The sequence below is a fragment of the Hyperolius riggenbachi genome, chromosome 6 (genome assembly GCF_040937935.1).
Source record: "Hyperolius riggenbachi isolate aHypRig1 chromosome 6, aHypRig1.pri, whole genome shotgun sequence".
NCBI lineage: Eukaryota > Metazoa > Chordata > Amphibia > Anura > Hyperoliidae > Hyperolius > Hyperolius riggenbachi.
The window spans coordinates 237733633-237805721 of NC_090651.1; the positions used below are offsets into that span (position 1 = coordinate 237733633).

At 46.9% G+C, this 72089-nt stretch overlaps 1 protein-coding gene across 2 annotated transcripts; it reads right to left on the reverse strand.

The window, feature by feature from the left end:
• Positions 1–10075: 10075 nt before the first annotated feature.
• Positions 10076–40871, reverse strand: LOC137522687 (protein kinase C delta type-like). 2 transcript variants are annotated; one of them, XM_068242753.1, is made up of 9 exons: positions 40178–40871; positions 35226–35332; positions 34984–35106; positions 26158–26252; positions 22272–22334; positions 17338–17476; positions 11565–11750; positions 11318–11446; positions 10076–10314 (listed from the first exon to the last, which is right to left on the reverse strand). In XM_068242753.1, the coding sequence occupies exons 1-9, from the start codon at positions 40560–40562 to the stop codon at positions 10165–10167; spliced, it is 1377 nt and encodes a 458-aa protein (XP_068098854.1). In that variant the 5' UTR covers positions 40563–40871; the 3' UTR covers positions 10076–10164. The 2 variants fall into 2 exon arrangements, with proteins under 2 accessions (XP_068098854.1, XP_068098853.1); XM_068242752.1 differs by having other exon boundaries at positions 34939–35106.
• Between the last annotated feature and the right edge of the window lie 31218 nt (positions 40872–72089).

Consider the following 72089-nt stretch of genomic DNA (forward strand, 5'->3'; position numbering starts at 1 on the left):
TTGAGGTCGTTAGGTACAAAACCAAGTATATCATATTTTTGGACCTATATTGGACATATTTTTGGGATTTTTGGATCATAAGATGCACCTAAATTTAGAGGACAATAACCAGGGGAAAAAAAATCTTGTGGAGCTTTTCCCACAAAGCTGTCACTATCTAAGCTACACTGCCACGCATTTTTAATTATTTCGAATGAGATGAATAAAATATAACTTTTGATTAATCTTTAAAATTGCATATCTAATCACATATCTAAGGCTGAAATGTAAAGTGACTAGTGACTAATAAACAGCCCATCCTTTCAACCGCTTCTGAGCTCTAACGTGTATCTGACGCAGTTTGTAGACACTGCACATCACATCCGCAATGTTGGCCAATGAAAGGGCCTTTCCCCATCCTGTAATATCCTAATACACAATTCCCTTTAACAATTGTGATCTACTACATGGCAAGCAGAGGAAAGGCATTGGCACACATCCACATGTGGATCAATCACAGATTGGGCCCTCAGTATGCATTGTGAGAGGCTCCAATACCTTTGCGGTCCCAGATAAACCAGTAATTAGCCAATCAGCAAACATCAGGAAGCCATCGGCCAATTAGGTGAAGGGCCATGCCACTAGACCTGCCAATTACGTTTGCCTGCTGCTCTGTTTGTTAACTGGTGCCAATAATCTTGCAGGCAGGACCTCAGCTCTGTCACTGGACCAATAATTGCACTCGCTTAGAGGTAGGGACATAGATATTAGATGTCAGTGGTCATTGTTCCTTTAGTAAACATGGAAGCAGCCGACCGCCGCATTATGTACTTGTATGTTGCGATCTGAGAGTGACATAGATGTCAGCAGGTGTCATTCCTTCAGTAAACATGGAAACAGTAGACCGCTGCAGTATGTAGTTGTATGTCACAAGGGGATGGGGATTTAAAGATTGATCCTTATTTCAGTAGTTGGAAGCCTTTGCATGGTCCAGAGGCTTCCCCAGTCCGTGTAGAGTCAACTGTTCCCGTGCAGGGCTCCACTTCATCTTCTGGTCACGCTTTTGATGTTGTATGAGTGCATTCAGACGGGACATGGACAGATAAGGTCCGATTATGCCAAGTAGAACGGAGGCACTAGCACACAGATTTATTTCTCGATGCACCAACACTTTGTTCTACTGGAAATGCGTTTATTAAATAGTTTTAGAGGTATTTAGTGCTGGAACAGCTTAGGAGGCTGTAGGAGTGTGACGGAATGTGGTCACCCTCCACTTCCTGTTCCCTTTGCCGCAGTTTACCATTCAGCCTCAGACCCTGAGGGAATCCTGAAGGCATCCAGTGCTGCAGGCAAAGTAACTTTTTGGATTGGTTGATGAGTCTACACAGGGTACAATTTTGATTGCACATACAATCGATACAATCTGCAATCTCTTATCGAGACCAGGTCTCTGCCACCAATTCGCAGTTAAGCGTGTGGGGCTCTCTCTTGGGAACTATGAATGTAAAGTGAATCTGCTGTGGAGTTTTTATTGCCCCTTCTCCAGAGGAAGATGAACAACCCTTTCCTGTGGGCAAAGAGTGACTGGTTTCGGGACTTACAGAATATGTTCTTGTTTTTTAAGTGACGCTGCGGGCCTTAATAAGTACTCTACCTCACACCTTACTGTGCATTTCCATGCAATGTCACAGATGGAGCTAGCGAAACCTTGACAAGGAGCATCTGAGAATAGGGCTGGTTCTAGTTACAATGGGGCTCCCAGGCAAAATTAACCTGGAGTCCCCCCTGACAGACTTCCTTTCCCCTAAAGCATCATAGGGGCCCTTTTGCTGCTTTCAAATTCCCCTAGCAACCCCCAGACTAAACAGCACAAAATGGCAAAGGAAAATTTGGGCACACCATGCACCGCCATAGGCCCTCAGACAGTACAGCGATAGCGGCACTCAGACAGTAATTTGGGCACCATCAAAAGACGGTGCCCAAATTTCCTGATGCTGTTTTTGGGTGTCTGACCCATAGGCCCTCGAGTTGGCTTCTGGGCTCCTCAAGTCTTCCTCCAACTTTATAGTGGTTGTAAGAATCTATAGGTTGGTTCCTATTGGTAACAACACTACACCTTCGTTCGGCATCATATCACAGGAAGTGTGATAACTTGACTCTCATCACAGCAACAGCATAGGAGATAGAACTTCTTAGGTGTCATCACAGTTTCAAGGAGTTTATTCAGTAAACAGATATACAGATGCTCATCCCTACACAGCGAAGCAATTGTTCTGTAGTAAGTCCTCTTTGTGTTACAGCTCTTGGTTCCATTGCATGGCAACCAGGTTTCCTCTTATGTTCCATCTATACTACGTAGCCCATAGGCCTATATACAGCATACAGTTAGATAATATGACAATACATTACATATAAAAGTAAAGGGTGAAAGTCATCAGCCAGACATCAGAAGAAGCAGCAGTAATCAGAAGTGGCTCTCTGGAGCTGCTTTAGTACCCACCACCAGAGCAGGGACAAGGTCCTCCAGCACCCAAGGCTGAGACACCAAAGTGCGCCCCTCCATCCCTCCCACCTCAGCTGTCACACACGGATTGCTATTAGACTAAGAAGGCCACAGGGCCCACAACCTCCCCCAACACCTTAATATCTAGTTATCTGGCTTGCAGTCACTGCTGTGTATCCCCTTTTCTTATTTCTTTCTGCTTCATACACAATTAGGAATGACAACTGAATGAATTTTGCGCCCCCTCCTACACTGCGCCCTGAGGCTGGAGCCTCTCCAGCCTATGCCTCGGCCCGGCCCTGCCCACCACTAAAGATTTATATGTGACATCATCTGAGCAGGACCTCATTGCCTGCTATTGGCTGATAAAAGCTTGTGATATAATGACAGGCACAGTATTTACTGCGCATGCCCGAACTATCACCTAGTTCTAAGAACTGTCATCTTGTTCTGAAGAGGCCATTTGTTTAATGTTCTTGTGAGAATATTTTCATAACAATGGCTCATGTTTATGTTGTCCGTCGCCAGCTGGTCTGGCCATTGCACTGGATATCTCTGATACAGCCTTGGGTGTTCCCGTATGATTATCACACTGTTCTTCAGTGCTTCTAGGAATCCTCTTTAAAGGCATACTCTGCAAATCAAGTCTTTTAACTAACCTCAGTTAAAGTAACTGAGGCCTACGAAGTCAACCATATAATACTTAAATTCTAACAGTGGTCCCTGGGGTTCCTGCAAAGTTTAAGGCAACATAGAGAGACTCACCTGTCTCAGCTGGTGCTTTCCTCCATCGGGTCTCCATGTGTTCCCATCTTAATCCTTGCAGAGGCGCTTCTGCTCCGTGTCCTGAGGCATATAATCTATATATCTAAAAAGTAGTTGAAATGCACAGTGTTGACGCAGTATTGCACAGGCATATTAGAACTGCCACCTACTGCACTTGCTGCGGGTGGGGGTAGAGGGGAGGGGGCGCACACGGCATGCGTGTTCTGCGGAGTTAGGCGCACATGGCGGGGGGGGGGGGGATTTTGGTTATGTAATAACATGCGCTGGGTTACTGAGAAGATGTGGCTAGCAGGGATGAAGATGGCAATGCACAGACTAATGGAGAACAGGTAAGTTGCAAACTTTTCAGGGGCACTGGGGACCACTATACCATTGGGAGGAGACCAGGGGGTGGTAGCACTAGGGGGTCCTCGAGCAATCGCCGAGGTTCCCCCTATAGTACCACCACCCCTGTCAGAGAAGCCTTTGGACTTCCAATTACTGAGGTAAGCATGTAACGTTATTTCTTTTTTTCACTTCAGGTATTCTGAAAGCTCATAAACAGTATACTTGTATTATATTGTGGGGGGAGGCAAGAAGAAGTAAAAAATCCATCTACACAGTTAAAAACACCTTTAGATGGATTGCTCCTGGTCACATAACTACATCTTTAAAACTGGATTTTTAGCTGCAGAAGCCTCCTTTGACAATATTTGCACTCAGGTAGTTTATTTATATCTGTGCCTGGAGTTGGACCTCAACAAGAATTGTATATGAGGATACTAGTTCACAGTATGTGAGACAAGACAGATCTCTCCACATTGCCATCTTCAGCCTTACAATAATAAACACTCCATTCTCATGTTACAAACTCCAAGCCATTATATGGTATAATATATACACCTCTTATACACAAAGCTCCATTATGCAACATCATAAAACAGAATGCAAGCATGGGGATCCAGTTTCATTTTCAGTTGTATGCGGTGTGTTTCTGCCGTACATGAGCAGCAGGATGTGATCTGTGCCTGAAAAGGCCCAGAAAAGAAATCCTCTTCTGTGTGTCATGAGAAATTGTTCCATTATTGTTCCTTGCTGACATCTCCACAGCCTCAAGTGTGATTGATTCTCTGGCTCACAATAAAATGCCTCTCCCTGGGCTTTAAGAAGAGTGTAATTTCACAATTAGTTGGTAAAACACACCTTAGGAGAAATATTAATCTAAGCAGGCCACCTTTGACAGGGGTGAGAGTTAACCCAAAGGGCAGCACCTTGCTATGGGTATGTGTAGAATATGGACAAGAGGTGCTGAGATCATGCACTAACTTAAAGTGAATGGGTGGGTTTCCAAAGATTTTCCACCATTTCCCTAAATCCTGAAATAAGATAAATCCGACATATTTGAGAGAAGAAAAAAAACGTTCCAAAAGTATTTTTATTTGATTGCAAAAACTACTGTACGGAAGTGTCCTTGGTTCTTTCCATTGCTCCAGGACTTCTACTCCCACTCTGTATTGATTGGTTGGTTTAAAAGTCACCTCTAATATTATAGATAGATCCCTCTCTGATCGAATTCTATCAGAAGGGGGTCTATCTGATGGGCCATACAGAGGCGGGACAAGGTCCTCCAGCACCCAAGGCTGAGACACCAAAGTGCGCCCCTCCATCCCTCCCACCCCAGCCGTCACACACTGATTGCTATTAGACTAAGAGGTGCCACAGGGCCCACCACCTCTCCAACACCTTAATATCTAGTTATCTGGCTTGCAGTCACTGCTATATATCCCCTTTTCTTACTTCAAACACAATTAGGAATATCAGCTGAATGAATTGTGCGCCCCCTCTTACACTGCGCCCTGAGGCTGGAGCCTCTCCAGCCTATGCCTCGGCCCAGCCCTGGGGCCATAGATTGAGTAATGTATGGCAACCGTAACAGGAAACGTACACTATGTACAGATATGTTGTATAAAATACTAATCTCTGATCACTTCAAGTGACATATACTTGAGAGCAGTGTTCAGATGTGCTTTTTCGCTCTCTGCCGAGCAGGATATTCTGCTCTATGAGGATTAGAAGGGAGGGGCCGGCTGGAGGAGTCCCACTTCAGCTCACAGTAAGAAATACAATTGCAGTGGGCCTGGGATTTACAAAGTTAGCAGATCACTGAGGAGGAAAGAGACTACATTTGAGGCCATGTTGTACTCATGCTAGATTGTCACCTGAAACAATCACATTTGGTCATTTGGAGCAACAAAAATATTACGTGATTGTATGTAGATATAGGGGACAGCAGTCAATGCTACTCACAAGCAGAGCCGGGACAAGGTCCTCCAGCACCCAAGGCTGAGACACCAAAGTGCTGCCCTCCATCCCTTCCACCCCAGCCATCACACACGGATTTCTATTAGACTTAAGGTGCGTACACATGCACTACGGCCGCCAGCGAGGGGTCCGTCAGACCCTCTGGCTGGGCGGACTTTCAGGCGACAGGAGCGCGTGTGTACGCACTGTCGGCGGACTGATAAGGCCGTTTCTGAGCAATCCGCCCGGTGGATCGTTCAGAAACAGCCTTATCAGTCCGCCGACAGTGCGTACACACGCGCTACTGTCGCCTGAAAGTCCGCCCAGCGGGAGGGTCTGACGGACCGGTGGTTGGCGGCCGTAGTGCGTGTGTACGCACTTTAAGAAGCGCTTAGATAATCTCTATTTATCTGTCTTGCAGTAGCTGCCATGTATCCCTTTTTCTTATTTCTATCTGCTTCAAACACAGTAGAGGAATGATAGCTGAGTGAGTTGTGCGCCCCTCCTACACTGCACGCTGAAGCTGGAGCCTCTCTCGCCTCTACCTTGTCCCAGCCCTGCCCAGAAGGTATGAAGTATTTGACCTCACAAAAGATATGAGCAGACAGAGTAGACAACACAGTCAGAGGTGAATCTACAGCCTGTGTCTCTGACTTGCTCCACTGTGAAGACCCTCATACAGAAATTCCAATCAGGCAGCACAGATTCCTTTATGGATACAGATTCCTGTATGAAGTGTGAATTTACCTTTATTTAAAGAGAATCTGTACTCTAATATTCTTACAATAAAAAGCATACCATTCTATTCCTTATGTTCCCCTGTGTCCCTCTGTGCTGTTTCTGTCACTCCCTGCTGCAATCCTGGCTTGTAATTAACAGTTTTAGGCAGTGTTTACAAACAAATGACTGGCTTCTAACCAGAGTATCATAGGCTGAGAACAGCTTACTGTGTGACTCATGCAGAGCTTGGAGGGGGTGTGTAAAGCTTCTGCCAATGACAAGCAGTGCTGCACATTCCACACATTCCAGCCTCTTGCGGACAGACACACGACAGACACGACAGAGGAAAGAAGATAAGATTTATTACAGAGACAGTGCAACTAGAAAAGGTTGCAGTAAGACAGACCACATCAGAACAGGTATAGGAACTTATAGAATAGAAAAATAAGGCTCAAAATTTTGTTACAGAGTCTCTTTAAATCTCAACTCTAAAGGTGACCATACATCGCTTGATGTGTGGCCAGAGATCAGTCATTAGATAGATGCCTCTCTGACTGAATCTGATCAGAGAGGGATCTTTTGCCTGTCCACACACTGCACAGCAATTTCCAATAGACTTCAGCATAATACCTATTGGAAATCATACTGCTGCTGCCCTCAAGTGTGTATGTCCCCTCCCCTCCATGTGAAGTGTTAAAGGCTCACCTGTCGGCTGCCGCATATCCTGGCCTCCTCTGGTGCCCGGCGTCACAGAGAGCACCCAATAGAGCCCTTGTGACCGAGCATTCCCGACCAATCTTTTCGACCAATTTTGGCTGGAAATCAAATAAATCAATGGGCGCGGCCACATTTCGGCTCTGATTCTCCACTGATTCACTAACATTTTCAAATCAGAAGATTGGTCTGCCCACAACATTGAGTAATGTATGGACATCCTAAAGGTGCCCACTAGCAATACAATCTTGATTGCATAATCTTCATAAATCTATGTACTTTTGCGCATACTATATATCAGGGATTTTGAACACTAGTGTTCTAGGGCCGAGGTCCTCACACACTTTTTACACAACTAAAATTAACTGATAGGATTGAATCAGGAAATGCGTGGTTCATCAAGTAGAACTCATTTCTCTATTTCTCAGTCCATCCTAATTTAAATACTGGCATGGATATGGCCCTCAAGGACTGGTGTTCGATATCCCTGCTTTAGGTAGTTGCTCTTATGCATACATTCAAAATTGTGCCGAGTGAAGCTGCTAGTAGAATGTCACCAACAGAGGCGTAGCTAATGTTTTCAGTGCTGGGGACAAAGATGTTTTTTGTGCTGCCCCCACCCTGATGAAATGGGCTTGGCCATGCAGCAGAATGTGGTCGTGCTCATGGGTGGATTCAAATGTAGAAATGCTGTTTAGATAGCCAAATGTGCCCCCTTCCCCTGTTCAGATAATCAGATGTGCCACCCTTCAAATAGCCAAATGTGCCCCGTTTTAGATAGCTAGATGTGCCCCCCTTTACATAGCCAGATCTGCTTCCTTCCCTGATTTAGATAGTGAGGTGTGCCCCCCTATAAATAACCAGATGTGCCCCATTTTAGATAGCAAGTTGGGCCCTGCTTTTTCGGCTGCTGTTAATGCTTCCGCACTCCTCTACAGAGGCAGGGAGAGAAGCAGGGGGACTTCGGGGCAGCCAGCGAGCCACCTCTAATGCATGTGGAGATGCAGCAGCTGTGCTGAGCCCCCTTACAGTGCTGTGCCCTAGGGACATGTGTTCCCCGTAGCCCACCCATAGCTACTCCTCTGGTCGTCAATACTGCCGATATTCTACTATCACTTTACCTAACCTACCTCATGCACTAATTCTCCCTCTACCTACTCCTGACACTAACACTACCCCTAACAGCTGAAGTGTACTGCAGGCCCTAATCATGCTTCTGACTGATAAACTGTCTGCAACCAACTGGATTTTTATAGAACATTAAGCTAGCAGTCAGTAGTTTACCAACATATTTAATTAGAAACCTCTTGACAGATGAAAGTGTGGTTAGAAATCCAATAGATGAGACTTTATCCAATGTCTACATAGTATGAAAGTAGCTCTGGTAAAAAAAAAAAAGTATGTTTCCTGCTAATCCTGAAATCTTTAGCACAGTATTTTATGTGTGTCGAAGAGAAGGCTCATTGCCTGATGTAAAATAAATGTAAAGTGTCCTAAAAGAAAAAAAAGTCAGATACTGACTTGTGGAGAGGGAAGTCTGTGGATCTCATGGAGCCTTTGCCGTCCTCGCTCTGTGTCTTTGTTCTCCAGATGTCCACATTCAAATTTGCCGTCTCTGGGAGTCCTTGGCAGGCTTCAGAAACACTTGTGTCCATGAGTGCTTCTGAAGTCTTCTAAAGGGTCCCCAAAGGCATATTGACCAGTTGATTGAAAAGCTGGAATAGGAACCACATCATTGGTTCCAAAACAGGTTCAACCTAACACTAAATAGTACCCCTATGGTAAATAAGTTTAAACAAAACATTTAATTACCCCATCTACACATTCTGCTTTCTAACTCTTTTACCCCGAAGCAGAAATCAAGATCTACTTTAAATCAGAGAGAAGATCAAATTAAACCCTGAACCACACCATTAGGGCCTAATCTTCTCTAGGTCCCAAGTTATTCCTCTATAACAATCATCCACTCTTGAAAAACAGGCGACAGGGATGAGTCGGTCAAGGGATCGCAATGTGACCTTCTTCTATTTAATTATATATGTAGTTCTCCCAGTAGAAGTATCTTTCATTGTATGATGACTGTTAAACTTAATTGATCATATGATCTCTAGGGATGCTCATTCGGATTTCGTGGAATTGAAATTTCCGAATTTCCGATCGGAAATCTGAATTTCCGATCGGAACTTGGAAATCGGAAAACGGAACTCGGAAATCGGATTTCTGCAGGAATACTGCATTACTGCAACTAGGTAATTTTAGCCCAATCACAGAACTCAAAATCAATGGACCAATCAGAGAATGCAGAAACAACTTTGAAAGTATTTGGCCAATTAGAGAATGCAAAAAATTACCCCCAAAAAAACTCTGCTCGGAAATTGGAAACCCGAACTCGGAAATCAGAAACCGTTTGGAAATCTGTGAAATCGGTAATCGGCATTGGCGAAAATCGATGTCACCGTGTCCTCGGTGACAACGGTGGACCGAGGACACGGAGAGAGGACTGAGATGGTACCATGGGTTCCAGAGCCCATACCTCCCAACTTTTTGAGATGAGAAAAAGGGACACTTAAGCCACGCCCCTGACGCACCCCTGGCCACGCCCTCACCACGCCTCTAGTCACGCATACCATAAAGATTTCATAAGAAACATATGTTGTTTTATAATTCAAACCACACTGGTCCTTTCTATCCTGGTTCATTTTCCTTCATAGTGACATTTTAAAATTAGTAATATATCAATTTAAAGGTTGGGAATAAAGTTTAGAGTCAATCAAACACATTTTAGTATAGAAATATATATATTTACATAGAAAGAGGGACAAAGTCCTGAAAGAGGAACAAATGAGAGTGAAAGAGGGACAGAGGGACAGGGCTCCCAAAAAGGGACTGTACCTCCGAAAAAAGGGACAGTTGGGAGCTATGAGAGCCTTCCTTCTCCAAAGGTGAGAATCTACTACAGATTTTTACAGCACACTTCATAGCTTTATAGCTGAGTATTAACAACCTTATTAATGTATTTTTCTTGAAATTAAATATTAAGAATGTTCCATTCACAAGTTAGAACTCTAATAATCTTTATTAAAATATGATTGTAGGAGTTGTTCAGAGTCCTGTATGATGGTGATACTAGTGGATGATGGGCACAGCTGGTGGTCTTTACAGATGGAGATGACTAATGCCTTCTATGACTTTGGCTTTGTCATGTCCTGCCATCTATCACTCACAAAGGCGATCCCATTGAACTGGCGTTGCTTCATTATTGATATATGTGGTTGGTCTTCGGAGAGGACATCACTTAACTTCATAGTCTTTGATGACAGTACTGGTGCGTGCTGTGGAGAGAAAACTCATTAGCATTCTGCAGTAATGAATACTAAAAATATCTCAGTAAAATCTTTCCTCCTTTAAGTGAACCTTAACCATTAAAATATACAAGAGTTTCACTTACCTGGAGCTTCAACCAGCCCCCTGCAGCCTTCCTGCGCCTGCGTAATCACTCACCGATCCTCCGTTCCCCGCCCCGAGCTAGTTTCGTCTTTGCCACAGCGCTTGTGCAGGATGGCCCTGAAGACGGGAGTACGATTGAGGATGCGTGTGGCAAGGGCTGCACTGGCGCAGTGCCCACAGTCGGCAAAAATGAAGCTAGCTTGCGGCGGGGGACTGCAGGATCCGTGAGTGACTACGTGGGCACAGGAAGGCTGCAGGGGGCTGGTCAAAACCTAGTTAAGTGAAACTCTTGTATTTTGTTACGGTTAAAGAGAGTCTGAAGCGAGAATAAATCTCGCTTCAGACCTCATAGTTAGCAGGGGCATGTGTGCCCCTGCTAAAACGCCGCTATCTCGCGGCTTAACGTCTGTCCCTTCACCCCCAAATCCCCTCCGTACATTGCGGAATCTCTTGCGCATTGGGGCAGGGCTAACCGCCGCAGCCCTGCCTCCCGCGCGTCTATCAGACGCGTACCTCCGCCTCTCCCCCGCCCCTCTCAGTCTTTCTTCACTGAGAGGGGCAGGGTAGAGGCGGCGATGCGCATCTGATAGACGCGCTGAGAGGCAGGGCTGCAGCCGTTAGCCCTGCCTCCAGGAAGAGCAAAATTTACGACCAATTTGGTCATTGATTTTGCAGGGGGGGTTGGGAGGTGAAGGGACCCCCGTTTAGCCGTGGGATAGCGGCGTTTTAGCAGGGGCACACGTGCCCCTGCTAACTATGAGCTCTGAAGCGAGAATTATTCTCGGTTAAGTGTCTCTTTAAGGTTCCCTTTAGAAGGATTATTATTGGATAAAGTACTTATTTGTTAATATTTATTTTTCTCTGAATATTTGATGCTTGTTTACTTACAATGTACTGGGCAATAGGTGAGGAGGATTGCCCAGATTCCAGTTTCTTCCAGTCTATACCATGGAAGAATGGATGCCCATCCAAGCCGCTGACCGCAGTCCGGCGAAGACTTCCACTTTTGCGGAGAAGCTGAGTAAAAGGAAGAGATTATTATGAATAAAAGGGCAACAATAAATCAACATAGTCTTCTCCTTACAGATAATAAACATGTTCTCCTTGCTAGGCTATAAATGGCTATTTTACTTACCCTTGCTATGACATCTTGGCTTTTTTTATGAAAGCCCCCTGGAAATTTAGGAACAGCATGGCAAATGGAATAAGATAGCTGCTCCAAAGAACCAACAAATGGGCGAACGCCAACCATCATCTCATAAGCTATAACTCCAAGGGAGAAATAGTCCACCATGCAGTCATAGGGTTTACTTCGGTGTACCTGTAGAGACATTATGGAAGAAGAAAGGTCAGCATATGGTTCAGAATGGCTGGACACAGAAGTAATGACAAAGCAGGGATCAAAACACAGACAAGCAATATTTAATATTATAGGATCACTCCACCTAAAATTTGCATACATTTAACTTCGTTGGCGCTTTGATTCTTTAGGGTCTAAAATTGGTACAATTTTGCATGTGCTTTAAAAAGACTCCGTAACAAAAATTGCATCCTGTTTTTTATCATCCTACAAGTTCCAAAAGCTATTCTTATGTGTTCTGGCTAACTGCAGCACTTTGTACTAACACAGTCTCTGTAATAAATCAATGTATCTTTCCCCTGTCAGACTTGTCGGCCTGTGTCTGGAAGGCTGCCAAGTTCTTCAGTGTTGTGGTTCTGCTATGAACTCCCCTTTATGCACACTGCCTGTGTGTTATTTAGGATTAGAGCAGCTTCTCTCTTCTCTCTCTTATCTTTTACAAGCTGGATAAATCGTCCTCTGAGCTGGCTGGGCTTTCACATACTGAGGAATTACAAACAAGGGCAAAGCTGTTTGCAGGAAGAAAAGAGCAGCCTGAAACTTCAGTGCATGGGGGAAAGAAACACACAAATGATCTCTTGAGATTCAAAAGGAAGGGTGTATACAGCCTGCTTGTGTATGGATGTATTTTCTATGTGTGGACATACTGTACATCAACCTACTTCCTGTTTTGGTGGCCATTTTGTTTGTTTACAAACAAACTTTTAAAAACTGTTTTTAACCACTTTTAATGTGGCGAGGAGCGGCAAAATTGTGACAGAGGGTAATAGGAGATGTCCCCTAACGCACTGATATGTTTACTTTTGTGCGATTTTAACAATACAGATTTTCTTTAAGTTTAAGACCCTTAAAGCAAGAAAAAAAATCATCCTGCAAAGAGATTTCCTGCAACCCTGCACATTACTCACCTCCCCAGGATCTAGTGTGGCAATTCTTCCTCCTGTCCTCTGGGTGGCGGCGTTCTACCCCTATGGTGAGATCGCCGTCTCTTGTCATGTGACAAACAGCAATCTCACCCAAAGAGACAAGAGCCTCAGAAGACAGGAAGAAGACAGGCTGCAAGCGTCCGGATCCCGGGGGAGGTGAGTTACAAATGCCACTGTGCTGCCCCCTTATACGTCCTGGCAGTTAGCCTCAGCTAGGCTCAGGATTATCAATACTAGCATCTTACTGCCAAGGGGGTTAAAAAAGCTGCAAGCTAGATTAGGCCCAGATTTAGCGTTAAGTAGAATACTGGTACATTTACCGATATTCTACTATCACTTCACCCTAACTTAACTCACATTACCCCTCCCCTACCTACGCCTAACACTAACACCTCCCCTATCTATAGTTAAATAAGCAGAAAGAAAGGTCTGCAGCACTGCTGTATTGGTGCTTTAATCAACAATCTGCATATATGTGACAAGCTTGTGCAGACATAAAAAAAGAGTCACATACCAGAACGTGTGGGTGGGTGCAGGGGGACGAGAGCTTGAGCCTGATAGCCGTTTCGGGCTGATGCGCTTCTATGGAGGCTACGTATCTATCTTTGCCTAGCACTACCCCTCCTATCTATGCCTAACACTAACCCCTGACACCTAACACTAGGCTTTGCTGCTATAGCCGCAATTTCACCATCACCCATATTAACTCCCTGGAGCGGCTCTTGCCGTGAAATGTTAAAACAAGAGTGTCGCTATACTATTGTGGAACTCCAGCGCCTGCAATAGCCACAATGTACTGGTGTCTTCTATAGCTGCAATCAGGGGCGTAGCTAGAAATGACTGGGCCCCATAGCAATTTTTTTGTATGCCCCCCCCCCCGCCCTCCCCCTCCCCCCAATGACCTTCCAACGCAACTCTCGGACCTCCCACCCAAACATTCCTCTATCGCTATGTGGGGAGCATTCACCAGACAATAAACGCTATGTGGGGAGCATTCACCAGACAATAATCGTTATGAGGGGAGCATTCACCAGACAATGATCGCTATGTGGGGAGCAATCACCAGACAAGAATCGCTATGTGGGGAGCATTCACCAGACAAGAATCGCTATGTGGGGAGCATTCACCAGACAATAATCGTTATGTGGGGAGCATTCACCAGACAATAATCGCTATGTGGGGAGCAGTCACCAGACAATAATTGTTATGTGGGGAGCATTCACCAGACAATAATCACTATGTGGAGAGCAGTCACCATATAATCGCTATGTGGGGAGCAGTCACCAGATAATAATAGTTATGTGGAGAGCAGTCACCAGATAATAATCGTTATGTGGGGAGCAGTCACCAGATAATCGCTATGTGGGGAGCAGTCACCAGAAAATAATCGCTATGTGGGGAGCAGTCACCAGAAAATAGTCGCTATGTGGGGAGCAGTCACCAGAAAATAGTCGCTATGTGGGGAGCAGTCACCAGAAAATAGTCGCTTTGTGGGGAGCAGTCACCAGAAAATAGTCGCTATGTGGGGAGCAGTCACCAGAAAATAGTCGCTATGTGGGGAGCAGTCACCAGAAAATAGTCGCTATGTGGGGAGCAGTCACCAGATAATAAATCGCTATGTGGGGAGCAGTCACCAGATAATAAATCGCTATGTGGGGAGCAGTCACCAGATAATAAATCGCTAAGTGGGAAGCAGTCACCAGATAATAATCTCTATGTGGGGAGCAGTCACCAGATAATAATCGCTATGTGGGGAGCAGTCACAAGAAAATAATCGCTATGTGGGGAGCAATCACCAGAAAATAAATCGCTATGTGGGGAGCAGTCACCAGAAAATAAACGCTATGTGGGGAGCAGTCACCAGATAATAAATCGCTATGTGGGGAGCAGTCACCAGATAATAAATCGCTATGTGGGGAGCAGTCACCAGATAATAAATCGCTATGTGGGGAGCAGTCATTAGATAATAAATCGCTATGTGGGGAGCAGTCACCAGATAATAAATCGGTATGTGGGGACCAGTCACCAGATAATAATCGCTATGTGGGGAGCAGTCGCCAGAAAGTAATCGCTATGTGGGAAGCAGTCACCAGAAAATAATCGTTATGTGGGGAGCAGTCAGCAACTCTCTCTCCCCCATCCTCCACCCCACAGCAGCCAGTACCTCTCTCCCCCATCCTCCCCCCACAGCAGCCAGCACCTTTCTCTCCCCCATCCCCCCCACAGCAGCCAGCACCTTTCTCACCCCCATCCCCCCCACAGCAGCCAGCACCTTTCTCTCTCCCCCCCCCCCCCCACAGCCGCCAGCAACTTTCTCTCCCCCATCCCCCCCACAGCAGCCAGCAACTCTCTCCCCCATCCCCCCCCCCCCCACAGCGGCCAGCAATTCTCTCCCCCATCCCCCCCCAGCGGCCAGCAATTCTCTCCCCTATTCCCCCCCCCCCCCCGCAGCAGCCATCAACTCTCTCTCTCCCCATCCCCCCCACAGCGGCCAGCAATTATCTCCCCCCCCCCCCCAGCAGCCATCAACTCTCTCTTTTCCCCATCCCCCCCACAGCGGCCAGCAATTCTCTCCCCCCCCCCCCAGCAGCCATCAACTCTCTCTCTCCCCCATCCCCCCACAGCGGCCAGATATTATCTCCCCCATCCCCCCCCTTCCAGCAGCCATCAACTCTCTCTCTCCCCCATCCCCCCCACAGTGGCCAGCAATTCTCTCCCCCATCCCCCCCCCAGCAGCCGTCAACTCTCTCTCTCCCCCATCCCCCCCACAGCGGCCAGCAATTCTCTCCCCCATCCCCCCCCCCCAGCAGCCATCAACTCCCCCATCTCCCCTACAGCGGCCAGCAATTCTCTCCCCCATCTCCCTCCCCCCAGCAGCCATCAACTCTCTCTCTCCCCCATCCCCCCCACAGTGGCCAGCAATTCTCTCCCCCATCCCCCCCCCCTCAGCAGCCATCAACTCTCTCTCTCCCTCATCCTCCCCCGCAGCAGCCAGCAACGGTCTCCCCTGCTAAATCCCCCCCCCCCCCCAGCAGCCAGCAAGTCCCCCGGGCCGGCCCCATGACCCACCCACCCACCTCCGTCCACTGCAGGCAGCAGCACCAGGCACTGAGCTGAGGCACGTGGCACAAAATACTTACAATCAATGCCTGCAGCTGCCTTGCCAGCTTTCGTGGGACGGTGGGGTCGGGTCGGTGTGCTCCGCTCTCCTCCTCGAGTGGGGGACGGTGGGGTCGGGTCAGTGTGCTCCGCTCTCCTCCTCGACGTAGCTGGTCCGCTCCCTCCTGCCTCCTGGTCGCACCACGTGACGTCTGAGTGTCCGAGAGAGAGACTGAGACTCTCTCTCTGACTCCTCCTGCTGTCTCCTCCTTCTCCCTCCCTCCCTGGCTGGCCGGAACTATACAGTAAGTGTCGGCCCGGCCGCCAGGGAGGATCAATGCGCCGCCACGTGGTCCCCCTCCTCACCAGCCACCTTACCAGAGGAGGGGGGCCGGGGGAGGGCAGCGCGGCGCCGCTGTTCTGAAATTAGAGGGGGGGGGGCAGGGAGCCTGGTTGGGGGCTCGGGGACGGCATCATCATTTATAAAAAAAAAAGTCCTCTGCCTCCGCACGGGCCCCTGTGGCGTAGGGATACCAAGGGCCCCATAGCAACGCTACGGTGGCTATACTGAATGCTACGCCACTGGCTACAATTCACTCTGCACCTAAATTACCTCCCAGGTACCACCATAACTGCAATTTCCACAGGGACTTATGGTGGCACCCAAATCGTGGTCAAATTAAATGATTTGCAAATGTTGGTGATGGATGGATTCTGTTTTTTTACATCTCTGCTGAATCATGCAATGGTTTCTTACATCTCTAAACTCCAGTGAAGAGATGTTTATTGTGAGACTTCAAGACTCAGCAAACTCTAGCATGGAGTCTTAGTGCTTCTGTTGATGGTATAAAGCAATTCATTTTAGATGGAGTGGAAAAGGGTTAGACTGCCTATCAGATTTTTTCTTTGTCTGTATGGTCTTTCAGTGACCAGAGATTCTCTGGTAAGTTAGGGATTGCTTCAGTGGTGGTGCCGATAGAAATATACACCCAACAGATGTTCTAGCCTCTCTGCAACACCAACAAATGCTCTTTCTGGAAACATAACTTTATTTATGACATATGTGAAATCTAAGTTGGATGATGCCCCTGAATTTGCCTTTGGTAGATGGGAGGAGTTGTGGCTTATCCCCCACTTGGTCATGTCCAAATTCGAAATATCAGTTATTGGCAGAATCAGCGCTGGGACAAGGTCCTTCAGCATCCAAGGCTGAGACACCGAAGTGTGCCCCTCCACCTCCCCCCCCCCCCCCGCCCCAGCTGTCACACACTGATTGCTATTGGACTAAGTGGCGCCTCAGGGCCCCCAACACCTTCATCTCTAGTTATCTGGCTTGCAGTCATTGCCATGTATTCCCTTTTCTTATTTATCTCTGCTTCAAACACAATAGGGAATGATAACTGAGTGAGTTGTGTGCCCCCTCCTACACTGCGCCCTGAGGCTACAGCTTCTCTTGCCTCTGCCTCGGCCCGGCCCTGGGCAGAATGATCCTTTATAACTTTATAACAGCAGCAGATACTCACTTCAGGGGCCATATAAGGTGCTGTGCCAATACATCTGCAGGTTGTCTTGGAATCATACATGCCAGTTTCTGCCACGCCAAAATCGGCTATCTTTACATGGCCGGCGCTGTCCAATAAGATATTATCTGGCTTTAGGTCTCTGTGAAGAAAAAAAAGGGTGAGTTGTACACAATATTCATGTTCCAGCCGTTGGAACAGTTTCTTATGATCAGTGGCGTCCGAAGAGGGTACCGTGTGGAGCGACCCGCCCCAGGTCTCAGCGGGCGGGAGGGGGACAACCAGCCCCCTGCAGCCTCAGTGTCCTGGCCGGCGGTCAATGTGCACCCCTGTGCTACCCCCTTGCTGCTAACTCACCATCTTCCTGAAGCCCAGCGATGTCAGACTTCCTCTTATGGCTGAGCTCTCCCCCTAGTGCTGACATCGCTTCCTACAGTTGTGTAATCACATGATGCAGGAAGAAGCGCCAGATAGTAGGCGAGATCAGAGCGAGCGATTACAGTAAGTTTGACGGTGGATTCCAAGAAGCAGGTAAGAACAGCGCGTCTTCCAGCTGTGCCACACTCTGCATACTGCTGGCAACTATTCCAGGCTATCATAGTGCAGGCAACTATTCCAGGCTAACTATACTGGGGGCAACTATTCCAGGTTTCCTATGCTGTGGGCATTATTCCAGGCTAGCTATACTAGTGCAGGCAACTATTCCAGGCTTCCTATATTGCATGCAACTTTTTCAGGCTACCTATAATGAAGGCAACTATTCCAGGCTGGCTATACTGCGTGCAGCTATTCCAGGCTAGCTATAATATTCAAGGCTAGCTATACTGTGGGCAACTATTCCTAGCTAGCTATACTGCAGGCAACTATTCCAGGCTAGCTATAATATTCCAGGCTAGCTATACTGTGGGCAACTGTTTCACGCTAGCTATACTGCGGGCAACTATTGCAGGCTTCTTATACTGTGTGCAACTATTCCAGGCTAGCTATAATATTCCAGGCTAGCTATACTGCAGGCAACTATTCCAGGCTAGCTATACTCCGGGCAACTATTCCAGGCTTCTTATACTGCATGCAACTATTCCAGGCTAGCTATAATATTCAAGGCTAGCTATACTGTGGGCAACTATTCCAGGCTAGCTATACTGCAGGCAACTATTCCAGGCTTATTTTAATGAGTGCAACTATTCCAGGCTAGCTATAATATTCCAGGCTAACTATACTGCGGGGAACTATTCCTGGCTAGCTATACTGTGGACAACTATTCCAGGCTAGCTATAATATTCCTGGCTAGCTATACAGTGGGCAACTATTCCAGGCTTCTTATACTGCATGCAACTATTCCAGGCTAGCTATAATATTCCAGGCTAGCTATACTGTGGGCAACTTTTCAGGCTAGCTATACTGCGGGCAACTATTCCAGGCTAGCTATACTGCGGGCAACTATTCCAGGCTTCTTATACTGCATGCAACTATTCCAGGCTAGCTATAATATTCCAGGCTAGCTATACTGTGGGCAACTATTCCAGGCTAGCTATACTGCAGGCAACTATTGCAGGCTTCTTTTAATGAGTGCAACTATTCCAGGCTAGCAGGGGCGGCGCCAGGGGGGTGCAAGGGGGTGCTCGAGCACCCCCTAGAATTGTCCAAGCACCCCCAAAGCACCCCCTGGAGTGAACTGACTTCAGGCGTCTAAAAGACGCCAAGTCAGTTCACACAGCGGCAGCCCGGAGCAGCAGGCAGGGCTACGGTAAGATGGCCGCCCAGAGCCCTGTTCTGCAGACTTCGAGTCTGCAGTGCATGGCTTCGGGCGGCCATTTTCCCGTAGCCCTGCTCTCTGCATGCAGGCAGGAAGTCTCGTCGTGACGTCGGGAAGGAAGAGGATCGTGGGCGCGCGGGCGCTGCGCGCCACAATAAGGTCGGGACAGGAGGTCGGGAAAGAAGGTCTTCTGGCTGTAGGTGAGTAAATGGGTTTTTCTTTTCTTTTTCAGGTGATGCTGATTGTGCATATTGGGGTCATATCTGCTACGGATTGTGCATATTGGGGTCATATCTGCTACGGATTGTGCATATTGGGGTCATATCTGCTACCGATTGTGCATATTGGGGTCATTTCTGCTACCGATTGTGCATATTGGGGTCATTTCTGCTACCGATTGTGCATATTGGGGTCATTTCTGCTACCGATTGTGCAAATTGGGGTCATTTCTGCTACCGATTGTGCATATTGGGGTCATTTCTGCTACCGATTGTGCATATTGGGGTCATATCTGCTACGGATTGTGCATATTGGAGTCATATCTGCTACCGATTGTGCATATTGGAGTCATATCTGCTACCGATTGTGCATATTGGGGTCATATCTGCTACCGATTGTGCATATTGGGGTCATATCTGCTACCGATTGTGCATATTGGGGTCATATCTGCTACCGATTGTGCATATTGGGGTCATATCTGCTACCGATTGTGCATATTGGGGTCATATCTGCTACCGATTGTGCATATTAGGGTCATATCTGCTACCGATTGTGCATATTGGGGCCATATCTGATAACGATTGTGCATATTGGGACCATATCTGCCACCGATTGTGCATATTGGGACCATATCTGCCACCGATTGTGCATATTGGGACCATATCTGCCACCGATTGTGCATATTGGGACCATATCTGCCACCGATTGTGCATATTGGGACCATATCTGCCACCGATTGTGCATATTGGGACCATATCTGCCACCGATTGTGCATATTGGGACCATATCTGCCACCGATTGTGCATATTGGGACCATATCTGCCACCGATTGTGCATATTGGGACCATATCTGCCACCGATTGTGCATATTGGGACCATATCTGCCACCGATTGTGCATATTGGGACCATATCTGCCACCGATTGTGCATATTGGGACCATATCTGCCACCGATTGTGCATATTGGGGTCATATCTGCTACCGATTGTGCATATTGGGGCCAAATCTGCTACCGATTGTGCATATTGGGGTCAAATCTGCTACCGATTGTGCATATTGGGGTCAAATCTGCTACCGATTGTGCATATTGGGGTCAAATCTGCTACCGATTGTGCATATTGGGGTCATATCTGCTACCGATTGTGCATATTGGGACCATATCTGCCACCGATTGTGCATATTGGGACCATATCTGCCACCGATTGTGCATATTGGGACCATATCTGCCACCGATTGTGCATATTGGGACCATATCTGCCACCGATTGTGCATATTGGGGTCATATCTGCTACCGATTGTGCATATTGGGGCCAAATCTGCTACCGATTGTGCATATTGGGGTCAAATCTGCTACCGATTGTGCATATTGGGGTCAAATCTGCTACCGATTGTGCATATTGGGGTCATATCTGCTACCGATTGTGCATATTGGGGTCATATCTGCTACCGATTGTGCATATTGGGGTCATATCTGCTACCGATTGTGCATATTGGGGTCATATCTGCTACCGATTGTGCATATTGGGGTCATATCTGCTACCGATTGTGCATATTGGGGTCGTATCTGCTACCGATTGTGCATATTGGGGTCATATCTGCTACCGATTGTGCATATTGGGGTCATATCTGCTACCGATTGTGCATATTGGAGCCATTTCTGATAACGATTGTGCATATTGGGGTCATTGGACGTGTTTTTTGTTAAAATCTGCTCACATTACGTGTATTTTCTTGAGAAAACCTGCACAATTATGTGAATTTTCTGGGAAAAGGGTCACCAAAACTTGGGCCCTCTGTCTTTGCGTTGCACTTTTAAAGGGAACCCGAGGTGAGAATAATATTGAGGCTGCCATATTTATCTCCCTTTAAGCAATACCAGTTGCCTGGCTGCCGTGCTGGTCCTCTGCCTCTTATTCTTTCAACCATAGACCCTGAACAAGCATGCAGCAGGTCAGGGGTTTCTGACAATATTGTCAGAACTGAGAAGATTAGCTGCATGCTTGTTTCTGGTGTAATTCAGTTCACTACTACAGCCAAATAGATCAGCAGGGCTGCCAGGCAACTAGTATTGTTTAAAAGGAAATAAATATGGCAGCCACCATATCACTCTCACCCTGGGAGTTAGCCCCGCCCTCATCCGGTCATGACCACGCCCATTTTTTCGTCGCGGCGCGCTTCGCGCGCCACAGGTTGTAGCCACACCCATTTTTTGCCGCGGCGCGCTTCCCGCGCCGCAGGTCGTCAGCTCTCCCGGAAATTGGTCCAGCACCTGCATAGCACCCCCTAAAAAAATTTCCTGGAGCCGCCACTGCAGGCTAGCTATAATATTCCAGGCTAACTATACTGTGGGGAACTATTCCTGGCTAGCTATACTGCGGGCAACTATTCCAGGTCAGCTATACTGCGGGCAACTATTCCAGGCTAGCTATACTATTCCAGGTTAGCTATACTGAGGGCAACTGTTCCAGACTAGCTTATACTGCAGTCAACTATTCCAGGCTTCCTATACTACAGGCAACTATTCCAGGCTACCTATACTGGAGGCAACTATTCTAGGATACCAATACTGTGGGCAAATATTGCAGGCTAGCTAAACTGCGGGCAAGAACTATTCCAGGCTAGCTATACTGCAGGCAACTATTCCAGGCTTCATATATTGTGGGACTCTATTCCAGGCTAGCTATACTGTGGGCAACTGTTCTAGGCTAGCTATACTGCAGGCAATATTTCCAGGCTTACTATACTGCAGGCAACTATTCCAGGCCAGCTACTGTATACGGCGGGCACATATTCCAGGCTGCCTATACTGCGGGCAACTATACCAGGCTATCAATAATGGGGGCACCGATATCTTGCATTCCTGCTGTGGCACGCTCAGCATGCCACACTCGCTGCTTCTCTGTTTTTTGGTAGAGGGTGTCAAATGCCCTAGGTACGCCGCTGCTTATCATACAAGTCCTTACCTGTGTATGATTCCGTTGTTGTGCAGGAATTTCAGGCCACAAAGAATCTCTGCCATGATGAATCTGATGGAGAGGAAATAAGATGTTAAGTTAAAGAAAAACTATGATCAGCTCTTTCACCAACTACCAAAGCTGTAGTCTGATGTCAGAGAATAAAGCATAGCATATTACAGCGGTCGTAATCTCACTTGAAGGAGCTGTGCACTTAAAGGAGCCCATGCATTCCCCAGCACAATGTCTCTCCTCCCTCCCGTCACATGCATCATGCTGCTCACATACCCAGGCAGCATTTAAAGTATCCTGCTTCTAGTCTCCAGTACAGCCATGCACTTTAACTCACACTGCCCCTTAGTACCGCCCCTAACTTCTCCTCTCGGACGCGCTTTACGGCGGGGAATGCGGAAGAAGAGGACGCTTTGCCGGAGGACGACTGGCAGTCGGCCGAAAATGAAACTTAGCCGCGGAGGGAGACCAGAGGGCACCGAAGGACCGGCGCGGGCACAGGACGGCTGCAGGAGGCTTGGGAAAGCCCCAGGTAAGTGAATAGTGTTTTTGGCCACAGTTAAGGTTCCCTTTAAGTCCAATATAACACCTTTTTATCAATATAACAGTATTTTAGTGTTACTATGAGGTGATTGAAAAAAATAGAGTTAAAGTTTGTTTTATTTCTATTTCTACTCAACCTAACCCTACTCTCACAAAAAACCCTCCCTCTTCCTATCCTAGCCCTTAGAACCCCACCCCCTTGGTGCCTAAACTTAAGACCCTCCTGGTGCTGCCTAACCCTAAAGCTATCCATACATCTAGCGATTTTGAGTCAATTGACAAAGTGATCGACTTTATTAAGGAATCAATTTCAGTATGGTTGATCGAAAGTCGATCAACTAGTGACTCACACACTACAAACAATATCCTATGCAATTAATTTGCGATTCACCTTCACATTCGATCTGACCAATGTTGTGTCTCCATGCTCTGAATGCAAAATCGATTGAGAGTCGATCGAATAACATGTGAACAGCAGCCGATTCCTGTGCGATCGATTCATATCTTGCATCCTGCTCGATCGACTAAACTGGTCGATTCGACATAAAAATTAGCCACTCTTCATAGATTGGGAATTCTGGAACACACTCGAGTCTCTCTCGATTCTAGAAAATGATTGAATAGAATGGTGGATTGTACAGCCAAATCGCTAGATGTTTGGCCACCTTAAGCGCCCCCCCTGGTGGTGCCTAACTTTAAGACCCCCTGGTAGTGCCTGTAAAGTTGATAAAAATTATGATATTATCAAAATATTGAAAAGTTAAAACAATAATTTTAAAAAATTATAATTGTGAAAATGAATTTTATAACCATATTTTCTGTTTTAGTATTGTAAAAATGATAAATAACAATAGGCGCGAATAACTTTAACGGGCGCCCGATTCGTCCAGTTTTGCGCCAAATAGCCAATATTTAACATTAGAGTCAATGGCGGCGCTCGATTTGTCCACTTCTCATATGCGCCCGTTTTTCCTGCTTCCTCTCAACTCACTTTGTTGTCTGGCATGCTCCTCCTCTCCAGTTATAGGTCGGCACTGTTTGGTTTATACATGACAGCAGGAAGATCAGGACTCTGTCTGGCACCACCCTCAGACCTCTGCATAGTACTGTCCCTTGTTTATTCAGCTCACAACCTCTGTGGCAGCCAGGAGCAGGCTCAAGTGGATAAATCGGGTGCTGTCAATCACGCTAATGTGAAATATTGGCAATTGGGCGCAAAACTGGATGATTCGGGCGCCCATTACATAGTGGAAATGTTTTTGTTTTGAGAATTAGTGGTTTGTAAAATATTGTTTCAAATTCATTTTGACAATTATCATTTTTTGTAAATTACCGTCTTAACTGTTTTGAAATGTATTATCTTACAAATGTATCGCTTATGCTTTTTAAATGTATGATCTTATAAATATACTGCTATTTACAGCAGAGAAGGGAGGTTGTAGGGGTAGGCAAAACCGGAGGGGTCTTAGGGTTAGGCACCACCCAGGGGTCTAAGGGTTAGATACCACCAGGGGAGTATTAGGGTTAGGCACCACCCGGGGGGTCTAAGGGTTAGACACCACCAGGGGAGTATTAGGGTTAGGCACCACTAGGGGAGTCTAATGGTTAGACACCACCACGGGGGTCTTAGGGTTAGGCACCCGCAGGGGTGTCTCAGTGTTAGGCACAACCAGGCTGGGGTCTAAGGTTTAGGCACCACCGGGGGGGGGGGTCTTAGGGTTAGGCACCATCAGGGGGGTCTTAGGGTTAGGCACAACCAGGGTGGTCTAAGGGTTAGGCACCACACGGGGGTCTAAGGGTTAGATACCATCAGGGGAGTATTAGGGTTAGGCACCACCAGTGGAGTCTAAGGGTTAGGCACCACCAGGAGTGTCTTAGGGTTAGGCACCACCAGGAGTGTCTTAGTGTTAGGCACCACCAGTGGTGTCTTAGTGTTAGGCACAACCAGGGGGTCTAAGGGGTAGGCACCACCAGGGGAGTCTTAGTGTTCGGCACAACCAGGGGGGTCTAAGGGTTAGGCACCACCAGGGGAGGTCTTAGGGTTAGGCACCACTAGGGGGGGTCTAAGGGTTAGGCACCCCCAGGGGCATCATTGTGACATCATGCATATGCACAGAGCACTCCCGGACGTGGTTGTGTATTTAGAACGCGTGCAGCTGGGCCAGCGCAGGTGCAGTGATGCCCGACCCACCCAATCGGATGAGGGTGCCGGAGGGCAATTACAGGCAGCATAGGGGACAGAATGGAGAACAGGGGGCACAGTGAGCATCAGGACAGCTCACCCGTTTCTCACATTCATTTGTGCACTGGTATCCTTTTAGATATAATATAGGGAAGTGCTTATTCAGTTTAAAATGGTGGTATGTTGAACTGTGTACACTTAAAAATGCCTTTCTGTATTGCAAATGACCACTTAACCACTTCAGCTCCACAGGGTTTTTTGCTTAAAATCCAGAGCAATTTTCACATTTCAGCGCTCCTCCCATTCATTCACCAATAACTTTATTGCTACTCATCAGATGTAAATGATCTATATCTTGTTTTTTTTGCCACAAATTATGCTTTGTGAGGGTGATATTTGCTTTTAGTAATTATGCTATTATCTGTGCATTTTAAAGGGAAAAATGAGAAAAAAAAAGAAAAAATACACTATTTCTCCATTTCCATGCACTATAGTTTTCAAATAAACAATGTTACCATAGGTAAAACCCACACATTGTATTTGCTAATTTGTCCTGGTTATCTCAACATTTAAATAATGTTCCTAGTACAATGTATGGCGATAATATATTAGTTTCTGGTTTGTGTTTTTTGTTTTCTCATTGTACTCTATCAGTAATTAAAAAGCCCTTATCTTCATGATTAACAGTAATACACTCTCATGGCATACATATTTTAAAAGCTAAGTCCCTAGGGTAACTATGTATTCTCTTTTCAATGATGTCACTTTTGTTTTTTTTTACTAGTATTTATTTAGGGGTATAGAGTACATGTAAATACCAGTTTTATTGCTTTTCATTCAGTTTTCCGGTAAAAAAAATCACATGACTTATCCCTCAGTTGTCAAACACCACAAAATCTATTCTCTCACTTGTCACGGTTAAAATGATACCCTATATACATAATCAGATAGCTTATTGGGCATACAGCACACTGTTTACCACAAGTACGCCTATCTACTCCCCTGAGATTCAAGTAAAGTTTTGTGGGGAGTAGATAAGCGTAGCAAGGGAGGTAAAGTGGTTAATAAGATGATTTTAAAACAAATTTTAGCTAGACATGTGCTTTAAATAGCACTTTCCAATCTTCCAAATGCAGAAATATGCTGTTGTCCTCTTACCTTGGCCTGAGTACATCCAGTAATAGAACACAGGTGTCTATCAAATCTCTCAAGCGTCCACCACTCACATATTCCATGACAAAACAGATGAAGTCCTAAGTAGAAGACAAAAGGATACAAGTTCTGATAAAGGAAAGGTGATATTAAGCCCCAAAACATTTATTCTGCTAGCCAACATCAAGCTGTAACACAGTTATAATATGAGAGCGTGTGGTTATTAAGCAGTGACAGCCCAAAATGGCGCCGGGGAAAAATGGTGCATGGAGCCGCCGCTAAAGTGTTTAAAACACTATTTTGAGTTTTAATTTTAAAACATTAAATAGCGTTTTAATGTTAAAACGCTATTTAATGTTTTAACATTAAAAAGCAAAATAGCTTTTTGAATACTTTAGCGACGGCTCCATGCACCTTTTGTTATAAGTATAAATAATGTGTGTATATATGTATGTGTGTATATATGTATGTGTGTATGTATGTATGTATGTATGTATGTATGTATGTATGTATGTATGTATGTATGTATGTATGTATGTATGTATGTATGTATATATATATATATATATATATATATATATATATATATATATATATATATATATATATATATATATATATATATATATAAAAATACAGAGGGTGCTGCAGCACACAACAGGACAACAGTGACAGGGGCTCTTGGTTACGCTTTAACGCGTTTAAGCTCAACAACTGTGCCAAAGTGTCCCCGATCTGGTGAGACCTACTCTAACCAGGCAAAAATGATAGTTTTATCAGCGTTATACTGGGAACCATGCCAAAAGCCCAGGGGTCAGCTAAATGGGAGAAATGAAATTAAAAACACCTCACCTTCTACTAGCTACTAACTGAACTATGAGCACCGCTCATTTCTATGCTTAACTGTGCTAGAGATGGGTGTGGTTATGCACGCTCAATTTCATTTCTCCCATTTAGCTGACCCCTGGGCTTTTGGCATGGTTCCCAGTATAACGTTGATAAAAACTAGTATTTTTGCCTGGTTAGAGTAGGACTCACCAGATCGGGGACACTTTGGCGCAGTTGGTGAGCTTAAACGCGTTAAAGCGTTACCAAGAGCCCCGGTCACTGTTTTCCTGTTGTGTGCTGCAGCACCCTCTGTATTTATATATTTCTTATGGAGATTGGGGTTCTCCAGTGCTGCGTGCATGCTTTGCATAGTATTGCATAAAATTCAGGTTGTGCTGCTCATCCCTTGGCTTATGTTTTTTTCCCCTGTGAGCGTGCATAACCACGCCCACCTCTAGCACAGTTAAGCATATAAATAAGCGGTACTCATAGTTCAGTTAGTAGCTAGTAGAAGGTGAGGTGTTTTTAATTTCATTTCTTCCATTTAGCTGACCCCTGGGCTTTTGGCATGGTTCCCACTAGAACGCTGATAAAAACTAGCATTTTTGCCTGGTTAGAGTAGGACTCACCAGATCGGGGACACTTTGGCGCAGTTGGTGAGCTTAAACGCGTTAAAGCGTAACCAAGAGCCCCTGTCACTGTTTTCCTGTTGTGTGCTGCAGCACCCTCTGTATTTATATATTTCTTATGGAGATTGGGGTTCTCCAGTGCAGCGTGCATGCTTTGCATAGTATTGCATAAAATTCGGTTTGCGCTGCTCATCCCTTGGCTTATGTATATATATATATATATATATATATATATATATATATATATATATATATATATATATATATATATATATATATATATATATATGTATATATATATATACCGTCTTTCCCCGAATTTAAGACCTACTCTGAAAATAAGACCTAGCTTATATTTCGAGTATGCTCGAAATATAAGCCATCCTCCTTATATAAGGCCTAGTGCCAGGGACATAGCCGGCGCTGGGGACCTGCTCCCTGACCCGCCCGCCCGCTCGTTTGCCCGCTCGCTTGCCCGCTTTACCTCCAAAGTTCTATGCTCCCAGTCCCCTCCATTAAGGAAGTCCGAATCCCCTGCTGCTTAACCTCCGCATAATTTACACCGCAGATCAGCGGTGACGTCAGCCATGTAGTCCGGGAACAGCTCCGCCCTGTACAGGAAGTAAACAGAGATAACTTCCTGTTCAGGGCAGCGCTTACCAGACTACAACAGCTGCCTTTACCGCTAATCTGCAGAGTGAATTATGCGGAGCAAAAGCAGCAGGGGATCCGGACTTCCTTAATGGAGGGGACTGGGAGCATAGAACTTAGGAGGTAAAGCGGGCAAGCGAGCGGGCAAACGAGCGGGCAAACGGGCGGGCGGGGGGGTCAGGGAGCAGGTCCCCAGCGCCGGCTATGTCCCTGGCACTAATCCTTATATAAGGAGGATACCGGTATATACCGGTACAATTGCTATATAATAGGGATTTAGCTATAGCCAGGAGGAATCTGGCTATATACTAATGGGAGATCTGGCTACCCCCCGGAATGTAAGACCTCCCCGAAAATAAGCCCTAGCACATCTTCTGAAGGGCAAAATAATATAAGACAGGGTCTTATTTTCGGGGAAACACGGTATATATATATATGTATATATATATATATATATATATATATATGTATATATATATATGTATGTATATGTGTGTGTGTACATGTATTTATACATGTATTCACATGTATATACCGTATATACTCGCATACAAGCCACATTTTTGACCCCCAAAAAGGGGGTCAAAAGTTGGGGGGTCGGCTTGTATGCGAGTCTTCCCTGGTGGTCTAGTGGTCGGGTGGTCCGCGCCCCGCTCCCCCCTCCCCGCTCTCCCACACGGCCGCCGCTGCTATTACCTGCTTAGGCAGCGGCCGCTTCCTAATCCGCGTTCCCCTTCTCATGTTGCAGAGTGTATCACAGCAGCACGTCTGGCGCTGCTGCTGTGATGATGCAGGGGGCAGGAAAGAGCGGTTCCCCTGGTAACGGCGATACAGATTGCCGCTACAGGGAGCCGCACTCTTTCCTGCCCCCTGCATCGTCACAGCAGCAGCGCCGGATGCGCTGCTGTGATACACTCTGCAACATGAGAAGGGGAACGCGGATTAGGAAGCGGCCGCTGCCTAAGCAGGTAATAGCAGCGGCGGCCGCGGGGGGAGCGGGGAGGGGGGAGCGCTATACTGGGGCACTACCTACCTATACTGGGCACTGTACTAGCTATACTGGGCATTTTACTAGCTATACTGGGCACTATACTAGCTATACTGGGCACCATACTAGCTATACTGGGCATTTTACTAGCTATACTGGGCACTATACTAGCTATACTGGACACTACCTACCTATACTGGGCACTATACTGGCTAAACTGGGCACTTTACTAGCCATACTGGGGCACTATACTAGCCATACTGGGGTACTATACTAGCTAAACTGGGCACTATACTAGCTAAACTGGGCACTATACTAGCTAAACTGGGCACTTTACTAGCTATACTGGACACTACCTACATAGGTAGGTAGTGTCCAGTATAGCTAGTAAAGTGCCCAGTTTAGCTAGGGGCACTATACTGGCTATACTGGGCACAATACTGTCTATACTGGGCACTATACTAGCTAAACTGGGCACTTTACTAGCTATACTGGGCACTATACTAGCTATACTGGACACTACTTACCTATACTGGCAACTATACTGGCTATACTGGGCACTACACTGGCTATACTGGGCACTACACTAGCTATACTGGGCACTATACTAGCTAAACTGGGCACTATACTAGCTATACTGAGGCACTACCTACCCATACTGGGCACTATACTAGCTATACTGGGACACACTTGGGGGCTGCACCAATCCAGCATTTCCTACCCCTGGCTTATATGGGGGTCAATCATTTTTCCCTGGTTTGTCAGGGAAAAGTTGGGGGGTCGGCTTATATGCGGTCGGCTTATATGTGAGTATATACGGTAAATGTCATTTTTTTTTTTTGCTTATTGTTTGACATTTCAAAAAAAAAAACGATGTGGGATCCCCCCTCCCCGCCTCTTTAACCCCTTGTCACCCATGCAGGCTGGGATAGCCAGAATGCGGAGCCCCAGCCGAGTGGGGATTTGCACCCTGAGCTATACCAGCCCGCATGGTCCCTGGTATGGGGGGGCTCCAGGGGCTCCAATCCATGGACAAGGGGCTCTTCCCCGCCTCCCTTGCCCCAGGTGGATGCGGGGGCGACGACTCCCTGGGGGGGTTCATGGTGGCATCTGGGAGTCCCCCTTAAGAAGGGGACCCCCAGATGCCCGTCCACCTCCCAGGAGAAATGAGTATAGGGGTACAAAGTACTCCTTAACCATTTCCACAAAGGGTTAAATGAAATAAAAACCAGAAATACTTACCTGCACCTTTAAAAAATGTTCCCACGCCAATATCCTCAGAAATGATCCCACGACAGTATCCTCTAATGTTACATTGGCGTCAATTCACCAGAGGTTACCGAACTATTTATAACATGGTCGGTAAATTATCTCATGTGATAACTCAAAAGAGTAATTCTCCAGAAACATAGGCTGAAATACCGACACGTCGAAATTCGTGCAAAATTCATGCAATACATGTGCGTTAAATAGTCAGTAGTTATTCGTTATTTTTTCTCAAATCACAATTCACCAGGGAAAAAAGGGTGTGTGACCATTGGTTATTTTAGATCTATGTATCTCCTGAATGTAACTGGCGATATGTGGTTTTTTCGTACAGCAGCTGCAGCTCACTCTGCAGCTAGTTTACTAGCAGCAGACAGTAACAGCTTATACTGTACATATTTCAGGCAGCCCATTTACAATATTAAGCATATTAAGCAATATTAAGCATTTACAATATTAAGTGGACGGATGAAATGAAGGAGGTATTTGGATACATTTTTCAAATACCTCTTCTATTTCACCCATCCACTTAATATTGTAAATGCTTAATATTGCTTAATATGCTTAAAGGACCACTATCGCGAATCATTTAAGTTTTAATGACCTCACTGTAGATATACAGGTAGTAAGTATATGGAAGCCTTGCGGTGTAATTTTTTTTTGTCATGGCCCTTTAATTTTCCACATCTCACTGTAATCTGTGTCCGTCAGACCCTGACCTAACGCTGACGGACTTTTGTAACTGAAAAGTCATTGGTTTTGGAAAAAAAAACAAAACAGATGGTTTATCCCTGCTCTCCAGTGGCATAGCTAGGGTGTTTGACAACCGGTGCGGATAATTTACCGACACCCCCCCCCCCCCCCCCAAAAAAAAGCGGAGCGCGCAGCGGCAAAAAAATGGGCGTGGACATGACATCAAATGGGTGGGGGTAACTTAATGTAACTGTAACAGTAAGGCAGTGGGCTAATATTGGTAGCCAGAATAGTTGCCCCCAGTATAGGTTAGATTAGGTAGGTGCCCCCCAGTATAGGTTAGATAGGTAGCTGCCCCCAGTATAGGTTAGATAGGTAGCTGCTGCCCAGTATAGGTTAGATTAGGTAGGTGCCCCCCATTATAGGTTAGATTAGGTAGGTTCCCCCAGTATAGGTTAGATAGGTAGCTGCCACCAGTATAGCTTAAATAGGTAGCTGCCCCCCAGTATAGGTTAGATTAGATAGGTGCCCCCAGTATAGGTTAGATAGGTAGCTGCCCCCCAGTATAGGTTAGATAGGTAGTTGCCCCCCAGTATAGGTTACATTAGGTAGGTGCCCCCCAGTATAGGTTAGATAGGTAGCTGCCCCCCAGTATTAGGTAGGTGCCCCCCCTAATAGAGGGGAGAGCCGCAGCCGGGGGGAGGGCAACACGACCTTTCCCAGGGTTGCCCTCCGTGCTCCCCCCTCCCGACTGCAGAGAGCAATGCGCAGGGAAGCCTGTACTAAACTACTCACCTACCTGGTTCCAATCACCGCTCACTAGCCGCCAGTCTCCTCTCTGCATACACGCTGATATACATGCTGCTTCCGGATAAACAGGAAGCAGTGTGTGTATCAGCGTATACAGAGAGGAGACTGGCGGCTAGTGAGCGGCGATTGGAACCAGGTAGGTGAGTAGTTTAATACAGGCTTCCCTGTACATTGCTCTCCGCAGTCTGGAGGGGGAAGCACGGAGGGCAGCCCTAGGAGAGGTCGGGCTGCCCTCCCCGTGGCTGCGGCTCTCCCCTCCATTACAGCGCACCCCCTCTAGGGCGGCTGGGGTCACCCCACCTGGTGCAGGTCGCACCACCCGCACCCCCGTCATGACGCTTGTGCTGCTCTCCCTAACTACCGAAACTGTACAGTACCAGCTCACCTCCTGCCCGTCTTCCCCCATCATGAGATGTTACTGCTAAAGTCCCCCCCCCCCCCCAAGGTTTGTCAGTGATGATGTGCAGGTAATGAGAGGATGTGTAGTGATGAGTTCATTTGAGCCGGTTCTTTCCTGTCAGTTGAGTGATCTGATTCATTACACTGAACTCAGTGGATGAGACAGGAACTGCAGCTGCAGACACACACAGCTGAATCACTCAACTCATTGAATCCCTGGGATCACTCAACTCACTGGAAAGAACCGTCTCAAATGAACCAATGACTCATGAACCGGACAACACTACACAGCATCTCATTATTACCTGCATATTGTCACTGGCAAACCTGCAGCAAAAGGATGGAGAAGGAAAGCGGCTCACTGCAACAGAGTCTGTGCTGACAGCTGCCTCCCTCAATGCCTGCGGGATGCCTGAGTGTGTGTGTGTGTGTGTGTGTGTGTGTGGGGGGGGTCCTTCTGCAGTAACGGCTCATGATGGGAGAAGGGCAGGAGGTGAGCTCGAACTGTACAGATTGAGTAGTTAGGGAGAGCAGGGATAAACCATCTGTTTTTTTTTTTCTTCAAAACCTGACAAGGCTACCCCTGCAATGACTTTTCAGTTACAAAAGTCCGTCAGCGTTAGGTCAGGGACCGACGGAAACAGATTACAGTGAGATGTGAAAAATTAAAGGGCCATGACAAAAAACAAAAATAAACACACACTATACACTTACTATATCTACAGTGAGGTAATTAAAAATTAAATGATTTGCGATAGTGTAGGCTGACCAGATGTCCTCTTTTACCCGGACAGGTCCTCCCAGGTTTATGAAATGTGAAGAGAGCCGAACACAGAGCGAGTCAGAAGAGCCGATTGAAGAGACAGAGGGCCGAACAGCCAAGACTCGGTCCAGTGTTTTCCCCAGAGCCTATCAGCTGGGCAGTAGTGTTGTCCGGATAATGAATGATTCAGATCTTTGATCCGGATCTTTTTTGTGAGTCGAATCATCCAGATCATTCGTTCATTGTAATGATCCGGATGATTCGACTCACAAAAAAGATCCGGATCAAAGATCCGAATCGTTCATGATCCGGACAACACTACTGCCCAGCTGATAGGCTCTGGGGAAAACACTGGACTGAGTCTTGGCTGTTCGGCTCTCTGTCTCATCAATCGGCTCTTCTGACTCGCTCTGTGTTCGGTTCTCTTCACCCAAGACATTTCAAAAACCTGTGAGGACCTGTCCGGGGTAAAAAAAGACATCTGGTCAGCCTACGATAGTGGTCCTTTAATATGCAGAACGGAGGGAGGGATTTGTAATGGAAGAAGAGGGTCAAAAACAGGGAGGGAAACCCTCTGCGGTCACGTGCTGGTAATAACCTCCTCCTACCCACAATCCTTTACTTCCAGCACCCAGAGCGGCAAAGTATCACATGCAAATCATTAACACCGCATAACTACCGACCGTTTTTCACTCGGTTTTGTCATTAATATCACCCCATTATCGCTCCATTATCACCTGCTACCGAACACTCCTCTAACTATCCTCACACAGTGGTGAATTGCAAAAAAAAATGTAAAATACCGACCTTTAATCACTTAGTAACTCTCCTCTGGTAAAATGAGGCCATTATCTCCTAAAAAAACTTAGGAGAAAAAGTGACTTGCATATGGTCCCAAGGATCTCCACCAGAGCTCTCTGCAAGGAATGAGGGATCTCCACCCTTAGTGGGCAAGTGAGACTTCTTTACTGCTTAATAGCCATTAGGTTGTATATCATAGTATACATAGGAAATTGATTTTACGTCTTTTTCTCATGCATGATTCTTTGTTTTGCGATTTTTGGAGGGTATTTTTCTCTGTGTGCGCTTGTATGCAAATTTTAGATTCTGGATTTTTCTATGCATACCAATAACTAACTGACATGAAATTGTATCTAATTAACTTCAAAATTGCAAGCGATTTTTGACACAAAGATGGTTTTTCTGCATTCTCATTGATTAGCTTTAAATGCTTATCACACTTAAAAAAATCTGCAGTGCGATTTTAAAACGTACAAAAACTGGCACAGAAAAATGGTTAAACTGTGAAAAAAAATCCAAAATACATTGTGTGACACATGCAAAAAAAACCCACAGCACATGCAAATTCTTATAAGTGTGAACAGGGAAAAATAGTTGATCTCAAGGGCGTAGCTACAGAGCAGCTCCTGTGACTGCAGGTGGGCCTAGACCTGTATAGGAGTCCCAACTTCTAATTCACTCCCTCTGTCATAATAGTACATCCTACAAATCAGGTGTTTGAGTGGGATACACTTCTTATGGGTGTGAAGAGTATAATGCCCACACTTGTTTTATGACCTTTGCATTATGGGCCCTAGGCTGTGAGGGTTACCGGGGTAGGCAAGGAAAAGCGTGTCAACATTAAGGGGGCCCTATCAAAGTTTTTTTGGGGGGTTGGCCCATGATTTGTAGTGATGCCCCTGGTTGAGCTTTTTGTACCTAACTCTCTCAAAATCTAAGTAGAAGGAAGAGTCACTTACTTTTGTTTGGAATGCTGCAAATGCGTGCGTGAAGAAGGGACTGACCTCGACTACTCGTAGGATGTCCCGCTCCACAAAGGGGCTGAAAGATGTATTCACCAGTGTTCTTTTCTTCACCATTTTCATTGCCAGCTGTTGGTTGGTGGCGGGATGTGACACTCGCATCACCTGGAAAACACAGTTTGTTAGATCATCATTGCTTATTACTATAATAGAGAGCTTCTCACCGCAGCATGAACAATATACAGCATAGAGACGTAAGAAAAAAGATCTGCTTCATCACTTACCTTCCCAAAAGCTCCCTTTCCTAGGCACTCGTGGAATGTGAATGTCCTTACGGCCAGAGGGGCGGGATCTGTATTTGCGCTGCTGGTGGATGGTATTTCGCTGGTTTCTGGAGATAAAAAGAGCCACAGATTAATATTTGCCATCAAATTTCAAAGTATATATATGAAGATACCGGACCAAAATGGTCGGTTTCTGCTTTAAACTGTGACAGCACCAGCAGTGGGATTATGTTTTTGTAAATTTTCATGTTTGTAGTAGATTGAACCAGAATAAAGGACTGACTGATATTAAGACTGTTTCGCTCCCACACAGAGAAATGATGACCTATTGAACTTTTTAGCTACATCCCACTATCAGAATTGTTTATACAGTCACAATAGTATTAGTTTTATAACTTATACTTATTATCAAGGAGAAATGCCCTCTGCAGACTCTCTTGACTTTAGAGATACGGATCTAATTGGTTCACCTTCACAGTGAACAACAAATTAAAAGGGACCAGAAGTTTCTAAACAGGTATTGTACACACACACACACACACACACACACACACACACACACACACACACACACACACACACACACACACACACACACACACACACACACACACACACACACACACACACACACACACACACACACACACACACGTGTATCTTATCATGCCACGTGTGACCTTAAGCTCTGCTTACAAGGGGACTTAAGACCCTATTACTAAATAGCTTACAAGTAAAGGCGCGTACACACGCCATACAGCCGCCAACGACGGGTCCGCCAGACTTTCCCGCTGGGCGGACATTCAGCCGACAGTAGCATGTGCAGCAGCTCGTTCAGAAACAGCCTTATCAGTCTGCTGACAGCGCGTACACACGTGCTACTGTCGGCTGAACGTCCGCCCAGTGGGAGGGTCTGGCAGACCCATCGTTGGTGGTGGTATGGCATGTGTACGCGCCTTAAGACGCAAGAATGCTATATTATGATCGTTATTTGTGTTGGCTACAGCTGTGCTGTACTGTACTGTACTGTGCTTGTGGGATAGTGAAAGGTAGGGTTGATCGGAACAGCCAAATTCTGATTTAGTTGAAATACGATGTTCTGAAGCCTAATACGAAATTTCATATTCGATTTTTATGTCCTGGGGAGGTATTTAGGGATCCTCTTGTTAAAGGGGACCTCTAAATGCCACCTTGAACCCCCCAGGGAATCAACGGCCCCCACCTCTGCCTGGTCGAAGAGCCTCTTGTCCATACATTGGACAAGGGCTTTGAGGGAGAGGGGGAGACTTGGCCGCCCCTCTCTTCCAGAGCCCCCCCCCCACATCATGTACCAAGCGGGCTGGTATAATTCAGCAGTGTGACGTCCCACACAGTCTTGCCTCCGCAATCTGGCTATCTAAGCCTGCATGGCGGCTTAGGGGTTAAAGAGGTAGTTAACGTAGTAGCAGCCACGCTACTGAAGTATGGCGGCTGGGCTACGAGGCCATCGCGCAGTAGTAGGAACATTCCTGCACAGGTGCACTAGCGGCTCTTTTGAAGTTACCTCGTGTTTATTTTAAATATTTTTACTCAGTACAGGTTCTCTTTAAGTCTAGGCGGAAATAGCCCAGCCAGATCGTATCCGCTCTACTGGGCAGGCGCAAAAGGACTCACGCCTGCACAGTAGAGCAGATCGATTGGGTTCGGCTATTTCCGTCTTACGTGAACGAAAAGCCACAAGTACGCCTGCGCTGGATCGTGGAGAGGTAAATATTAACATCTCCGCACTTCGGGGGACTCGGGCAGGCTATGGAGGGACACTGGAGGACGGGGGAAGCCTCGTTGGGATCCAAAGGCTTCCCCCTCATGAGGTAAATATCCCCCAGAGGGGTATTTTTTTTTTATTACAGGATTTCTTTAATGGTCTGTATTTTTTAGTGCTACATGGCTTTAGGGCAGGGGTCAGGAACCTTTTTTGCTGAGAGAGCCATAAATGCAGCATATATTACAAACTGTATTTCCCTGAGAGCCATACAATATGTTTCAAACCGGGACAGTGCCCATGCGCAGCAGAGGGCTCACGTCCCTGTTGTCATGTTGATGTGTTTACAGTTGATCTGACGGGTAGCGGAAGTGTCAGACACGTCTTCAGCTTCTCTTGGGTTTCAGCAACATCAGCAATTTCACTGAGAGCCAGACAGGAGAAATACAGACTAACAGCTTGTACAATTAGCTAGCTGACTTGGGGGTTGATTCACTTTGTAGGATGAGATCCTCGCACTTTGGACCAATAGGCTGCCTGTCAAGTGTCAGGCAGCCTATTCGACCAATCAAAGTGCAGGGTCTTGTCCTACAAAGTCACTGGACCTGACAGGGTCCAGGGTGGGACAATTGGAGCAGCTGTTCGATTTGGGGGGAGTGCAAGTAAGTTAATAGTGCATGCTACAGCAGTAGCGTGCCTACTTTGAAAATTTTATTTGCACTGCTTGAGCAGTGTAGCTTAGTGAATCAATCCCTACTGATTTGTCTGTGAGCCAGATGTAGCCACCAAAAGAGCCACATCTGGCTCCCAAGCCATAGGTTCCCTACCCCTGCTTTAGGGTATCCTTATCTAAATAAACCATTTGGCTGCACCTAACATTACCTACAGGCACATTTTCAATGACAGGGTTATTTTTAGTTTGTTGGGCCATGTATGTGTTCCTGACTATCAACCATACATGGGTGGCAGCTGAAAGATGTATAGAAGCCTGGAATAAAATGTGTCATATGGCCTGTGGGTATATGGCTTTGAGCAGTAAGGCCTCTTTCCCACTTACTTTCGCATCACATGTGGCCAGTGGGAATGGACAGTATAATGTCCGCTCCAATGGTCCGCAGTGATGCGGCTGGAACCCGGGGCACATGTGCTCCATCATAGGCTATATGGGGGAACGCATCCACCTTGCCCGGTATTATCGTGGATTGCGGTCTGCTTAAGGCCACGGATATGTATAACATAGGAGCCCTTCACTCTCCACTTTGCAATGAGTGGAGAACTGACAAAAAAAGTTCATTCTTTGCTCTAGTGGGAACAGAGCATAATGGTGTGAAGTGCGTGTAAGGAGTGCAGTGTGCCCCTACATGTAAAGAATGTCCTGATATTGTTTACATGCATGTGTAACTCTAGATATACAAATGTAGCTAGAATAATAGAGGTGAAACTCCTGTTTATCACTAGGAGCTGACAGAAAATGCTAGTGCAGTGTGGCCAGCACTGCTCTGCATGTTTTATGTCATGAAAAATCATTTTGGGGTAGTGCTGTGGTCTGCAGCCTGCTCCCTATCATCAATGCATGGATGCCAACGCTGAGCTCAGACTGCTGTGCTGAACTGGTGCCAAGCACACAACCACATGCCATCTGGTGGTATTCTAGAATCGCTCCAAAAACAAAAGCCAAAAAAGTCTTCTTCACGGTTCTCTCTTTATTAAATATCTATCAAAAATTTGCAACCACATATAGCCCCTTACCCCCCCCCCCCTAAAAAATTACACGGCCGTGTTATGAAGTCAGCTGACTGCAACCACACACATACACACAACAACCTTTAGGCGCCTTATTACTGCTGCTGAGTAAAGAAGTGCACTAGCTAGTCTCACTTATGGTGCACCAATTCCAGTCCTTGTTACTGTAGATTAGTAAGCAGTCAAGGGGTTAGTGTGAAAGCTGTCCAATTTCCAGCACTTGCTCCGCTAATACAGGTTCAAGCTTTCTCCTATTATCACAACAACCCGATTCAAAACACAGATTCTAAAGATGTTCCACTTCAATGGTGATTATCATCAATGAAAGCAACTTATATGCATGCCTGTATGATGTGCCACCTCCACTTCAGTCACTCAATGTGCTGTACCCGGTTTGTATCACTGCCATATACAGCCACAGATAACATTTCCATGCAAGGTCTATGAGGTTTTTGCCACTTCGGGCTCTCACCACCGCTGTCACGAACTTTCCTCAGTCCCCAAGTTGGATTGTATAGGAGGGGTTCCACATCACCGAATGTAGGATCGGCTCCTCAGCATCGAATTTACCAGATGGAGCTCCCTGTCTCCAGAGAACCGCGCGCTGAACTGCTGCGTAGGTTACACAAGTCCGCTGATGTCACGGAGCCGTGTCACGTGACATTTTTCGCCTGCTACAACAGGCTTTCCTGTAGCAGGCGAAACATGTCACGTAATTTAGCATAATTACACAAAATTACAAAACTATAAACTTGTAATTTACGCAAAAAAACATCCTGGAAAATGCATGTAATTACAAAAATTTCGCAATTACGCAAATTTAAGCACAAAAACAATCGTAATTATGAAAATGTTGTGTATGGTCGTGATTATGCAAATTCTGTGTAATTTTTCGGGATTACAATTTTTCTTCCTACGAGTATAATCGTATCTATGTAACTTACGCAAAATGTTGCTAAATCATAATTCGCACTAACGATGCTCATTCAGATTCCGCGAGATTGAAATTTCTGCATTTCTAACCGGAATTTGGAAACCGGAAATTAGAAAATGGAAATCAGAATTCCGTGGAAATCCGATTTACCGCAACTCGGTAATTTTAGTGCAATCACAGAACTCGGAAGCATTGGAATGCAGAATTTTTCTGCAAGATTTTAATTTTATGCCACTCACAAGACTGATTTTCCGCTTTTCAAATTACCATTTTTCCAATTTTTCAAAAAAAGTTTTTGCATTTTCCGACGCAAAAAAAATAATTCATAAAATACTCCTCGAAAATTGGAAATCAGAAAAACTGTAAATCGGAAATTGAAAGATTGGAAAAACGAAAAACTGGAAATTGGAATTTCCTCGGAATTAAAAATGGGCATTTCTGACCAACCCTAATTAGCACATTATGAGCAATATTAGTGTCAACTTATACATGAGGTCGTCTTACATTCTATGATATATGGTATACAGTTATTACCTGCATGAGCTGTTGCCACTGAAATATCATGTGCCGTGTTCAGATGGGAAACATGAGAAGAACCAAGTCTGCCAAAAAATGTTCTCACTTGGCCAAAAAATGTGCAAAATTCGCCCACTGGCCTAAGGCTCTGTTGAGCAGCATCGCTGGATTGTACACTGGCCTGAGAGTCATCTTCTGGCTCTGGTTCCTCTGAGATGGCTGTCAGAGAAACAATGTTTTTTTTTGGTGGTATGCATCTCCACTTGGGAAGAATGATTATCAAGATTGCATTCTCTGGAATGGTCTGCAGAGGTACAACCCTGATATTTTCTAATATCTGCTCCCACTGGGGGGGTAAATGTCTCTCATAAATGAAAGACATTAGGATATTAGTCTCTTCCATGACTGATAGCGGTCTGCGGTTCCTCTCTTAGGTGGTCAGAGAGAAAGAAAATATAATAAAAGAACGTATGCTTCAGAAGCCCAAGTACAGCTGTGTTCACTAGTAATCAGGGATGCTCATCCGGATACCGGATACCCGGGTAACCCGGGTACCCGATCATTTTTCCGCTATCCGGCCGGATCTGGATTCCGCATACCTGGGGCCAAATCCGGATAGCTCTATGCGGATATCTGGCCGCACACCCCGGATACCCGCGGATATCCGGCGGATATCCGGATCCAGGTACTGTAACTAAGGAGATGATGTCATTGAGCCAATCAGTGGGCTCCCAGCAGAAGCCCTAGCAACCAATCACAGAGGGGAACTCTGGCCAGCGACCTCATTGAGGCAATCAGAGGGTTCCCAGACTAAGCCCTAGCACCCAATCACAGAAGGGAACCCTGGCCAGCCCCCCTGTATAATAAGGAGGGCTGGCATGATGAGACAGATTGTCCTTGCTTGTGTGGCTGGCTGCTCACTGACTGACAGACTTGCTCCAGTGCTGTTGGCTTAGCAAGTGCTGTATACAGTGATAAACCTAAAGCTTTGAGTGCTAATCACCTTCACTACACTATTGTTCTATTGTTTTTTTTAGCTAGCTAGCTTGTAATTGTTTGATTTCATTCACTCAGTTAGGTCCTGTCTGTGTCTGTGTGTGCTGTGCAGGCCAGCAGGACAGTATAGGTTAGGGAATAGAATTACTGTGTTATTGTATTTTATAGTTAGTACCGCAGTTAGTTGTTAGAGAGCAGTACTGTGTTAGCTTACTTCAGATTTCTGCAGTGCTGCTGTGCTGAGCATTGTCTGTGTGACAGTTAGACAGATAGTGTGCACTGTCTGTCCTCTACTCTGCGGTCTGTCACTCCGTGCTGATTTGATTTAAAGTCCAACCCCGATTTTATTAACGTAAAAGTACCCCGCATCATCTGGTGACATCATCACGTATAAGTTGTACTATGTCTGCTGGCACCGGCAGCCGGGGGAGGGGCAGCAAGGGCAAGAGGACAGGGAGCAACATTACGTCCACCCTCAGAAGGTCTGCCGTGTCAGTGTCGACCCCAGCGGGCAGCCTACCTTCAGTCAGCGAGATTTTCGCTCCAGGCGCCACGATTGAACTCAGGGCTGTCAGCCGCAAAGAGTTTGAGGAGGATGTTCTGGGTTTTGAGGAGGGGCGGTGTGATGTTGATGATGGGATGAAGGACCGTGACTACCATCCGCAGGATGGGGATGTCAGCTCTGACTCTGAGGAGGAGGATGCGTTGGTGGGTTTGGCACGGAGGATCAGCATTGAAGACAGTGGCCGTGGAATGCGGGACCCACATCCTTCTGCCGCTACCACCAGCCAGGGCTGCCATCAGAAATTTTGGGGCCCCTCACACATTATCAGGCCTGGGCCCCCCCTCCCTGGGCCCACCCACTGGTTGTTATGCCCGGCCACTAGCCACCTCACTCCTCTGTCCGTACACGAGGTGCACTAGGGCGCAAAATGTACATGGCTCCATCACTGAAGAAAGCGGCATGCACAGCATTAGAGATGGCCCGAACGGTTCGCATTCGAACGCAAACACGCAAACTTCGGTGGTTTGCGGTGAACCACAAACTATACGTGCGTTTGACCCGCCCCCTATACTACATCATTAGGCTCAACTTTGACCCTCTACATTACAGTCAGCACACACAGGGTAGCCAATCAGGCTACACTCCCTACTGGAGCCCCCCCCCCCCCCCTTATAAAAGGCGGGCAGTTTTGTTTTTGCTTTGGCAATGTTAAATGTATTTGGTCCTGCCAATAAAGCTTTTTTGGATTTGGATTTGGTTGGCAGGGACAGGAGACACATTACAGTAAAGATGAAGTCCTGGAAGCTCACAAAGAATTAAACAACAGGAATGAATTACATGCCAGAAGAAGACGAAGACGGGGTGGAAACAGTGCTAGTCAGGCTGCGAGGTGGCCAATACCTCGAATGCTGATACAGGCGTAGAAGGCCGCACCATTTGGTGAGTCCATGTCCATAGGGGGAAACCCCTTGATGCATGTATTGTGAATTTGCTCCCCTGTGTAACAAATATCTGAGCGCCTACCTAATAACGACTAGAGAGCGTCGGCTATTTCCCTCACTCGTGTGGCTGCAGTAATTAGAGAAGGGAGAGTTGCTGCAGAGACATAGGGAAAGCTTAGTTAGGCTCTTGTTAGGCTTGTTAGCTTGCTCCTTGCTGATACGCCCTTCAACAGCTTTTTTGAGAGCTAATGTTGTTCTTGTGATCTATTTTTTTTTTGTGCGTCCCACTGACACTTGCATATACAGCCCTGTCAGTCAGTCGTAGCTGGCCCTTGGCCCCTTGCTAATTCCTACTGTGCCACTGCCAGGCCCAGCACATTCAGTGCCTACCTTTTCACTGCACGTGTTTGACAGGCAGCTGAACATTTGTTATACTAATCACTGCATACCTGTTCATGTTTACTGCAGCTGCATGACAGAAGCATGCAGTGTTATATACCAGTCACTGCACCTGTTCACGGCACCTGTGTGTGTGACAGCTGCACATTTGTAATACCAATCACTGCATACCTGTTCATGTAGGTTTACTGCAGCTGCGTGACAGAAGCACGCCGTGGTATATACCAGTCACAGCACCTGTTCACGGTACCTGTGTGTGTGATAGCTGCACATTTGTAATACCAATCACTGCATACCTGTTCATGTTTACTGCAGCTGCGTGACAGAAGCACACAGTGTTATATACCAGTCACTGCACCTGTTCACGGTACCTGTGTGTGTGACAGCTGCACATTTGTAATACCAATCACTGCATACCTGTTCATGTTTACTGCAGCTGCATGACAGAAGCACGCAGTGTTATAAACCAGTCACTGCACCTGTTCACGGCACCTGTGTGTGTGACAGCTGCACATTTGTAATACCAATCATTGCATACCTGTGCATGTTTACTGCAGCTGCATGACAGAAGCACGCAGTGTTAAATACCATTCACTGCATACCTGTTCAGTGCACCTACGTGACCGCACGCACTGTTATATTATATACCAGTCACTGTATACCTGTCCACTCCGCCATGCCCCCCTCCAGGTGTTAGACCCCTTGAAACACCTTTTCCATCACTTTTGTGGCCAGCATAAATGTTTCTAATTTTCAAAGTTCGCCTCCCCATTGAAGTCTATTGCGGTTCGCGAAAGTTCGTGCGAACCGAACTTTTACAGAACTTCACGTTTGAGGTTTGCGAACCTAAAATCGGAGGTTCAAGCCATCTCTACACAGCATGATGCAGCAAAAATTGGATGTGACCATGGCATGTTGTAGATGGCTCAAATACTAGCAAAACACAGGTAGTCCCCAGATAACAAATGAGATAGGGACTTGTAGGTAGGTTCTTATCTTTTATCCCTTCTCTTTTGTCCCCCTCTTTTCTTCCTGTGCCTCTTTTGTCCCCCTCTGTCTCACCTCAGTTTGTGTCTCTTTTGTGTCCCTCTGTGTGACCTCATGTTCTCATCTCTTTTCTCCTGTGCCTCTTTTGTCTGCCTCTGTTCCCCCTGTGCCTCTTTTATCCCCCTGTGTTACTTCTTGTCCCCTTCTGTCTCAGCTCGTCCCCCTGCCCTAGCCAGGTATAGGTGCCCCCAGTATAGGTATCCAGGCATAGGTTCCCCCAGTATATTTCCAGCTATAGGTGTTGCCCCAGTATAGGTAGCCTGGTGTAGATGCCCCCAGTATAGGTAGCCTGGTATAGCTGGTGCCCCAGTATAGGTATTCAGCTCTAGGTGGTGCCCTGGTATAGGTAACCTGGTATAGTTGCCCCCAGTATAGGTAGCCTGGTATGGGTGGTGCACCAGTATAGGTTAGCCAGGAATAGTTGCCCCCAGTATAGGTAGCAAGCTATAGGCGCCCAGTATAAGTAGCCAAGTACTGTATAGGTGGTGCCCCAATATAGGTAGCCAGGTACAGGTTGTGCCCTCAGTAAAGGTAGCCAAGTATAGGTGGTGCCCCAGTATAGGTATCCAGGTATAGGTGGTTCCAGCCCAAGTTTAGGTAGCCAGGTATAGGTGGTGGCCCAGTATAGGTAGCCTGTAGCCAAATATAGGTGGTGCACAAGTATAGAAAGTCCGCTATAGCGAGCTCACTCATCTGCTCCCCACGTTCAATCGCTGATGTCACTCTTCTCTCAGTGCTGGAACGTGGTGTGCTGCTTAGTAAGCCTCAGGCCCACAGCCAGCACATGCGGCCCTTCTAGCCCTTTGGGGGGCCCAGGGCCCCCAGAAGCCCTGGGCCCCCAGAAGCCCTGGGCCCCTCATTGCAGTGTCAGTTGTCCCCCCCCCTGATGGCTGCCCTGCCACCAGCCGCACCACTCAACCCCCAACCGCCACAGGGAGAAAAACAGCAGCATCCCATTCAGGCCGCAGGGGAATCTTCATCTCCCCAATCTGGCGGTTTTTCACTCTGCCCTCATTGGACAGCAAGTTTGCCATATGCAGTGTGTGCAAACTACAGATGAGCAGAGGGTGTGACCCCTACAAGTATGGCACCTCCAGCTTCATCACCCATCTGGCCAAAAAACACGTTGTTGAGCATGAGGAGTTCAAGAGGCTGAAGCAAGCTGGCGCTGGCTCCCACCGCCACAGTGCCACAGGCCACTGCTGTTGATACCACCACCTATATTCAACCCAAAACACAATTGCGGTGTTATTTTTTGGACGTGTCTGGGCTGAAAACTGTCATGTCCCAGTTGTGCGATTGGACACAATGTGGGCTGCACGACTGTCGACCGCTGTCTGGAACCTATCCTGATGTTAATAATTTACAGGCTTTTTTTTTTTTTTTTTTTATGTTAACCAAATAATAAATTAGTGTTTCCCTTTAAAAAAAACATGATGCTACATGCATCATTTACCCTAAAACCCCTTTTTAAAGCTATTTAAAGGGCACTTCCGGTTTTTCTATCCGGACACCCGAATAGGGTGGGTATCCACGGATAATGCGGCCAGATATCCGCGTTCACGCAGATATCTGAAAGGTCGGATCCGGATATCCGACCCGGATCTGGATATCTGGGTACCCGGATCCGGATCAATTCGGGTTTTAAAAAGTACTACCCGAGCATCCCTGCTAGTAATGATAGCCGCAGACTGAGTGGCCAGAGGACCAGCAGCGCCATACATACAAGTCCCCATTGTGACATCATCTTCCTGGCTGTTTGGTCTAGTCCAATCAGCTGCTGGGAAATTCAGTGTGATGTCATAAACAAGTTAGTAGTACAGTGAAAATGAATTTTTTTTTTCTAAAATTGGTTGATTTATTTTATATTGCATATTGCTCAGTCATTTCCAGGAATAAATAAATGTTTGTGGCATTCATTTGATGATGGCTTATGACATAATTGCTAAAGTGGAAAATAGTGGAAACACGATACTGGTGATCATTATAGCGTTATCTAGGAGGATAACAAAAGTATATTTTTTGATGAGCGCTTGTTTACATCGCAGGAGAATTGGGCGCAACTGGCGCCACCATAGGCTATAATAGGAATTACGGTTATAGCGGTGCTCAGTGTTTAATTTTGGTGCTGTGATTAGACGGAGCTCAAATTACTTTTAAAACACTGATTTTTGGTGCCAGCAATCGCTGGAAGCTGAATGACATCATTCACTCACTATCCACAGCGACCTGGAGGGGGAATAGTAATTAGTACCGCCAGGACTTGTGCAGGTGCAAGGTAAGCCGTATATTGGCTTTACCCTGAGCCCAAATTTCTTGGCGGCTATTTCATAGGTATGAATTTTTTGATAATTGTCGCTTAGTAAATAATGACAGGGGACCCAGTAACTTTATTTGTGAAGAAATAAACACTATATAAACGTGGAGAAATGTTTTACTGTAGACATCTTATATTTATTGAGGTTATTATACACAGGCAATGAGAGATTATTTTCCTTCAGTGCATGTGTTTTTCATTCAACCCATTGGTTGAAGTATCATCGGCATCTCCACTATATAACATGTTGTGATCTACTGGTGCATCTCAGTGTATTAGAACTAGTGGTGCTCAAATACCCCTTTTTAAAATTCGAGTTTGGTCGAATTCGAATAGTAAATTATTCGAGGTCAGTCGAATATTCGAGTCGAATAATTTTTACTATTCGATTCGACCTCGGACTTCGAGCTCACTATTCGAGTCGGTATTCGAGCTGACTATTCGAATTGGCCTTAAATAGCTTCCAACACTTGTTTTGAGGGTGAATGATGCAAGAAACATCTTTTTTTCCAAGTAACAACAGCAAGTGATTATGTGGGGATGTTCCTTTAAAAAAAAAAGGGTGAAAAGAGAAGTTGTGTCCAGAATTTTGTTCAGTACTGTATATACTTCTTCTTCTTCTTCTTCTTTATCTTCTATCTTCTTCTTCTTCTATATCTTCTTCTTCTATATCTTCTTCTTCTATATCTTCTTCTATATCTTCTTCTTCTATATTGTCTTCTTCTTCTTCTTCTTCATCTTCTTCATCTTCTTCATCATCATCTTCTTCATCTTCTTCATCATCATCTTCTTCTTCTTCTTCTTCATCTTCTTCTTCTTCATCTTCTTCATCTTCTTCATCTTCTTCTTCTTCATCTTCTTCTGCATCTTCTTCATCTTCTTCTTCTTCATCTTCTTCTTCATCTTCTTCATCTTCTTCATCTTCTTCATCTTCTTCTTCTTCTCCTTCTCCTGCTTCTTCTTCATCTTCTTCTTCTTCATCTTCTTCATCTTCTTCTTCATTTTCTTCTTCTTCTTCATCTTCTTCTTCTTCTCCTTCTTCTTCTTCTTCTTCATCTTCTTCTTCTTCATCTTCTTCTTCTTCATCTTCTTCATCTTCTTCTATATCGTCTTCTTCTTTACTTATTTCTCTTTTCAATTTTTTTTTTACAGAAATGCAGCTATTTTTGAGCGTAACAAATAGCTGGTGGCGCGCGCATGTTGGAAGCGCCATTGTATGTGCTCCCTGGCAGTGGAAACACACAGACAGCAGGAGGTAAATTCAGCAGCAGGAGGAGGAGGATGAGTGTGTGGCAGCAGGCAGTCAATGAGGCAGGCAGCGTGACATAATAGCCCTGGTACCTAGCGGTGATACCAGGGCTGTAAATAAACACAACAGGAGGTCCCAGACAGCGGTCGTGCAGCCCACATCGTGTCCAATACACAACTGGGACAACACAGTTTTCAACCCGGGCACCTCAGAAAAATTAAACCTTTTTTTTTTTTTAATGGTTTTTTGGTTTTGTTTGTACAACCAATTACACAGATATATAGCTATTGTTTGACGTAATAGCTGGTGGCAGAGTGGCAGCAGAATGTAATTCTGTGTACCCTGGCAGTGGGAAACACAGACCGACAGCAGCAGCAGCAGGAGGAATGGAGGAGTAATGTGAGCAGCTATTGTTTGACGTAATAGCTGGTGGCAGAGTGGCAGCAGAAGGTAATTCTGTGTACCCTGGCAGTGGGAAACACAGACAGACAGCAGCAGCAGGAGGAATGGAGGAGTAGTGTGAGTGTGGCAGCAGGCAGGCAGCGTGACATAATAGCCCTGGTACCTAGCGGTGATAACAGGGCTGTAAATAAACACAACAGGAGGTCCCAGACAGCGGTCGTGCAGCCCACATCGTGTCCAATACACAACTGGGACAACACAGTTTTCAACCCGGGCACCTCAGAAAAATTAAACCTTTTTTTTTTTTTTAATGGTTTTTTGGTTTTGTTTGTACAACCAATTACACAGATATATAGCTATTGTTTGACGTAATAGCTGGTGGCAGAGTGGCAGCAGAATGTAATTCTGTGTACCCTGGCAGTGGGAAACACAGACAGACAGCAGCAGCAGCAGGAGGAATGGAGGAGTAATGTGAGCAGCTATTGTTTGACGTAATAGCTGGTGGCAGAGTGGCAGCAGAAGGTAATTCTGTGTACCCTGGCAGTGGGAAACACAGACAGACAGCAGCAGCAGGAGGAATGGAGGAGTAGTGTGAGTGTGGCAGCAGGCAGGCAGCGTGACATAATAGCCCTGGTACCTAGCGGTGATAACAGGGCTGTAAATAAACACAACAGGAGGTCCCAGACAGCGGTCGTGCAGCCCACATCGTGTCCAATACACAACTGGGACAACACAGTTTTCAACCCGGGCACCTCAGAAAAATTAAACCTTTTTTTTTTTTTTTAATGGTTTTTTGGTTTTGTTTGTACAACCAATTACACAGATATATAGCTATTGTTTGACGTAATAGCTGGTGGCAGAGTGGCAACAGAATGTAATTCTGTGTACCCTGGCAGGGGGAAACACAGACAGACAGCAGAAGGGCAGTACACAGCAGCCCACTGTAGGTGTAAAATGTGTGGCTGCAGGCGACGTAATAGTCAAACTGAACCAGGCTGGCTTAGTGAGCAGGAGCCAGGAGGTGGTAAAGGGTGGTAAGGCACATTAACGATGGTTCTTAGCCAGTTCATGTCCCCCTCTCGCCGACAACAGGGGCCAGGAACTCGCCTTCCACCCACGCCTGGTTCATCTTGAGAAACGTCAGTCTGTCCACAGACTTGTGAGACAGACGTGAGCGTTTCTCGGTGACCACGCCACCAGCTGCACTGAAGCAGCGCTCGGACAGCACGCTGGAAGGGGGGCAGGACAGCACTTCCAGGGCGTACTGCGCCAGCTCACTCCAGATCTCCAGGCGCTTGACCCAATACTCCATGGGATCAACAGGGGCATCGCTGTCAAGCCCGCTGTAGGACCCCATGTAGTCAGCCACCATGCGGGTCAGGCGCTGGCTGTGACCGGAGGAGGATGCTGCTGCATCATGCACCTCCTCTCTAGTCACTGCTGCCGGAGCCTCTACAGTCCTGTAGAGCTCGTGGCTGAGAGACAGCAGGTCTGTGGGGCGCTTGCTGCTGGATGCAGGCACCTGCTGCTGCCTCTGTGCTGGCTGCTGGACAGTGGGGGTGGAAGGCTGGGGGAAGGCTTCCTCCAAGCGTTCAACAAGGGCCTGCTGCAAGCTCTTTATTTGTTGCGCTGGGTCTCCTCCTGCAGGCGGCAGGAACTGGCTCAACTTCCCCTTGAGGCGTGGGTCCAACATCATGCTGATCCAGATGTCCTCCCTCTGCTTCATCTGGATCACCCTGTGGTCCTTGCGCAGGCACGCCAGCATGTGCGCTGCGATTGGGAAGAGGCGGGCCACGTGTGCTGGCACATCGACGGCAGTGCTGTCCTCCTCATCCTCCTCCTCTGCCGCCTCATCCTCTCTCCACCCCCGCACCAACTCAGCTGCGCTGTGCTGATCCCCCTCATCAGCAGCAAGGTCAGGGACCTCCACCAAGTCCTCCTCCTCCTCCCCCTCAGAGGTGAACTGTGCAGCTGCTTGCCACTCCTGCTGGTCCAAGGCTGCCGCTCCCTGTTCCAGCAAAGCATCGAGGGCCCTGTTCAGCAGACAAACCAGGGGCACCCACTCGCAGACCATAGCATGGTCCCTGCTCACCATGTTAGTGGCCTGCAGAAAGGGAGCCAGCACTAAGCACACCTGCTGCATGTGCCTCCAGTCATCATCGGGGACGATGGACGGGATGTTGCTGGTCTTGTCCCTTCTCCGAGCGGCGGAAACAGTGGCCAGGGCAAGGTACTGGTTGACAGCGTGCTTCTGTTCAACCAGACGCTCCAACATCGCCAGGGTGGAGTTCCAGCGAGTCAGACCGTCAAGGATCAGCCGATGGCGTGGCAGCTCCAGCTCCTTTTGCACGTCTTCCAGGCTCGCACAGGCTGCAGCCGAGCGCCGGAAGTGACGCACAACGTTCCTTGCCGTTTCCAGCAGTTCGCCCATCCCCTGGTAGGTGCGCAAGAACTTTTGCACCACCAGGTTCAGCACGTGGGCAAGACAGGGGATGTGGGTCAGGTTTCCCCTGTCTATTGCGGCAACCAGATTGGCCCCATTGTCGGCCACCACCTCTCCGACTCTGAGGCCTCTGGGGGTCAGCCAAATCCTCTCCTGCTCCTGGAGGTTGGCCAACACATGGGTTGCCGTCAGCTTGGTCTTCCCAAGGCTGACCAAGTGCAGCAGCGCTTGGCAGTGGCGGGCCTTCACGCTGCTGCTGAGGCGGGGGGTTTGGCCAGGTGTGCCGGAGGATGGCAGAGGATCGGAGGAACCTGCTGCAGTTCCCCTGACCCTGCGGGGGGGGCACCACCCACTGTGTTGCTGCTGCTGTGCCCGCTGCTGCTCTCCCATCCTCACCCCCTTCCACCAAGCTGACCCAGTGGACAGTGAAAGACAGGTAGCGGCCTGTCCCGAAGCGGCTGCTCCAGGAGTCCATGGTGACGTGGACCCTTTCACCAACCGCGTGCTCCAGCCCTCGCTCCACATTGGCCATCACAAAGCGGTGCAGTGCAGGAATGGCCTTGCGGGCGAAGGAGTGTCTGCTGGGGAGCTGCCAGTCTGTGGCTGCACAAGCAAGCAGCGCACGCATGTCGCTCCCCTCCTGCACAAGCGTGTACGGCAGGAGTTGGGAGCACATGGCCCGTGCCAGCAAGCCGTTCAGCTGCCGCACGCGACGGCTGCTGGGAGGCAGAGCCCTAACCACCCCCTGGAAGGACTCGCTCAAAAGGCTCTGGCGTGGCCTTTTGCTGGCACGGGAATCAGCAGACACAGCAGAGGAGGCCACTGAGGACTGGCTGCCAGAACAGGCCTCAGTGTCGGCGGCAGGAGTTGCAGAGGGGGGAGGAGCAGTGCGTTTCCGCACTCCTGCTGGTGCTGCTGGAGGAGCAGGAGGGCGGGTGGCTGCTGTTGCTGCTGCTGCTGCTGCTGAAGGCTGTGCAGTGATGGGTGTGGTGCCACTGCCAGCACCAGATGCCTTCAGCCTCTGGAACTCCTCATGCTGGTGGAAATGTTTCGCAGCAAGGTGGTTGATGAGCGAGCTGGTGCTGAACTTTAAGGGGTCTGCACCTCTGCTCAACTTCCGCTGACAGTGGTTGCAAGTGGCGTACTTGCTGTACACTGTGGGCATGGTGAAAAAACGCCAGATTGGTGACAAAAACGACCCCCTACGGCATGGAACCGCTGCTGCCTGTCTCCCTGTGGTGGTTGGGGGGGTGGCTTGGGTGCGGCTGGTGGTGGTACTGGCAGATGCTGCTGCTGCTGAGCCTGAGACACCAGCAGGCTGTGGGACCTGCCTACTGCTGCCAATGCTTGCAATGATGCGCCTCCTTGCAAGGCCCACAAGCGCATCCTCCTCCTCAGAGCTGCTGAGGACGACATCCCCTGGAGGTGGTGGCACCCAGTCTCTGTCTGTCACCGTGTCATCATCAGCCTCCCCCTCCTGAAACATGTCCTGCTGGGATGATGACCCCCCAAACTCCTCTCCTGATGCATGGATGGGCTGCTTGACTGTCGCCACAGTCTTGCTGTCCAATCCCTCATCCCCCAAAGTGCCCATCAGCATCTCCTCCTCCAAATCGCCAACAACAGCAGACAATTGACGCATCATGCCTGGGGTCAAAAGAGTGCTGAGTGACAGGTCGGCGACTGACGGTGAACTGGCCTCCTCCCCAGGCCCTGCTGGGCGGCTGCTGCGAACAGGGGTGGTGGTGGAGGTGGTGAGGGTGGAGGCCTCGGATGCAGAGCTGATGGCGGGCTGCTCATCCTCCGTCATCAGTTGCACCACAGTGTCTGCATCCTTTTCCTCAATGGGACGTTTTCGACCCGGCTGGAGGAAAATCGGAGCAGGTGCTACACGCTGCTGCTGCTGCTGCTGTGTCTCTGCAGCGTGAGTTGCAGATGCTCCTGCTGGGCGGCGCCCAAGGCGTCCACGGCCAGTGGCTATGGGAGGAATGTTAGCCACTGACGCTGCTGCTGCGGAACTGTGCATGGTGGCGCGGCCGCGCCCGCGGCTTGCCACAATGCTGCTCCCTCTCCTCCTGATTCCCTTGCTGCCCTTCCCCTTGCCCAAACCGCGCTGGCTGCCACTTCCAGACATCTTCGATGTTTTGGGCGTAAATACAAAAGTTTTTGAAAAGGGCGGGTGAAAAGTGGGGTACTTTAATGGAGTGGGTTGGTGGGTGAGGTGACTGAGTGAGTGTCCCGACTCCCTAGTACAGTAAGTAAGTAGTAACAGTCAGGAAGTACAACTAGCAGTTACAATAATCAGTAGTAATCACAAGGAAATAGAGTGTGTGTACACTACAGACAGTGAGTGCACGCACGCGCAAACACGCGCAGGAGCTGGCCTATGAACAGAGAGTGAGTGAGTGTCCCTAGTACAGTAAGTAAGTAGTAACAGTCAGGAAGTACAACTAGAAGTTACAATAATCAGTAGTAATCACAAGGAAATAGAGTGTGTGTACACTACAGACAGTGAGTGCACGCACGCGCACACACGTGCAGGAGCTAGCCTATGAACAGTGACTGAGTGAGTGTCCCTACTACAGTAAGTAAGTAGTAACTGTCAGGAAGTAGAATTTACAATAATCAATCAGTAATCAGAAGGAAATAGAGTGTGTGTACAGTACACAGACAGTGAGTGCACACACACACACACGCAGGAGCTAGTAGCCTATGAACAGTGACAGTGAGTGTCCTAGTACAGTTACAGTATATAACTATTCAGAAGGAAATAGAGTGTGTGTACAGTACACAGACAGTGAGTGCACGCACACGCAGGAGCTAGCCTATGAACAGTGACAGTCAGTGAGTGTCCTAGTACAGTTACAGTATATAACTATTCAGAAGGAAATAGAGTGTGTGTACAGTACACAGACAGTGAGTGAGTGCACGCACACGCAGGAGCTAGTAGCCTATGAACAGTGACAGTGAGTGTCCTAGTACAGTTACAGTATATAACTATTCAGAAGGAAATAGAGTGTGTGTACACAGACAGTGAGTGCAAGCACACGCAGGAGCTAGCCTATGAACAGTGACAGTCAGTGAGTGTCCTAGTACAGTTACAGTATATAACTATTCAGAAGGAAATAGAGTGTGTGTACAGTACACAGACAGTGAGTGCACACACACACGCAGGAGCTAGTAGCCTATGAACAGTGACAGTGAGTGTCCTAGTACAGTTACAGTATATAACTATTCAGAAGGAAATAGAGTGTGTGTACACAGACAGTGAGTGCAAGCACACGCAGGAGCTAGCCTATGAACAGTGACAGTCAGTGAGTGTCCTAGTACAGTTACAGTATATAACTATTCAGAAGGAAATAGAGTGTGTGTACAGTACACAGACAGTGAGTGCACACACACACGCAGGAGCTAGTAGCCTATGAACAGTGACAGTGAGTGTCCTAGTACAGTTACAGTATATAACTATTCAGAAGGAAATAGAGTGTGTGTACACAGACAGTGAGTGCAAGCACACGCAGGAGCTAGCCTATGAACAGTGACAGTCAGTGAGTGTCCTAGTACAGTTACAGTATATAACTACAATACAAAATACAATCACTAAGTAGTAAAGGACAGCAGAAATACTGTCTAATACTATCTAATACTGTCTAATACTGTCTAAATACTAATGAGAAATAAACTAACAGAGGACAGGAGGACAGCTGCCCACACAGGCAAGGCCCTGAGGCCTAAAGCTGTAAGCCTGCAGCAGCTGTCTGAGTCTCTCTCTATGTAACACAAAAGCTACTAACTAAAATACAATGTCTATCTAACTAACAACAATATAGGTGTGTATAGGAGGTGTATGTGAGCAAAAACGCTAGGTAAATGACCACAATAGAGCTCTTGCTAAGCCAAAGCACAAAGGAGCAACTCTCTCTCTATGCAAGTCTCAGGCAAGGACGGAGAAACGGAACATGGCGGCCGCTATTTATAGGGTAGGGGCTGGCCAGGGTCCCCCTCTGTGATTGGCTGCCGTCAGAGGGCCTGGGAGCCCTCTGATTGGCTCTAAGGACATCAATCTGGGCTATGACGCTATTCGAGCTCGGTATTCGAGCTCGAATAGCGCCATTTGCTCGAATAGCTCGAATAGTGAATGGGCTATTCGGAGCTCGAATACTGAGCTCGAATAGCTGGAAAAGAGCTCGAATATTCGAGCTACTCGAATATTCGAGCTCTGCTGAGCACCACTGATTAGAACATCATTGTAAAGTTATTTTTGTAATTCAACTCAAAAATTTAAACTCCTGTTATATACATCTTCAGAGGCCAATGATCCATCCTGATTTTGCTTGACCTCTCAGTGGCTTTTGACACAGTTAATCATGAAATCTTGCTTAACCACTTGAGGACCGTGGGCTTTACCCCCCTTAAGGACCAGGCACTTTTTTCCATTCAGACCACTGCAGCTTTCACGGTTTATTGCTCACTCATACAACCTACCACCTAAATGAATTTTGGCTCCTTTTCTTGTCACTAATAAAGCTTTCTTTTGGTGCTATTTGATTGCTGCTGAAATTTTTACTTTTTATTATATTCATCAAAAAAGACATGAATTTTGGCAAAAAAATGATTTTTTAACTTTCTGTGCTGACATTTTTCAAATAAAGTAAAATTTCTGTATACATGCAGTGCGAAAAATGTGGACAAACATGTTTTTGATTAAAAAAAAACCCATTCAGCCTATATTTATTAATTTGGATAAAAGTTATAGCGTTTACAATCTATGGTGCAAAAAGTGAATTTTCCCATTTTCCAGCATCTCTGCCTTTTCTGACCACCTGACATGTTTCATGAGGGGCTAGAATTCCAGGATAGTATAAATACCCCCCAAATGACCCCATTTTGGAAAGACGACATCCCAAAGTATTCACTGAGAGGCATAGTAAGTTCATAGAAGATATTATTTTTTGTCACAAGTAAGCGGAAAATGACACTTTGTGACAAAAAAAAAAAAAGTTTCCATTTCTTCTAACTTGCGACAAAAAAAATGAAATCTGCAACGGACTCACTATGCTCCTCTCTGAATACCTTAAAGTGTCTACTTTCCAAAATGGGGTCATTTGTTTTGTGGGGTGTGTTTACTGTCCTGACATTTTGGGGGGTGCTAAATTGTAAGCACCCCTGTAAAGCCTAAAGGTGCTCATTGGACTTTGGGCCCCTTAGCGCAGTTAGGCTGCAAAAAAGTGCCACACATGTGGTATTGCCGTACTCAGGAGAAGTAGTATAATGTGTTTTGGGGTGTATTTTTACACATATCCATGCTGGGTGGAAGAAATATCTCTGTAAATGACAATTGTTTGATTTTTTTTTACACACAATTGTCCATTTACAGAGATATTTCTCCCACTCAGCATTGGTATGTGTAAAAATACACCCCAAAACACATTATACTACTTCTCCTGAGTACGGCGATACCACATGTGTGGCACTTTTTTGCACCCTAACTGCGCTAAGGTGCCCAAAGTCCAATGAGTACCTTTAGGATTTCACAGGTCATTTTTGTTTCAAGACTACTCCTCATGGTTTAGGGCCCCTAAAATGCCAGGGCAGTATAGGAACCCCACTAATGACCCCATTTTAGAAAGAAGACACCCCAAGGTATTCTGTTAGGAGTATGGTGAGTTCATAAAAGATTTTATTTTTTTGTCACAAGTTAGCGGAAATTGATTTTAATAGTTTTTTTTCACAAAGTGTCATTTTCCGCTAACTTGTGACAAAAAATAAAATCTTCTATGAACTCACCATACTCCTAACGGAATACCTTTGGGTGTCTTCTTTCTAGAATGGGGTCATTTGTGGGGTTCCTATACTGCCCTGGCATTTTAGGGGCCCTAAACCGTGAGGAGTAGTCTTGAAATCAAATGTCGCAAAATGACCTGTGAAATCCTAAACTCATTGGACTTTGGGCCCCTTAGCGTACTTAGGGTGTAAAAAAGTGCCACACATGTGGTACCGCCGTACTCAGAAGAAGTAGTATAATGTGTTTTGGGGTGTATTTTTACACATACCCATGCTGGGTGGGAGAAATATCTCTGTAAATGACAATTGTTTGATTTTTTTTACACACAATTGTCCATTTACAGAGAGATTTCTCCCACCAGCATGGGTATGTGTAAAAATACACCCCAAAACACATTATACTACTTTTCCTAAGTACGGCGGTACCACATGTGTGACACTTTTTTGCAGCCTAGGTGCGCTAAGGGGCCCAACGTCCTATTCACAGGTCATTTTGAGGCATTTTTTTTCTAGACTACTCCTCGCGGTTTAGGGCCCCTAAAATGCCAGGGCAGTATAGGAACCCCACAAGTGACCCCATTTTAGAAAGAAGACACCCCAAGGTATTCCGTTAGGTGTATGGCGAGTTCATAGAAGATTTTATGTTTTGTCACAAGTTAGTGAAAAATGACACTTTGTGAAAAAAAAAACAATAAAAATCAATTTCCGCTAACTTTTGTCAAAAAATAAAATCTTCTATGAATTTGTCATACACCTAACAGAATACCTTGGGGTGTTTTTTTTTCTAAAATGGGGTCACTTGTTGGGTTCCTATACCGCCCTGGCATTTTAGGGGCCCAAAACCGTGAGTAGTCTGGAAACCAAATGTCTCAAAATGACTGTTCAGGGGTATAAGCATCTGCAAATTTTGATGACAGGTGGTCTATGAGGGGGCGAATTTTGTGGAACCGGTTATAAGCAGGGTGGCCTTTTAGATGACAGGTTGTATTGGGCCTGATCTGATGGATAGGAGTGCTAGGGGGGTGACAGGAGGTGATTGATGGGTGTCTCAGGGGGTGGTTAGAGGGGAAAATAGATGCAATCAATGCACTGGGGAGGTGATCGGAAGGGGGTCTGAGGGGGATCTGAGGGTTTGGCCGAATGATCAGGAGCCCACACGGGGCAAATTAGGGCCTGATCTGATGGGTAGGTGTGCTAGGGGGTGACAGGAGGTGATTGATGGGTGTCTCAAGGTGTGATTAGAGGGGGGAATAGATGCAAGCAATGCACTGGCGAGGTGATCAGGGCTGGGGTCTGAGGGTGTTCTGAGGGTGGGGGCGGTGATTGAGTGCCCTAGGGGCAGATAGGGGTCTAATCTGATAGGTAGCAGTGACAGGGGGTGATTGATGGGTAATTAGTGGGTGTTTAGGGTAGAGAACAGATGTAAACACTGCACTTGGGAGGTGATCGGACGTCGGATCTGCGGGTGATCTATTGGTGTGGGTGGGTGATCATATTGCCCCGCAAGGGGCAGGTTAGGGGCTGATTGATGGGTGGCAGTGACAGGGGGTGATTGATGGGTGGCAGTGACAGGGGGTGATTGACAGGTGATTGACAGGTGATCAGTGGGTTATTACAGGGAAGAACAAATTTAAATATTGCACTGGCGAATTGATAAGGGGGGGGTCTGAGGGCAATCTGAGCGTGTAGGCGGGTGATTGGGTGCCCGCAAGGGGCAGATTAGGGTCTGATCTGATGGGTAACAGTGACAGGTGGTGATAGGGGGTGATTGATGGGTGATTGATGGGTAATTAGTGGGTGTTTAGGGTAGAGAACAGATGTAAACACTGCACTTGGGAGGTGATCTGACGTCGGATCTGCGGGCGATCTATTGGTGTGGGTGGGTGATCAGATTGCCCGCAATGGGCAGGTTAGGGGCTGATTGATGGGTGGCAGTGACAGGGGGTGATTGATGGGTGGCAGTGACAGGGGGTGATTGATGGGTGATTGACAGATGATTGACAGGTGATCAGTGGGTTATTACAGGGAAGAACAGATGTAAATATTGCACTGGCGAATTGATAAGGGGGGGTCTGAGGGCAATCTGAGCGTGTAGGCGGGTGATTGGGTGCCCGCAAGGGGCAGATTAGGGTCTGATCTGATGGGTAACAGTGACAGGTGGTGATAGGGGGTGATTGATGGGTGATTGATGGGTAATTAGTGGGTGTTTAGGGTAGAGAACAGATGTAAACACTGCACTTGAGAGGTGATCTGACGTCGGATCTGCGGGCGATCTATTGGTGTGGGTGGGTGATCAGATTGCCCGCAAGGGGCAGGTTAGGGGCTGATTGATGGGTGGCAGTGACAGGGGGTGATTGATGGGTGATTGATGGGTGATTGACAGGTGATTGATAGGTGATTGACAGGTGATCAGGGGGATAGATGCATACAGTACACAGGGGAAGGGGGTCTGGGGGGGGGGGGTCTGGGGAGAAGCTGAGGGGTGGGGGGGTGATCAGGAGGGAGCAGGGGGCAGTTTAGGGCATAAAAAAATAGTGTTGACAGATAGTGACAGGGAGTGATTGATGGGGGATTAGGGGGGTGATTGGGTTCAAACAGTGGTCTGGGGGTGGGCAGGGGGGGGGTCTGAGGGGTGCTGTGGGCGATCAGGGGGCAGGGGGGGGGAAATCAGTGTGCTTGGGTGCAGACTAGGGTGGCTGCAGCCTGCCCTGGTGGTCCCTCGGACACTGGGACCACCAGGGCAGGAGGCAGCCTGTATAATACACTTTGTATACATTACAAAGTGTATTATACACTTTGTATGAGGCGATCCGGGTGCTAATAACCCGCCAGCGCCTCCGAATGGCCGGCGGGTTACAGCGCGAGGTGGGCGGAGCCAGTCCCCAGCGGCCGATCGCGTCACGAATGACGCGATCACGCCGCCCATGCCCGTACAAGGACCGCCGCCTCTGTGCATGCGGCGGTCCTTGCAGGATCCACTTTCCGGCCGCCCCTGTGCAGTGGGCGGTCTGCAAGTGGTTAACAGGCTACATGAGTACCATGGCACAGATGGCTTTGTTCTCCAGTGGTTCAACTTCTTCCTCGCTGGCAGAACACAAAGGGTAGCCTTGGGGCCCTTCCTATCTATTCCTGTACCACTAAAATAGGGTACACCCCAGGACACGATACTATCCCCTTTGCTGTTTACAATATACATGCTGCCACTTGAAAGAATCGTACAAAAACATGACTTGACATATCATTGCTATGCTGATAACACCTAGCTATATTTATCAATCAAACCTGGCATCACTGACCCTACCCCACAATTAAACACGTGCTTAGCTGTGTTTTAAGAATCAATGTATGATACAGTGGGAAGCGAAAGTTTGGGCAACCTTGTTAATCGTCGTGATTTTCCTGTATAAATTGTTGGTTGTTACGATAAAAAAAGGCAGTTAAATATAACATATAGGAGACACACACTGTGATATTTGAGAAGTGAAATTACGTTTATTGGATTTACAGAAAGTGCGCAATAATTGTTTAAATAAAATTAGGCAGATGCATACAACAAAAGAAAATAAATCAAATCAATATTTAGTAGATCCCATAGGTCGCAGAACTGTACATTGTAAATAGACAGTGGTTTTGCCGTCTAACAGACTCCTAATGGCGATTGCGAAGCATCGGCCCACGCAGTCTCCTGCAAATCTCCCTTTGTGGGCAGAACCCACAAAGTGTCTATGGGGCCCTTCCTGTCCACCCCTGTAACACTTAAGTATGGGGTGCCCCAGGGCTCAATCCTCTCTCCCCTGCTTTTCACGATTTACATGCTACCATTGGGAAAACTAATCCAAAAACATGGCCTGACATACCACTGCTATGCAGACGACACCCAACTATATCTTTCCTTCAAGGCTGGTGTGACAGACCCAACTCTAACTATAAATGCCTGCTTACGTGAACTACAGCAATGGATGAATGACAACTGGCTGAAACTAAATGCAGACAAAACTGAAGTCCTTCTGATTGGAGGGCAGAGCATGATAACAAAACAACTTAACTTGCAGTCTTCACCACTGGGAATAGGAGGCACGGATCTACACAGCTCTGATCATGTGCGTAGCCTGGGAGTTCTAATTGATGGGGATTTAAACTTCAGAACTCAAATCTCTGCTGTGGTAAAATCATCCTATTTTCACCTGAAGAACATTGCAAAAATCAAGCACCTCATACCCCCAGAAGATCTGCCAACCTTAGTCCACGCCTTTATCACATCCCGAATGGACTACTGCAATGCTCTCTACACTGGCCTTCCAAAAAAGGTCTTGTACCGCCTACAGCTGATACAGAATACTGCTGCCAGACTGCTAACCAACCAACCCCGTCACTGCCACACTGCCAGTCCTGCATTCCCTTCACTGGCTACCTATAGAATGGAGGGTCCTATTCAAGATCGGCCTACTGACATTTAAATCCCTGAATAATCTAGGCCCTGGATACATGAAAGATATGTTACAGCTGCGTAGCAATCCCCGCATTCTCAGATCCACAGGTTCTAATAATCTAGTCATACCCAGAGTCCACTTGGAAACTTTTGGTCCCAGAGCCTTCTGTCATGCTGCCCCTACGTTTTGGAACTCCTTACCTCAACAGATCAGGACAGCCCCATCCCTGGACGTGTTTAAATCCAGACTGAAAACCCACCTGTTCAGTCTGGCATTTGCAGAAATATAACTTTTGTTGTGTGAATACTTCATCCTACTAATTACTGAATCTGAGAGAGCCTAAGCGCTTTGAGTCCTATGGGAGAAAAGCGCTATAGAAATGTTATTGTATTGTAAAACCTCACCCGATTGGCATGGAGCAGTCGGCAAAGGGTTAAACACCTCATACCTCCAACCCTAGTTCATGCTTTCATCACATCACAGCTGGACTACTGCAATGTTCTCTATACAGGCCTTCCAAAGAAAGACCTGCACCGCAATCAGTACAGAATGCTGCTGCAAGGCTGTTAACAAGCCAACCCCGCCATTGCCACATAACACCAACCCTTTGCTCACTCCACTGGCTTCCGATAAAAGGAGAATTCTGTTTAACCTCCCTGGCGGTTCATTTCTTTCTGGATTTATGGGTCTAAAAGTGGTACATTTTTTCCAAGAATTTTAGGCCTCAAATTCTTAAGTCACAACTCACCAAAATATGTCAGAATAAAGGTCTTGTAAACCTCCTATGTATAATAAACTAGAACACAAAATTGTTGAAGTTATTAAATTTATGAATAAACTTAAAAAATAGTGAAACTGTACAAATAAGGCACCAGATTATACAGTATGTACATATACAGTGGCTTGCAAAACTATTCGGCCCCCTTGAAGTTTTCTACATTTTGTCATATTACTGCCACAAACATGAATCAATTTTATTGGAATTCCATGTGAAAGACCAATACAAAGTGGTGTACACGTGAGAAGTGGAACAAAAATCATACATGATTCCAAACATTTTTTTAAAATAACTGCAAAGTGGGGACCTTGGTAATTGCTATTACTGTGCCAGCCAGGCCCTGCCTAACTATCTATACTGGGACACCTACCTATGCCTACCTAACTACTGGGGCACCTACTTACCTATACGGGGACACCTACCTACCTACCTATACTAGGGGACCTACCTATGCCTACCTACCTATAGTGGGTCTCCTACCTATGCCTAGCTAACTACTGGGACACCTACCTATGCCTACCTACCTATACTGGGTCTCCTACCTATGCCTAGCTAACTACTGAGGCACCTACTTACCTATACTGGGTGTCCTACCTTTGCCTAGCTAACTACTGAGGCACCTACCTACCTATACTGGGTCTCCCACCTATGCCTAGCTAACTACTGGGACACCTACCTATACTGGGTCTCCTGCCTATGCCTAGCTAACTACTGAGGCACCTACCTACCTATACTGGGTCTCCTACCTTTGCCTAGCTAACTACTGAGGCACCTACCTACCTATACTGGGTCTCCTACCTTTGCCTAGCTAACTACTGAGGCACCTACCTACCTATACTGGGTCTCCTACCTATGCCTAGCTAACTACTGAGGCACCTACCTACCTATACTGGGTCTCCTACCTTTGCCTAGCTAACTACTGAGGCACCTACCTACCTATACTGGGTCTCCTACCTATGCCTAGCTAACTACTGAGGCACCTACCTACCTATACTGGGTCTCCTACCTTTGCCTAGCTAACTACTGAGGCACCTACCTACCTATACTGGGTCTCCTACCTTTGCCTAGATAACTACTGAGGCACCTACCTACCTATACTGAGTCTCTTACCTTTGCCTAGCTAACTACTGAGGCACCTTCCGATGCCTACCTACCTATACTGGGTCTCCTACCTATGCCTAGCTAACTACTGAGGCACCTACCTATGCCTACCTATACTGGGACTCCTACCTATGCCTATCTACATACAAGAAGATAATAAGGTCGTTGCTGTATTGTGGACAGACCAAATTTGATCAGCTGGACAGTCACTGTTCTATCATTGAGCTACCACAGCCCGGCGACCATATGGGCTGGAAAACTGCCACAGCCTGCACTCTGGCCATGTTGCGCATCAGTCCAGCACGGCCGTCACTACGCAAACAGCTGTTTGCGGTGCCTTACACAGTGAGTTTGGTGTGTCAGTGTGAAGCAGAACTCTAATTACACTCCCTGATTGATGTATACCCATGCAAGATGTTTTAAAGCACTTTAGGACTGCAATTTAGCATTCAATGTGATTTCTGCCCTTAAAACTCTGCTTTGCGTCAAATCCAGATTTTTCCCCGGGACTTTGGGCATGTATCCCACTCCGCCATGCCCCCCTCCAGGTGTTAGACCCCTTGAAACATCTTTTCCATCACTTTTGTGGCCAGCATAATTTTTTCTATTTTTCAAAGTTCGCATCCCCATTGAAGTCTATTGCGGTTCGCGAACTTTTCCGCGAACTGAACCTTCCGTGAAGGGTCGCGAATCGGGTTCGCGAACCGAAAATCGAAGGTTCGCGACATCTCTACTCTGAACACACCATCCCCACTGTCCAATATGGTGGTGGCAGCGTTATGCTCTGGCAGTGCTTCTCTTCAGCAGGGACAGGGAAGCTGGTCAGAGTTGATGGGAAGATGGATGGAGCCAAATACAGGGCAATCTTGGAAGAAAACCTCTTGGAGTCTGCAAAAGACTTGAGACTGGGGCAGAGGTTCACCTTCCAGCAGGACAATGACCCTAAACATAAAGCCAGGGCAACAATGGAATGGTTTAAAATAAAACATATCCATGTGTTAGAATGGCCCAGTCAAAGTCCAGATCTATATCCAATCCAGAATCTGTGGCAAGATCCGAAAACTGCTGTTCACAAACGCTGTCCATCTAATCTGACTGAGCTGGAGCTGTTTTGCAAAGAAGAATGGGCAAGGATTTCAGTCTCTATATGTACAAAGCTGGTAGAGACTTACCCTAAAAGACTGGCAGCTGTAATTACCGCAAAAGGTGGTTCTACAAAGTATTGACTCAGGGGGCTGAATAATTACGCAGACCCCACTTTGCAGTTATTTATTTGTAAAAAATGTTTGGAATCATGTATGATTTTCGTTCCACTTCTCACGTGTACACCACTTTGTATTGGTCTTTCACGTGGAATTCCAATAAAATTGATTCATGTTTGTGGCAGTAATGTGACAAAATGTGGAAAACTTCAAGGGGGCCGAATACTTTTGCAAGCCACTGTATACTTAATACACCTCCCGCCTTTGGTATATTTTGAAACAGGCACAGAGGGTAACATCACAATCGGGGCAGTAAAAGCGTGATTCTTTTCAGACTATCAGTCTTAGGCGGCACGCAGAGAGTAGTCAAAACCCAGGCAGAGGTCAGTGCAAGCGGCAGGCAGAGAGTAGTCAAAATCCAGACATTGGTCGGTACAGGTGGCAGACAGAGAGAAGTCAAAATCCAGGCAAAAATCAGTAAGGGCCCGTTCAGATCAGAAATGCGGATGGCCATGCGTGCGGAACGCGTGCGGACCGCAACGCGTACGAACGCATGGCCATCCGCGTTTGTGTGCGTTGCGTGGCTGATCCCATCACTGAAAAGTGAATGGGACAGCCACGCGTTTTTGCAAAATCTGCGTGCAGCATGCGTTCCCGGACCGCACAGGTCCGGAACGCATGCAGTGTGAACATCAGACATTGCACTCTATGCAATGTCTGATGTCGTGCGTTTTGGCCACCTGCACGCGTTTCCAAAACGCGGCTGGAAACGCATGCAGTGTGAACGGGCCCTTACAGAAAAGCTATGTACCCACTTTGGGATTTTACCAACGATTTGGCCTAAGACCAACTTTTTTTATGGGTACAGGCGCACGACCACATCAATGTCCCATAGCTTTGCGCTGCAATAACGACCATCACGGCCGATCAGAACGTTAAGATCCCCGATCTTAAGTCTTGAAGTCTTGTTCTCTCCTGACGTGTAATATCACGTGTAGAGATGGCTCAAACCTCCGATTTTCGGTTCGCGAACCTCGAACGTGAACTTCCGCAAAAAGTTTGGTTTGCGCGAACTTTCGTGAACCGCAATAGACTTCAATGGGAATGTGAACTTTGAAAACTAGAAACATTTATGCTGGCCACAAAAGTGATGGAAAAGATGTTTCAAGGGGTCAAACACCTGGAGGGGGGCATGGCAGAGTGGGATACGCGCCAAAAGTCCCAGGGAAAAATCAGAATTTGACGTACAGCAGCATTTTAAGGGAAGAAATCAGATTGCATGCTAAATTGGAGGCCTAAAGTGCTTTAAAACATCTTGCATGTGTATACATCAATCAGGCAGTGTAATTAGTGTACTGCTTCACACTGACAGACCAAACTCACTGTGTAACGCACCGCAAACAACTGTTTGTGTAGTGACGGCCATGCTAGACTGGTGCACACCATGGCCAGAGTGCAGGCAAGCCCATATGGTCGGGCTGAGGTAGCTGAATGACAGAACAACAGTGACTGAGTGTCCAGCTGATCGAATTTGGTCTGTCCACAATGAAGCAACGACCTTATTATCTTGGGTGTGCCTCCCCCCGACACACTCATATAGCCGCCGGTTATAGCTTCATTGTGATATGCAAGCCCCTTTACCGCGGCAAGGTAACGATCACGAAGGGGAATTGACACATGTACATGCCTTTTGTTTTGTTATCGCAGCTGCAGTGCAGCCAGAAAAATTAGGCAGGCATGTACACACACCAGAAAAAAATTGTTATTGGTTTAGTTAGTGGACGCTGCTAGCAGCTGCCTTAAAATTTCAGGAATCCGCCTGGAGTCCTGGACCCTGTTGGTGGTAGCGGAGAAGGCAGTAAAGCGGCCTGCAGGCAGAGATGCTGTGTGGGGACCGACTTAGTCTTGGGGCAGGCAACCAGTCACACGGCGTGCAGGCAGAGATGCTGTTTGTGTGGATTGACTTAGCCTTTGGGCAGGCCTGACAGTGCTTTATAGACCACGTGGTCAGATGTACCCTTGACCCAACGCTGTGTGCTAGAGATGACACCACTTGCCTTTCAACATTACGGTACAGTTTGGATATCAACTTTTTTGAGAAATAATTGCGGCCTGGTATCTTCCACTGCAGTGTGTGGCTTTGCTTTTGTGTGCTGCTTTTCCTCAGGTGGTCATCCCATTGCAGTTTCTGCTTTGTCATCATGTGCCTTTGTAAGGAAGTTGTCCCTACGCGGGTCTTGGTCTTTCCACAGCTCAATTTTTGGTGGCAGAAAGTACAGATGGCATTGCTCTCATCTGAGGCAGACACACAAAAAAATGTCCACCCCGCTGAGCCCTGTGATGATGGCATTTTGGTGGTGGTGGCCGACTGAGTGTTAAGTGGGGTGCCAGAATCAGAGCAGGAGAAGGAAGATATGTTACGGGTCCCAGCGGAAGCTGAGGAAGATGAGGTGTTCTGTGTTAAATAGACAACTACATCCTGACAATCTTGGGGGTTGATGGCATGTGCCTTGTTCTGAACACTGTACTTTGGTCCAGGGCCGCACGAAATCACGACAGCACGACCTCAAACAGACCTGCCAGGTGGCCTGCCTCTGCCTGTTTAGCCCATATTGGGGGAGATGAAGTGAAAGGTATGCACTGACTTGACTAATACAATGTGCAGTCACACAGGTACAGTGAACAGGTATGCAGGGATTGGTATTACAAATGTGCAGCTGTCACACACACACAGGTACTGTGAACAGGTGCAATGACTGGTATATAACACTGCGTGCGGTCACCTAGGTAGGTGCACTGAACAAGTATGCAGGGATTGGTATTACAAATGTGCAGCTGTCACACACACAGGTACCATGAACAGGTGCAGGGACTGGTATATAACACTGAGTGCGGTCACGTAGGTAGGTGCACTGAACAGGTATGCAGTGATTGGTATTACAAATGTGCAGCTGTCACACACACAGGTAGGCACTGAATGTGCTGGGCCTGGCAGTGGCACAGTAGGAATTACCAAGGGGCCAAGGGCCAGCTGCGACTGACTGACAGTGCTGTATATGCAAGTGTCTTTGGGACACACACACACACACACACACACACACACACACACAAAAATCACAAGAACAACATTAGCTCTCAAAAGAGCTGTTGAGGGGTGCTTTTTTAGCAATAAATATCAGCAAGGAGCAAGCTAACAAGCCTAACAAGAGCCTAGCTAAGCTTTCCCTATGTCTCTCTGCAGCAAGCTCTCTCTTCTCTAATTACTGCAGTCACACGAGTGCCTGCCTTTTATAAGGGGAGGGGGGGGCTCCAGGAGGGAGTGTAGCCTGATTGGCTACCATGTGTCTGCTGACTGTGATGTAGTATAGAGGGCGGGACAAACTCGCATATAGTTCGCGTTCGATCGCAATCGCGAACCACCGAAGTTCCCATGTTTGCGTTCGCGCAAATGCGAATTTTCGCGTGCAATCAATATTGTTTTGCGCAAAAAATCGCATTTGCGCACAAAAACGTTATTGTTTCACACAAAAATTTGCGAACGCTCGCAATGCAAAAATTTGCGCAAAAACGCCCGTGCTAAGAGTTAGCACCGCTTTGTGAATCAAGCCCATTGTGTCCAAAGTCCAAAGTGCAAAGTGCCAAGTGCAAAGTGTGAAGTGCCACGTGCAAACACGTGCAAAGTGCCATGTGCAAAGTGCCACGTGCAAAGTGCCAAGTGCAAAGTGCCACGTGCAAACATGTGCAAAGTGCCACGTGCAAACACGTGCAAAGTGCCACATGCAAAGTGCCAAGTGCAAAGTGCCACGTGCAAATACATGCAAAGTGCCACGTGCAAAGTGCAAAGGGCCATGTGCAATGTGCCACATGCAAACACGTGCAAAGTGCAAAGTGACACGTGCAAAGTGCAAACACGTGCAAAGTGCCACGTGGCACTTTGCACGTGTCACTTTGCACTTTGCACGTGTTTGCACATGTCACTTGGCACTTTGCACGTGTTTGCGCTTTGCACGTGTCACTTTGCACGTGTTTGCACATGTCACTTGGCACTTTGCACGTGTTTGCACGTGGCATTTTGCACTTTGCACTTTGCACATTGCACTTTGCACGTGTTTGCACATGGCACTTTGCACGTGTTTGCTGTTTGCACTTTGCACTCTGCACTTCACACATCTTTGCACTTTGCACGTGGCACTTTGCACTTTGCACGTGTTTGCACGTGGCGCATGGCACTTTGCACTTTGCATGTGTTTGCACTTTGCACGTGGCACTTTGCACGCGGCACTTTGCACTCTGCACGTGGCACTTTGCACGTGTTTGCACCTTGCACGTGGCACTTTGCACTTTGCACGTGTTTGCACTTTGCACGTGTTTGCATGTGGCAGGCAGCAGCTGGCCTGGTGTGTGCACAGCACACACACAGACACATAGCAGCTGCAGCAGCACTGCAGCACACACTCTAAATGTCACACTATGACATCAATCAAGCTAATGAACGATTTAACTATAGTGTAGTGATAGTGAAGGGGTTAATCACTGAACAGCTTATCACTGTGTACAGCCCTTGGCCCAGCAGCACTGCAGCAAACACTCTAACTGTCACACTATGAGACATCAATCAAGCTAATTAACAATTTAACTATAGAGTAGTGATAGTAGTGAAGGGGTTAATCAATGAACAGCTTTAGGTTTATAACTGTGTACAGCCCTTTGTAGGGCACCAGCACTGGAGCATGTCTCTCAGTGTGCATTCAGCAAGCTAGGACGATCTGTCTCATTATGGCAGCCCTCCTTATTATACAGGGGGGCTGGCCAGTGTTCCTTTCTGTGATTGGGTGCCAGGGCTTAGGCTGGGAGGCCTCGGATTGGCTCAATGTGCAAAGTGCCACGTGCAAACATGTGCAAAGTGCCATGCGCAAAGTGCCAAGTGCAAAGTGTGAAGTGCCACGTGCAAACATGTGCAAAGTGCAAAGTGCCAAGTGCAAAGTGCAAAGTGCCACGAGCAAACACGTGCAAAGTGCCAAGTGCAAAGTGCCATGTGCAAAGTGCCAAGTGCAAAGTGCCACGTGCAAACATTAGCAAAGTGCCACATGCAAACACGTGCAAAGTGCCACATGCAAAGTGCCAAGTGCAAAGTGCCACGTGCAAATACATGCAAAGTGCCACGTGCAAAGGGCCATGTGCAACGTGCCACGTGCAAACACGTGCAAAGTGCAAAGTGACATGTGCAAAGTGCAAACACGTGCAAAGTGCCACGTGGCACTTTGCACGTGTCACTTTGCACGTGTTTGCACATGTCACTTGGCACTTTGCACATGTTTGCGCTTTGCACGTGTCACTTTGCACTTTGCACGTGTTTGCACATGTCACTTGGCATTTTGCACGTGTTTGCACTTTGCACGTGTCCCTTTGCACTTTGCACGTGTTTGCACGTGGCATTTTGCACTTTGCACTCTGCACTTTGCACATTGCACTTTGCACGTGTTTGCACATGGCACTCTGCACGTGTTTGCTGTTTGCACTTTGCACTCTGCACTTCACACATCTTTGCACTTTGCACGTGGCACTTTGCACTTTGCACGTGTTTGCACGTGGCACTTTGCACGTGTTTGCACGTGGCGCATGGCACTTTGCACTTTGCATGTGTTTGCACTTTGCACGTGGCACTTTGCACGCGGCACTTTGCACTCTGCACGTGGCACTTTGCACGTGTTTGCACCTTGCACGTGGCACTTTGCACTTTGCACGTGTTTGCACTTTGCACGTGTTTGCACGTGGCAGGCAGCAGCTGGCCTGGTGTGTGCACAGCACACACACAGACACATAGCAGCTGCAGCAGCACTGCAGCACACACTCTAAATGTCACACTATGACATCAATCAAGCTAATGAACGATTTAACTATAGTGTAGTGATAGTGAAGGGGTTAATCACTGAACAGCTTATCACTGTGTACAGCCCTTGGCCCAGCAGCACTACAGCACACACTCTAACTGTCACACTATGAGACATCAATCAAGCTAATTAACAATTTAACTATAGAGTAGTGATAGTAGTGAAGGGGTTAATCAATGAACAGCTTTAGGTTTATAACTGTGTACAGCCCTTTGTAGGGCACCAGCACTGGAGCATGTCTCTCAGTGTGCATTCAGCAAGCTAGGACGATCTGTCTCATTATGGCAGCCCTCCTTATTATACAGGGGGGCTGGCCAGTGTTCCTTTCTGTGATTGGGTGCCGGGGCTTAGGCTGGGAGGCCTCGGATTGGCTCAATGAGGTCAGGTGGTGCCAGCCAGGGTTCCTCTCTGTGATTGGTTGCTAGGGCTCCTGCTGGGAGCCCTCTGATTGGCTCCAGGACGTCATCACCTTAGTTACAGTATGTCGGATCTGGATACCCGCAGATATCTGCAGATAGCTATCCGGATTTGGGCCCAGCTATCTGGAATCTGGATCCGTCGGATAGGCCTGAAAAGTTTGGATATTCGGGTTACCCGGATATCCAGAATCCGAATGAGCAGCCCTGCTGACACATGGACATGGGACGCAGGGACACTTGTATTTTATTAGGTAGGATTACACATAGAGTGATGTATTTCAAGTGTATATTGCTTTTCATTTCGCTGGTTATGGCCTACATGTAATGAAAGCCCCAATTTCAGTATCTCAGAAAATTTGAATATAACATGAGATCAATAAAAAAAATGATTTTCAATACAGAAATGTTGGCCTACTGAAAAGCATGTCTATGCACACATTCAATACTTTTTAGAGCTCATTTTGGATAATTTGCTGCATCAATGCTGCACAGCATGGAGACGGTCATGCTGTGACCCTGCTGAGAGGTTATGGTAGCCTAGGAGGCTTTGATAGCAGCCTTCAACTTATCTGCATTTTTAGATCTGGTGCTGCTCATCTTCCTTCAGACAATACACAATAGATTCACTATGGGATTTAGGTCAGGGGAGTTTTCTGGTCAATCAGACACAATAATACTACCAGGGCTGTTTTTTAGGCAAATAATACCAGTTACAGAAATATAGTGGTGACGGACAGATTCCAGCAGGAGGTAGGTAACGATGGGTAGATTCCAGTGACAGGTAGTGATGATTAGATTTTAGGGGCAGGTAGGTAGTGATCATTAGAATCTAGCTACAGGTAGGTAGAGATGGTTAGATTATAGTGGCAGGTAGGTAGTGATGGTTAGATTTTAGTGGCAGGTAGGTAGTGATTGTTAGATTCTAGTGGCAGGTAGGTAGCGATGGTTAGATTTTAGTAGCAGGTAGGTAGTGAACATTCGATTCTAGTGGCAGGTAGGTAGTGATTGTAAGGCTCTAGTTAGAGGTAGGTAGAGATGGCTATATTTTAGTGGCAAGTAGGTAGTGATCGTTAGATTCTAGTGGCAGGTAGGTAGCGATGGTTAGATTCTAGTGGCAGGTTGGTAGTGGTCGTTAGGTTCTAATGACAGGCAAGTAGTAGTCGTAGGGTTCTAGTCAGGAAGGCATGTAGTGTTTGTTGGATCCCAGTGGCAGATAGGTAGTGAAGGTTAGATTTTAGTGACAGATAGGTAGTGATTACTAGGTTTTAGTGACTGGTAGGTAGTGATTGCTAGATTCTAGTGGCAGGTAGGTAGTGATCATTAGATTCCAGTGGCAGGTAGGTAGTGATTACTAGGTTCTAGTGACAGGCAGGTAGTCATCATTAGATTCTAGTGACAGGCAGGTAGTGATCATTAGATTCCAGTGGCAGGCAGGTAGTGATCATTAGGTTCTAGTGGCAGGTAGGTAGTGATCATTAGATTCCAGTGGCAGGCAGGTAGTGATCGTTAGGTTCTAGTGGCAGGTAGGTAGTGATCATTAGATTCCAGTGGCAGGCAGGTAGTGATCGTTAGGTTCTAGTGGCAGGTAGGTAGTGGTCATTGGGTTCTAGTAGCAGGAAGGCAGCAATCATTAGATTTTAGTAGCAGGTAGTTAATGATCCTTAGAATCTAGCAGCAGGCAGTGATCTTTAGGTTATAGTGACAGGCAGGTAGTGATTGTTGGATCCTAGTGGCAGGTAGGTAGTGATCGTTAGATTTTAAACGCAGGTAGTTGTGATCATTAGAATCTAGTGACAGGTAGGTAGTGATCATTAGGTTCTAGTGACGTACGGAGAAGCATGTTATTTGTTTGACCAGCTGATAGATTTACAAACCTCTGATTTGTTGTGATTATGTCCCACTTTAACCACTTGAGGACCACAATGTTAAACCCCCCTAAAGACCAGGCCATTTTTTGTTGAATTGGCCACTGCAGCTTTAAGGCCTCGCTGCAGGGCCGCACAACACAGCACACAAGTGATTCCCT

Coding starts and splice junctions, on each gene's coding strand:
- LOC137522687 (XM_068242752.1), bottom strand. CDS start 40,562: ATGGAAGAGACTAATATCCTAATGTCTTTCATTTATGAGAGACATTTA. Junction 26,253..34,938: donor TTGCAGCATTCCAAACAAAA/GTAAGTGACTCT, acceptor TCTTCTACTTAG/GACTTCATCTGTTTTGTCAT. Junction 17,477..22,271: donor AACAACGGAATCATACACAG/GTAAGGACTTGT, acceptor TTTTCTTCACAG/AGACCTAAAGCCAGATAATA.